Source organism: Piliocolobus tephrosceles, chromosome 13 (assembly GCF_002776525.5).
Source record: "Piliocolobus tephrosceles isolate RC106 chromosome 13, ASM277652v3, whole genome shotgun sequence".
NCBI lineage: Eukaryota > Metazoa > Chordata > Mammalia > Primates > Cercopithecidae > Piliocolobus > Piliocolobus tephrosceles.
Genome location: NC_045446.1, coordinates 67,722,774 through 67,794,164, shown reverse-complemented (window position 1 = coordinate 67,794,164; position 71,391 = coordinate 67,722,774). Strand labels below are relative to the sequence as shown.

Genomic DNA, 71,391 nt, shown 5'->3' with positions numbered 1-71,391 from the left:
GATCACTGTAGCTTCTTACTAAAATACAAAATCAGGAAATGTAAGTCCTTCAATTTGGCTCCTTTTTTTATTCAAGACTGTTTTAACTATTCTGGGCTCCTTAAATTTCCATGTGAATTTTAGGTTCCATTTGTCAATTTCTGTGAAAAAAGGCAGCTGGAATTTTTATATAGATCGCGTTTGTTGGTTTGTTTGTTTATTTGGAGATGGAGTTTCACTCTTGTTGCCCAGGCTGGAGTGCAATGGCGCAATCTCAGCTCACCTCAACCTCTGCCTCCTGGGTTCATGCAATTCTCCTGCCTCAGCCTCCCGAGTAGCTAGGATTACAGGCGTGCACGACCATGCCCAGCTAATTTTTGTATTTTTAGTAGAGATGGTTTCACTATGTTGGCCAGGCTGGTCGTCAATGCCTGACCTCAAATGATCCACCCACTTCAGCCTCCCAAAGTGCTGGGATTACAAGTGTGAGCCACTGTACCCAGCCAAATTTCATTTTTGTATTGTTCATTGCTAGTGTACAGAAATACAACTGTAGTCCCAGCTACTCAGAGGGCTGAGGCAGGAGGACTGCTTGAACCAAGGAGTTCAAGGCCAGCCTGGGCAACATAGCAAGACCCCATCTCTAGAGAAAAAAAAAAAGCTAAGCAGGAAATAAATACTATTGTTTTATTTTGTTTTCTTTTAGATGGAGTTTTGCTCTTATTGCCTAGGCTGGAGTGCAATGGTGCGATCTTAGCTCACTGCAACCTCTGCCTCCCAGGTTCAAGTGATTCTCCTGCTTCAGCCTCCTAAGTAGCTGGGATTACAGGCATGCACCACCATGTCCAGCTAGTTTGTATTTTTAGTAGAGATGGGGTTTCACTGTGTTGGTCAGGTTGGTCTCCATTTTCTGACCTCAGGTGATCCACCCACCTCGACCTCCCAAAGTGCTGGGATCACAGGTGTGAGCCACCACGCCTGGCCTAAATACAATTGATTTTTACTTAGGAATAAACTTAACTAAGCAGATGAAAGACTTGTGTACCAACTGCTGTCAAACAAACAAAAAATAATAATAAGGGTTGATGAGGACATGCCCAAACTAGAATCCCTGAGCATTGTTGGCAGGAGTGTAAAATGGTGCAGCTGCTGTGGAAAACAATACAGAGGTATAGCAGTTCCTCAAAAATGTTTAAACACAATTATCATGTGATCCAGCAATTTTGCTTCTTGGCAAACATCGAAAAGAACTGAAAGCAGACTTTCAAAGGGGTATCTGTTTTTTTGGTTGTGTGTGTGTGTTTTCTGTTTTTTTGTTTTTTGAGACAGAGTCAGTTCAGGCTGGAGTGCAATGTTGTGATCTCAGCTCACTGCGTCCTTCACCTCCTGGGTTCAAGTGATTCTCCTGCCTCAGCCTCCTGAGTAGCTAGGATTACAGGAGTGTGCCACCACACCCAGCTAATTTTTGTATTTTTAATAGAGACGGGGTTTCACCATGTTGGCTAGGCTGGTCCCGAACTCCTGACCTTGTGATCCACCCGCCTCAGCCTCCCAAAGTGCTGGGATTACAGGTGTGAGCCACCATGCCCAGCCCTGAGTTTTGTATATTGATTTTGTAAACTGTAACCTTGCTGAACTTTATTTAGCTCTAATAATTTTTCTGATGTGGATTCCCTTAAGATTTTCTAGATACAAGATAATGTCATCTGTGACTAGAGATAGATGGATTCCTTTTATTTATTTTTCTTGCCTAATTGCCGGCTAGAACCTCCAGTACAACGAAGAAACAGCGAAAATGGGCACCCTTCTGTTGTTCGTGATCCTAAGTGAAAACATTCAGTGTTTCACAATTAAGTATGAAGTTAGCTGAGGGTTCTCATAGATGTCTTTTATCTGGTTAAGGAAATTACCTTCGTCTCCTAATTTTTTAGTTTGCAAGTCTTTTTATCATGAAAGGGAGTTGGATTTTGTCAAATGCTTTTTCTGTATCCATTGAGATGGTTATATGGCTTCTCCCTTTAGTAATACGGTGTATTACATTAATTTTCATATGTTCAATCAATCTTCCATTCCTGGGATAAATCTCACTTGGTTATTGTGTCAGGAATCTCCCAGATCACTCCAGATCAATGATTCACCAGGAGGACTGACAGCTGTCATTTATTACAGTGAAAAGGTAAAAAACAAAATCAGCAAAGGGACATGGCCCACGGGCAGACAGGAGGTAATTAAGTACATGCTTCCAAAGGTCCTCTCTCAGAGGAGTCACACAAGACTCACTTAATTATGACAACATATGTGAAAAGTTACCTACCTATGCAGCTCACTAGAGGCTTGGGGCAAGTTTTTGTTGGGGAGCCAGTCACTCAAACACCATTTTGCCTAACGCATACCAAAATTTCAGACCTCCAGAAGGAAAGCACATGTTCAGCATAAGCCATGTTGTTTGCACAGACACAGGGCACAGTGAGCCCCTCTTAGAGCCAGGGTAGTAGGAATCATCTCAAAATCAAAGTTCCCAGGCACTAGCGAAGGGCTAAGCTTGTAAGCAGGTCTTTCTAAGGATAAGTATTCTCAGGCTTGCTATAATATTCTTTTTTTCGCACAATCCAACCTCTTGGACCTTATCTAAGAGCAAAAGACACCTTATTGTAAAAGAGTTTATAATAATTAGGGCACTGCAAAACAGAATATGCATTAGTCAGGCAGTACAGGTTAACAGAGTGCCCAATGCGGCCTCCCACCAATGGGGCCTCTAACCCTAGGGTTTCCACTCTAGTCTGAAATAATTCAGCTCAGGTCAGGCACGGTGGCTCATGCCTATAATCCCAGGACTTTGGGAGGCTGAGGCAGTTGCTTGAGCCCAGAAATTTGAGACCAGCCTGGACAACATGGCAAAACCTGGTCTCTACAAAAAATACAAAAGTTAGCTGGGCGTTGTGGTGTGTGCCTGTACTCCCAGCTACTTGGGAGGTTGAGGTGGGAGGATCGCTTGAGCCCAGGAGGTCAAGGCTACAGTGAGCCATGATAGAGCCACTGTACTCTAGTCTGGATGGAATGAGATCCTGTCTTTAAAAATAAAATAAAATAAAGTAAAGTAAAATAAAATAATTCACCTCAGTTCTTGATATCAGAGGTGCTGCAGTCAGTTCCAAACAGTTTTGTGGTTTTTTTGTTTTTTGTTTTTCCCTCTGAGACGGAGTCTCGCTGTCTCCCAGGGCTGGAGTGCGGTGGCACTATCTCGGCTCACTACAAGCTCCGCCTCCCAGGTTCACACCATCCTCCTGCCTCAGCCTCCTGAGTAGCTGGGACTACAGGCGCCCGCCACCACGCCCAGCTAATTTTTCATATTTTTAGTAGAGACGGGTTTCACCGTGTTAGCCTGAATGGTCTGGATCTCCTGACCTTGTGATCTGCCTGCCTTAGCCTCCCAAAGTGCTGGGACTACAGGCGTGAGCCACCACATCCGACCAGTTCCAAACAGTTTTGCTTGTCCTTGACATCAATTCATCAGTCTCACGAGTGTGGATGACATCTGTAAGTGTTCTGCCTGGAAAGCTGAGGAGCGGGGACCACCCTTGCTGTCTCAAAGTCAGCTCTATCAGCTGTGATCATAGGCTTAGAAGTCAGTTTGAATAAAAGGTGCTCAAAGCAGCTCGGAAAGGCAGCATGGGAAGTTTTTGTTCAGTAGGAGAGGAAAGCTTCCAGAAACAACTCTGAAAAACAAGAACATCAATTCCCTTCTTGCCCTTGCCCTCAACCAGGCCTCCCCAGGTGCTGGGGCTCTGTTTTCTTCCACGGTTACAAAATCAGTGTGTTCCATTCAGTCAGTGATAAATATCTTACATTTATTTCATCCCATATTCTTACCCAGACCTTTTGTCTGGAGGAGTTGTATGTAAGAAGGACAAAAGAATTTTCACAGATATTATAGAACAGTTTCTTAACATCTAAATAAAGAAAAAAAATAAAATGAAGAATAAGAATAAAAATAAAGACAAAAATAAATGAAAAAAATAGAAAAAGAATTTTCACAGAAAAATATTTTTATACAACTTAATCAGAAAGACACATCATGTTCAGAAGTTGATCAGGACAACATCCTGAATTTTCTGGCATTTTCAAAATGGGTTTATTTAACTTCTCAGCCCTTTAATCCTGATTATCCAGTGAGCATCCTAGAAAAGCCTTGCTTTACTGAAGACAGCGGCATTTTACAATCAAGCTGCACTTAGGTTTGTGTACCAGGAAAAAGATGAGAAAAGTAGGGTTACGGTATCATCAAACCATTGTTGCAAGCTGCAGATAATTAGGAAATTCAAGCACAAGTTAACAGTAGTGGGCATTCCCAAGAAAGGGTTGAGTCTAATCTGTCAGAGGGCTCATACTGTTTGTGATGTGCCCTCCCCTAAGTTGCAGCTTTTGGTAGGAATCACACATTAGGAATGCAATCAGTCTCTGCATCCAAAATATAGAGATGATGAGTAATTTAATTTCACACAATCTCATCGGACAATAAACACTTTCTTGTAGGTATCTGCAAGTGACCCAGATGGACCAGCCAGCTTCCCTGATGTTATCACAATTAATGGCCCCACAAAGGACTGTCCTAAATCTGCAATGGTCTATGAGTGGAAGAGCTGTTTTTGAGCATATGTCTGCTTTCAGCACAGCTCATGTTCAGACTGAAACAGGCCCATTACAGACAGTATCCAGTTTTATGTAGTGTCAGTTCCAAGCAATTAAGGTCTGTGAATTCAGGATAACATAAAAGCCAATAGCTTTTCTTCAGCACCAGCAAAGTCAATATGCTTCAGGACCAGAAAACTGTGTTCCAAATCTAAGTGACAATCAGGACTCTACTTACCCTTTTTGTCTTATTAGTCTCATAGTCCAAAATGACCCACTTAAAAATCACACATTGGGCCGGGCGCGGTGGCTCAATCCTGTAATCCCAGCACTTTGGGAGGCCGAGACAGGCGGATCACGAGGTCAGGAGATCGAGACCATCCTGGCTAACACGGTGAAACCCCGTCTCTACTAAAAAATACAAAAAACTAGCCGGGCGAGGTGGCAGGCGCCTGTAGTCCCAGCTACTCGGGAGGCTGAGGCAGGAGAATGGCATAAACCCGGGAGGCGGAGCTTGCAGTGAGCTGAAATCTGGCCACTGCACTCTCGCCTGGGCGACAGAGCAAGACTCCATCTCAAAAAAAAAAAAAAAAAACAAAAAACATGTCGTCTTTGCAGCTTTCTATGACTGGAATTGTTCCTCTAGCATTTATGAAATTACAAGCATATAGGCGGGTGTGGTGGCTCACGCCTGTAATTCCAGCACTTTGGGAGGCTGAGGCAGGTGGATCACATGAGATCAGGAGTTCGAGACCAGCCTGATCAACATGGAGAAACATTGTCTCTACTAAAAATACAAAATTAGCCGGGCGTGGTGGCACAAGTCTGTAATCCCAGCTACTTGGGAGGCTGAGGCAGGAGAATCGCTTGAACCCAGGAGGCGGAGGTTGCAGTGAGCCGAGATTGTGCCATTGCACTCCAGCCTGGGCTACAAGAGTGAAACTCCGTCTCGAACAAACAAACAAACAAAAAAATAAATTACAAGCATATAACATTTTACATCAATGTTTATACATTCAGACATAACAGCCACTAAATATGAAACCATGTTTTTAAATTCCCCATTTTTTTGCTCTCACTGCAAATTTACTCAAACCTCAGTAGTAAATTCAGCATTTACAGGGTTAACATTTGAGTTGCCAGAGAAGATCCTGGCTGGAATCTAAGGAGTGGGCATGGAAGGTCTGCTGCATCAGTGGCAGCAGCTAGACTGAAGAAAGAGTCAGTATTCTCCTTCTGGTTTGTCTAAAATTTTACTGTAGCCCTGGACACTGGATGTTATCTTTTTCCCCACCGCCGGAAGAGAGGTTATTTTTTTCCACCTGAAAGACAGAACGAATATGAAAGGTATCATCCGGACTGCATCCCTCCCCCACCCTGTGTTAGCCTGAAGAGCCAAAAGCAGCCAGGGGTTCCAGTAAGCCAAATCTCCTAGAGTTGGAGTTGGAGCTACCATTTTTAAATTCCATAGGTAAATTTTGCCCCTCACAACAGAGCTTCAGCTGCTTTATTATACTATGGATAATTCCATAGCCACCCAGGCACCAAAGGTTCATCATATCCCCATTCTCCTTCATCTTTCCTCTACCCAGACAGTGCGTGGACCACATATCATTGAGTCAGAGTCATTCTAGTGAATTTCACTTTTGACACGTACTGTGTCAGGGTCATCAGGACAACTCTGAGGATGGACAGGAGGATGCTAGGAGTCAGCATATAATCATACTCATGCTATTTGTCTTAGACAATGGGTGAGAAGGTGTTCTTTTACAAAGTAGCCAGGCATGGTGGCTCACATCAGTAATCCCAGAATTTTGGGAGGCAAGGTGGAAGGATCACCTGAGCCCAGGAGTTTGAGACCAGCCTGGGCAACATAGTGAGTGTTGCTTCTAACTCCAAGCTGTCATTATTCATTCCTGGGCATTATTCATTCCTGGGAATGGACTTTGGGAGGAACTTAGTTTTTGTCTGTAGTTTAGAACAAAGACAGTAACAGCCCTTTCCCGAAACAAACCCCCTTCTTGCCTGGGGACTAGACTGCCTTTATAGTACTAACAGATTAGCCAAAAGATCAATTCTGACCCTCTCCAAATTGCTCCTGGGGATAATATCACTATTGTAAGGCCTAAGATCTGTGCTTGAGATGTTTTGCAGACCTTGCACTTGATGGATCAGCTGGCACCACCCAGATCAATAAACTGGCGCATCTGATCTTGTGGCCCCCACCCAGGAACTGACTCAACACAAGAAGACAGCTTGGACTCCCTACGATTTCATTTCTGACCAATCAGCGCTCCTGACTCAATGGCACCCCATACCCACCAAATTATCCTTAAAAATGGATCCCTGGCCAGTGTGGTGGCTCATACCTATAATCCCAGCACTTTAGTTCGAGACTAGCCTGGCAGTATGGTGAAACCTCATCTCTACTGAAAACACAAAAATTAGCTGGGTATGGTAGCACACCTCTGTAGTCCCAGCTACTCAGGAGGCTGAGGCAGGAGAATCTTGAACCGAGAGGCGGAGGCTTCAGTGAACCGAGATTGCCCCACTGCACTCCAGCCTGGGGGACAGAGTGAGACTCTGTCTTAAAAGAAAGAAAGGAAAAATAAATAAATAAATAAATAAATAAATAAAAACACAGAGCCTTAGATTTTGAGAAGGATCTATCGACTTTCAGTTCCTGGGGTTCCATGAAGAAAACAGAGGTTTTTCCCAAAACAGATTGTGTGGCACCTTCTCTGTTTTTCCCAAGGAGTTTCAGGCTATTAGAAGCTATCTTAGAGCCTTTCATGCATGCATTGAGTGGCAAGAAAAAATGGAGAAAAATAATTCAGTTGACTGAGAAGAAAAAACTTCTTTTTAGAACAACAAGATCCAAGACCAAAAAAAAAACATAAAAGCCTTTTAAATATACCTATTGGATATCCACTTCTTTTTTGAGATGGAGTCTCACTTTGTCTCCCAGGTTGGAGTGCAGTGGTGCAGTCTCAGCTCACTGTAGCCTCTGCCTCTCAGATTCAAGTGATTTTCTTGCCTCAATCTCCCGAGTAGTGGGGACCACAGGCCCGCAATGCCACACCTGGCTGATTTTTGTATTTTTTGTAGAGACGGGGTTTCACCATGTTGCCCAGGCTGGTCTCGAACTCCTGGGCTCATGTGATTCTCCTGCTTCAGCCTCCCAAAGTGCTGGGATTACAGCTGGGCGCCACTGCTCCTGGCAGATATCCACTTTTAATTAAGCTGACTTTTAACCATAGTGCTCTTTTTAAAATCCTCTTAAATCTCTTATTACCTGACTTTAGCCATGCCAAGTGGCCAACATTTCTGGATTTTGAACTTTACCAAAGGTAATCTCCCAGATGTTTAGAGAGAAGAAAATTCAAGAAGGGAACCCTAAAGTTGTTCATGGAGAGGAAGAGAATTAACAAATGATAAAGTTTACACAGGCCGGGTGTGGTGGCTCACGCCTGTAATCCCAGCACTTTGGGAGTCCAAGGCAGGCGGATCACGAGATCAGGAGTTCGAGACCAGCCTGGCCAACATGGTGAAACCCTGTCTCTACTAAAAATACAAAAAACTTAGCCAGGCATGGTGGTGGGCGCCTGTAATCCCAGCTACTTGGGTGGCTGCATCAGGAGAATCTCTTGAACCCAGGAGGCGGAGTTTACAGCGAGCCGAGATCACACCACTGTACTCCAGCCTGGGCAACAGAGCAAGACTCCGTCTCAAAAAAAAAGAAAAAAAAAAAAGTCACACAAATATCACCCAGAAAGTATTCATACCCTAAGCCAGGAATTGTACTCAGGCCACCATTGTAAAATGGCAAAGCCTTAGGTGCTAAGCTATAGCACCAAGTGGTTCCCGTTGCCCTTCCCAGAAGTAGTCCAAGGTAGTTAATTTTGAGCTTGCAAACGCTTTTAACTCCTGAAATAAGTTTTGAAAACCTGAAAATGGTTTTGGAGCTAACTATGATTATGATATGAACCCTAAAACTCCTTTTTCCTGGAAGGTGGAGACCAAGAGAAAGTACTCTCACATGGTTACAAAGTCAAGCTCCTAGGACATAAAACAAGATGGAGACCTCATCCAGTTTTTCTGGTTTTAGTTTTGGTTTTTGTTTTTGTTTTTCTTCAGAGACTTGTAGCAAAGCTTGGAACTGAGTAGTTTGCTGGGGTGGTTTGAACACTGGGCTTATGGGGTCCTTTTGTTCTATCCTAAGGTACTTCTCTTTATGACAGACCCATACAGAAAGACACACAAAGCCCACCAGATTCGCTACTGTTTAAGAATAACCTTAGAATCCTTTGTTGCATTAAGAAAAACTTTACAGAGGATATAAACAGTGATTGTTATCATTCATTCAACCGGTTTGCACAGAGAGAGGACAGAGTCTGGTTGTTAAGAAATCCTTTCACTTTTGTTGGCATGCCAGGCTTCTGGGTTCCCTTTCCCTGAGCTGTTCTAGTAACCTGGCTCACCGCACTATAGCCCTGGGGCCAAGTTGTAACACAAAGAGAATTTATCTTTTTCCTCTATGGCCAGAGCAACATACATGTGACAAAACATAGACATTAGCCACTCCACTTAGCTCCCAATATCAAACGGGCAAGACTCAAACTTTCCCCTGGATGGGCCCTGTCATCTTTAAATCTTTTTGGAATATTCTGCATATTAATAGGCATCCCTAGATGAGACTAATTTGGGAGCCCTCATTTTTAAATGCACTTCAGTGCATTGTTGTTCAGTTGAAACTTTCCACTGTAAGTTATGTTTAGTAAGATTTTGCCATTTCTGTAAGGCTTCGCTGCTTCCCAGGCCTAACACTTATGCAGGTATAAGCTGGAAGAAATTCAGTCCTCCCGAAATTAAGGATCTATTTTTACCTAAGATATTGGCTTTGCTCTCAGTTTCCCTTGATCAACTTAGCCAATGATTTTTTTCCTATCTAAGCAAGCAAGAAAAATGAAATAAAGGGGAGGAACAGAAAAATCCCTGTGAATTTTCTTTTCTTTTTTTTTTTTTTTTGAGATGGAGCCTTGCTTTTGCCCAGGCTGGAGTGCAGTGGTGCGATCTCGGCTCACTGCAAGCTCCATCTCTGGGGCTCACACCATTCTCCTGCCTCAGCCTCCCCAGTAGCTGGGACTACAGGCGCCGGCCACCACACCCAGCTAATTTTTGGTAATTTTTCTTTTTTTTTTTTTAGTGGAGACGGGGTTTCACCATGTTAGCCAGGATGGTCTCGATCTCCTGACCTTGTGATCCACCCGTCTCGGCCTCCCAAAGTGTTGGGATTACAGGCGCGAGCCACTGCGCCCCGCCACCTGTACATTTTCAAAAGCCAAATTTTACAACCCCAACAACATTACCATGTACTACCAGTTTCTTTCTGGCCTAGTCAGATATAAAAGGCCTCTAACTGGATCCAAGCCAGTTAATTACCAGATCAAATTTGATCCTGGACCCAGTCCAGTTTCTGTCGCAACTTCCAAACCCAGTTTGGAACAGAAATTTGCTCAAAGAAAGTCAGAGAGCTGGCCAGGCGTGGTGGCTCATGCCTGTAATTCCAGCACTTTGGGAGGCCGAGGTGGTTAGATCACCTGAAGGTCAGGAGCTCCAGACCAGCCTGGCCAACATGAAGAAACCCCATCTCTACTGAAAATATAAAAAATTAGCTGGGCATGGTGGCAGATGCCTGTAATCCCAGCTACTCGGGAGGCTGAGGCAGGAGAATTGCTTGAACTCAGGAGGCTAAGGTTGCAGTGAGCCAAGATCTCGCCATTGCACTCCAGCCTGGGCAACAAGAGCAAAACTCCCTCGTATAAAAAAAAAAAAACAAAAAACAAAAAACAAAAGGAACTCAGAGAGCTCAAAACACAAATCTGTGGAACTCTGAAATCTGAGAGAGAACTTACCAGCATCCCCAGCTGCTGTGACAGATCAAAGGACACAGTGGATTCTGCAGGTACCTGACTTGTTCACTCAGGACTCCTGGGGATTGTTACAAGCTCTACTTCAGATCCCACTTCTGATACCATCTGTTAAAAGAAAAACTTTAGCAGAATTAAATTTCAAGGCAGCCCCCAGAATCACAGCAGATTCAGAGAGACTCCAGGGATACCTCATGGTCACAACAAATTTATAGACAAAAAAAAAAGGAGAGAAGTGACGTACAAGAATTGGAAGTGAGGTACAGAAACAGCTGGATTGGATACAGGTTGGCATCCGCCTTATTTGAACACAGTTTGAACACTGAGCAGTATATGAGTGGTTGAAACATGGCTGCTGGGATTGGCCAAGGTTCAGCTATTGTTACAGGTGAATACTCCTAAGTTAGATTTTCAAAGTAATCTCCCTATTAACTTAGGTTACAGTTTGTCCACAAGGACTCAAATATAGAAGTACAGAGCCCTCCTCAGGCCTTATTTAATTCACTTTAACACTACCAACAAACTAGTCCAGGTTAAAGGAAAAAAAAATGTTTTTTGAGATGGAGTCTTGCTCTGCTACCCAGGCTAGAGTGCAGTGGCACAATCGTGGCTCACTGTAGCCTCCACTTCTGAGGCTCAAATGATCCTCTCACCTCAACCTCCTAAGTAGTTGGGATCACAGGCAAGTGCCACCATGCTGGGCTAATTTTTTTATTTATTTTTTGGTAGAGATGGGGGGGGTCTCACTATGTTGCCCAGGCTGATCTCAAACAGGTTAAAAATTTAATGCTACCCTAACTGTTGAGAGGATAGAAATAAAACTACCTCACACATCCTGTCTTCCAGCCTCAGCAGTGCTACTGCAAAGATATTACCATATTGAGTTAACAAGAGGATTTACTTGAATTTCACTAGTTCTCTCATGGCCAAATTATTGCTCTTGAGTTTAATGCCTCAGGTCTCTCATCTGTAAAGTGGGTCAATAACAGTAACTTCGGAGGGGCGAGGTGGGGGGCGCGGGATGCCGTGGCTCACGCCCGTAATCCCAGCACTTTGGGAGGCTGAGGAGGGCAGATCACGAGGTCAGGAGATCGAGACCACAGTGAAACCCCGTCTCTACTAAAAATACAAAAAAATTAGCCAGGGGCGGTGGTGGGCGCCTGTAGTCCCAGCTACTGGGGAGGCTGAGGCAGAAGAATGGGGAGAACCCGGGAGGCAGAGCTTGCAGTGAGCCGAGATGGCACCACTGCACTCCAGCCGGGGTGACAGAGCGAGACACGGTATCAAAAATAATAATAATACGGCCGGGCGCGGTGGCTCAAGCCTGTAATCCCAGCACTTTGGGAGGCTGAGACGGGTGGATCACAAGGTCAGGAGATCAAGACCATCCTGGCTAACATGGTGAAACCCCGTCTCTACTAAAAAATACAAAAAACTAGCCGGGCGAGGTGGCGGGCGCCTGTAGTCCCAGCTACTCGGGAGGCTGAAGCAGGAGAATGGCTAAAAAGCCCGGGAGGCGGAGCTTGCAGTGAGCTGAGATCCGGCCACTGCAGTCCAGTCTGGGCGACAGAGCGAGACTCCGTCTCAAAAATAATAATAATAATAATAATAATAATAATAGTAACTTCACAAACTTGCACAGAACACTCATTAACTTTAGCTACCATTATAACGATTTTGGAAGTCTTTCTTCCTCTTCTTACCAATACACTTTTTAGTGCCTAACGAAGAAACAAAACATCAATTGCAATTTTGGTGGATTAATTCCTTTCCAGTCAGTGCCCCAGCTCCTTACCGATGTAGCCAGCTCTTCACCCTGCCCTTATTAACCGTTTATGCTTATCTGCTCACTTGACACGTGGGGACGTGACTTGTGCACCAGGGCAGTATAGAGACCTAGATCGACGTATGCTACATGGTTGTGTAGACCTCAGATGTGAACAGTCCTGGGAGATGGGGACAGGGTGGCCAGATCAGAACATCATAATCGAGCTGGGAGACTTCTGATCTCCAGATGAGTGGTCTCTATGTCCTGTGCATCCTTAGGCAAGGGACTCCATGTATTCGTCTTTCTCTCTTTTTCTTTCCTTGTTTTATTTATTTTTAAATTATTATTATTAGTATTTTGTGAGACAATGTTTCGCTCTTGTTGCCCAGGCTGGAGTGCAATGGTGCAATCTCGGCTCACTGCAACCTCCGCCTCCCCGGCTCAAGCAATTCTCCTGCCTCAGCCTCCCGAGTAGCTGGGATTACAGGCATGCGCCACCATGCCAGGCTAATTTTGCATTTTTAGTAGAGATGGGGTTTCTCCATGTTGGTCAGGCTGGTCTCGAATTCCCGAGGTCAGGTGATTTGCCCGCCACGGCCTCCAAAGTGCTGGGATTACAGGCGTGAACCACTTCAACCGGTGTATTACTCTTTCTCTATTGCAATTCCCCTGTCTTGATAAATGGGCTCTGTCTAAACAGCAGGCACGGTGAACCCATTGGGCAGTTACAATAGGGTTGTAACAGGGTTGCTGCTGTAATGGCCCAGTGGGTTCACCTTGCCTGTTGCCTAGACAGAGCTGATTTATCAAGACGGAAATTGTCATAGAAAAACAGTAATTCACGCAGGGCCGCTGTGCAGGAGACTAGAGTTTTTGTTGTTGTTGTTGTTTTGAGAGAGTCTCGCTCTGTCTCCCAGCCTGGAGTGCAGTGGCATGGATCTTGGCTCACTGCAAGCTCCGCCTCTCGAGTTCACCCCATTCTCCAGCTTCAACCTTCCCCGTAGCTGGGACTACAGGCGCCCGCCACCACACCCGGCTAATTTTGTTTTTGTATTTTTAGTAGAGACAGGGTTTCACTGTGTTAGCCAGGCTGGTCTCAATCTCCTAACCTGGTGATCTGCCAGCCTCCGCCTCCCACAGTGCTGGGATTACAAGCATGAGCCACTGCGCCCAGTCTAGAGTTTTATTTTTACTCAAATCAGTTCTCCAGAGCATTCAAGGATCAAAGTTTTCTTTCTTTTTTTATTTTTTTGAGATGGAGTCTAGCTCTGTCGCCCAGGCTGGAGTGCAGTAGCGCGATCTCGGCTCACTGCAAGCTCCGCCTCCCGGGTTCACACCATTCTCCTGCCTCACCCTCCCGAGTAGCTGGAACTACAGGTGCCTGCCACCACACTCGGCTAATTTTTTGTGTTTTTAGTAGAGACGGGGTTTCACCGTGTTAGCCAGAATGGTCTGGATCGCCTAACCTCGTGATCCGCCTGCCTTGGCCTCCCAAAGTGCTGGGATTACAGGCATGAGCCACCGTGCCGGCCAGGGATCAAAGATTTTAAGGTTAATTTGGAAGGTTGGGGAAGGCCAGTGAGCGAAGAGTGTTGATTGGTTGGGTGGGAGATGAAATCACAGGGAGTTGAAGCTGTCCTCTTGCGCTGAGTCAGTTTCTGGGTTGCGGAGGAGGGGGCACAAGATCACATAGCCAGTTTATCCATCTGGTGGTGCCAGCTGATCCATCAAGTGTAGGGTCTGCAACATGTCTCAAGCACCGATCTTAGGTGCAGTTTAGGGAGGGTCAGAATCTTGTGGCCTCCAGCTGTAATTTCTAAATTACAAAATTTCTAATCTTTGGCTAATTTGTTAGTCCTACAAAGGCAGTCCAGTCCCCAGGCAAGAAGGAAGTTTGTTTTGGAAAAAGGCTGTCATCATCTTTGTTTTAAAACTTCAAACTGTAAACTAAGTTCCTCCCAAAGTTAGTTCAGCCTATACCAGGAATGAACAAGGACAGCTTGGAGGTTAGAAACAACATGGATTTGGGTAGGTCAGATTGCTTTCAGTGTGTCAGTTACAATTTTGCAATGGTGATTTCACTGTGACAATCTTGAGGGACTTCCCACAGAACCCTCAGTTATTGAAGCCCAAAGCCTCAGAAATGGCGAGGAAGAAAGGGAGGGGTGTTAAACTCCACACGGTCTTAGCCGACCTCCGACGCTTTTCCTAGAACGTCTCATCTCTATGGTCGACGGCGTTCAGATTCCGGGGCAGACTAAGTTGTTCTTCCGGGGTGAGTGCCTCTTCCGGGGCGAGCGGTGTGGTGCACGCATTGCTGTGTTCTAACTCCCTCAGGGGCTGTGTTGTCGCACTGTCTGCTGCTATGAGCTTCCTCAAAAGTTTCCCGCCGCCTGGGCCGGCGGAGGGGCTCCTGCGGCAACAACCAGACACCGAGGCTGTGCTGAACGGGAAGGGCCTCGGCACTGGTACCCTTTACATCGCTGAGAGGTAGGGTCCCTGGTCCCCAGCGCCGGCCTCCTGCGTGCCACCCTCCTCCTTGCTGGAGCAGGCGGTGCGAAGGAGCCGGGCAAGGGGCGGCCTGGAGGGCTGCTGGGAGCGGGGGCGCGTGTCCGGGACGCCTCAGGGATACCTGTACCGGCTGGAAGGCTCGATTTTTCTAGCACTCCTCCGGAGTCTTCCATTCTCTATTTTCTCGGGCCGGAATTTCCCCTCATGGATTGTACTTTTTTTTTTTTTTTTTTTTTCCTCTTTCTTTTTCTCTCTTTCTTTCTTTTTTTATTTTTTTAACTCGCCTTTTACTGGAGGTCTGGCGCGTGCGTTGCCCTTAACGCACGGTCTCGTTTTAGGAGTCTGAAGTGTGCCTGTCTTTCCGGATGAACAGATGGCAGGAAGTGTTCCCCTCTGCAGGATACGTAGTTTCAGAGCCGAGTGTGGAGGACTTTGAAAGTTTGGTTACGCAATATAGATTTTTTCTGTAGGAATAGTAAGGAGAGGAACATCCTTAACTCGACACAGACAGGGGTCATATGCAGAGGTACCAGACTCCCGTTTTGGGGTCCTGGAAGAAATTGCCCTTTTATTTGGCTACCTGGAGCACTTTGGTATTTTCACAGTCAGATAGATCTACCTTAAATATTGTGGTTGTAGAACTGAGGTCCCTGTTTCCTTGACATTTAGTTCTCTTTATTTTGAAGCCTGTAATGACACATTTAATCTTTCCTGCCCTTCAAATATGTGTTGCTTCCCCTTTTGCTCCATCACTTGTCGACAGCCAGAGAAAATTCTCTAAGAACTCATGTGATTACTTTGGAACCACCTGTAAAATCCAGGATAATCTCCCTATGTTGCTGTCCACTGATAACCTTAATTAGGTTTGCGAAGTCCCTTTTGCTGTGTAATATAACATATTCACACGCATGACACCAGAAACTGAAGGTCGTGGGGGCCAAAATTTTGCCTACCACCGAATCCAGAGCACAAAAACTATAAAGAACTGTTGCGGCCGGGCGCGGTGGCTCAAGCCTGTAATCCCAGCACTTTGGGAGGCCGAGGCGGGCGGATCACGAGGTCAGGAGATCGAGACCATTCTGGCTAACCCGGTGAAACCCCGTCTCTACTAAAAAATACAAAAAACTAGCCGGGCGAGGTGGCGGGCGCCTGTAGTCCCAGCTGCTCGGGAGGCTGAGGCAGGAGAATGGCGTGAACCCGGGAGGCGGAGCTTGCAGTGAGCTGAGATCCGGCCACTGCACTCCAGCTTGGGCGACAGAGCGAGACTCTGTCTCCAAAAAAAAAAAGAACTGTTGCTTTAAAGGGAAATTTAGACATTGAACAAGGCTTAGGCTTCAGGCCAGTCACTGAGATAGGACATATGGGTGGTAGGAAAAGCAAGATTGAGGTAAGAGGCAGATAATGAGTTTGGTCAGGACATGTGTGGAGTAATTGTACATACGAGTGTGTGTTGAACCGGGCACGGTGGCTCACACCTGTAATCCCAGCACTTTGGGAAGCTGAGGCAGGCGGATCTCCCCAGAAGTTCGAGATTAGGCTGGGTAACATGGCGAAACCCAGTCTCTACAAAAAATACAAAAGTTAGCCAGGCATGGTGGCGACCTGTAGTCCTAGCTACTCAGGAAACTGAGATGGGAGGATCACCTGAGTCCAGAAGGTCGAGGCTGCGGTGAGCCGTGATTGTGCCCCTGCACTCCAGCCTGAGTGACAGAGTGAGACCTTGTCTCAAAAAAAAAAAAAAAGAGTGTGTGTCTTGGGAAAGTGGTATTAAAGATAGATGTTTGGAAGTCGTTGAAGTATTAGTGTATACTCATGGAAATGGATTAGCTATCTCAGAAGAGAAGAGGACCAAGTGTAGAACCCTAGGGATACACCTATGGGTGGGTCATGGAAGAAGAGACTTGAGAAAGGAGGAAGGAGCAGTCAAAACAAAATGCGAAGAGCGTATATTGAGTATTGACAAGGAAATCTTTGATATTTGGGGAAAGCAGTTTCTTTGAAGTGGTGGAAAATGGTGCACAGATACATTCCTAGTTCCCAGGCATTCCTTTTTTATTCAGGACATTGCTGTATGTTGTTTTACTTTTATTTTTTTTTGAGACAGAGCCTCGCTCTGTTGCCCAGGCTGGAGTGCAGTGGTGCGATTTCGGCTCACTGCAACCTCCACCTCCTGGGTTCAAGTGATTCTCCTGCCTCAGCCTCCCGAGTAGCTGGGATTACAGATGTGCTCCACCACGCCCAGCCAATTTTTGTATTTTTAGTAGAGACGGGGTTTCACCATGTTGGTCAGGCTGGTCTCAAACTCCTGACCTCATGATCCACCCGCCTCGGCCTGCCAAAGTGCTGGAATTACAGGCGTGAGCCACCGTGCCAGGCCAAGATTATTTTTTTGTGTGTGAAACATAAATACAAAAAAAAAGAGTATAAATACACACACATACTGTATACATGTATATACAGTCCAGCAGTTCTTCCTCTGAGGCAGTGAGGGAGAATGCCCAGAGATAACAAAGCTGGAGAAGACAGTCATGTTCATGAGTTTGGCTTATAGCCTTTAGGCTTTGGTGAAACTATTTAGTTTGAGGCAGAGAGGGACAGCAACAGATTAGGTTTTGGCTGGACTTGGTTTTAGTCTCTCAGATTTGTGTTGAAAGATTTAGAATCTCCGACTTATTTCAGAGCTTAGTTTTTTATAGGAAGTTGAATTTTTTTTTTTTTTTTGAAACATAATTTCACTCTTGTTGCCCAGGCTGGAGTGCAATGGTGCAATCTCGGCTCACTGCAACCTGTCTCCCTAGTTCAAGAGATTCTCCTGCCTCAGCCTCCTGAGTAGCTGGGATTACAGGCATGCGCCACCACGCCCAGCTAATTTTGTATTTTTAGTAGAGATGGAGTTTCTGCATGTTGGTCAGACTGGTCTCAAATTCCCGACCTCAGGTGATCCACGCACCTCAGTCTCCCAAGATTACAGGCATTAGCCACTGCATCTGGCCAGGAAGTTGAATTTTTATCCAAATAAGGAAGATACAGAGGCATGAATAATATAAAATAGTTTAAAACAGGTAAAATAAAATAGGTTATCACATTAAAATTAGTAATTTAAACTTATAATTTTTTTGTATCTCATTCCAAAATTAATTTTAAACCAAATAATTAAGTTAACCCAAATTCAAGACCTCTCGTAGCTTCCTGTCCTGTTTTTCATCCCATGCTGGGAATAAAGGACACTGACCATACTTGTGCAAAAGCATTTGAATTCAGCAAAACGTTTTCTCTACATGTTTACTTGGTTTCTAATTCTTCTTGTCTTTCCCTTTTGACTCACAGTTTCTTTGAAACTGGGTATGGTTAATTAGATATTTTAGAAGGATTTCTTCTAGAATATATACAAAGAGTAAATGAAAATCAGAATTTAATGATCAGACAAAACAGTTATATTTTTAGATGATACAGTGAAATCTTTTATGTTTCTCTACAGCACTTTAAAAGTTATAACTTGAATACTTTGAGTAGATTTATTACAGTCTCATCCCAGCAAACTTTAATGGCAGCATGTCTGGCTATTTCATCGTGGCCTCTGCTAGAATTAGAAAATCTGGTGGTGGTACAACAAATAATTTACGTGCAATAGGATTTAATTTGTTGTTAATAGCTATTTGTTCAAATTAAAATTGCCAGATAAATGAATGTACTGTCAAATCTCTCTCTTTTTTTTTTTTTTTGAGATGGAGTCTCCCCCCTGTCGCCCAGGCTGGAGTGTGGTAGTGTGATCTTGGTTCACTGCAACCTCTGCCTCCTGAATTCAACCAGTTCTCCTGCCTGAGCCTCCCGAGTAGCTGGGATTACAGGTGCCTGCCACCATACCCAGCTAATTTTTGTATTTTTAATAAGAGACAGGGTTTCGCCATGTTGGTAGGCTAGTCTGGAACTCCTGACCTCAGGTGATCCATCCACCTCAGCCTCCCAAAATGCTGGGATTACAGGCGTGAGCCACCACGCTTGGCCTATAATGTCAAATCTTTTTTAACATAGTAACATGCTGTTGGAAAAAATAAGTTACTGAAAGTAAGTTGTTTTTCCATTTAAAAATATCTGTGAATATTAATATATGATATGCATTTGTAAATCTGAAAAAGTAAAATATAGAAACCTAGGGGTTTCTTCTCTTTTTTTATTAAAAAAAAAAAAAAGGGGGCCGGGCACGGTGGCTCAAGCCTGTAATCCCAGCACTTTGGGAGGCCGAGACGGGAGGATCACGAGGTCAGGAGATCGAAACCATCCTGGCTAACACGGTGAAACCCCGTCTCTACTAAAAAATATGAAAAAACTAGCCGGGCGAGGTGGCGGGCGCCTGTAGTCCTAGCTACTCGGGAGGCTGAGGCAGGAGAATGGCGTGAACCCAGGAGGCGGAGCTTGCAGTGAGCTGAGATCGCGCCACTGCACTCCAGCCTGGGCGACAGAGCGAGACTCTGTCTCAAAAAAAAAAAAAAGAAATAAATAATTTAACCATTAGAGTAAGTGTTTTTAAGTGTGGAACTTGGCTTCTGTCCTGTAAAGTGCATAATCCCAGTTCATGTAAAGATTATGAGAGCTCCATAGCAAATGCTGTGCAGAGGAGCATTTTATTCTCTCTGCACTAGTAAGGAATTACAGAGTTATTATTATGGCTTTTAAAAGTAAAGGCCATAATTTGATAGGCAATGATTCTATATTTAGGTTTCAGTTTTTCCATGTCCTCATTCAAGTTTTATGGCTCTGGATATTTGAAATTATTTTGAACACCCAAATTTGGAATGTTTCTTTCTGAATTGTTAATTTGCCAGAACATTTTTGAGATCAGAAAAGGGCAGTTTATTTGCTTTAAAATTATATAGCTTTTGTAGGGGACTCGTGATACTTGGATATTATTTCATCTCCACATTAAAAGGAAGGCAGTGAGCAGGAAAGATGTATACAGCACATAACTCATACATAATACAATGTTTCTTTGGAACCAGTAGGAATCAGTTGTTCTGGAAAATAATTTGTAGAGGTTTTATCACTTTTAGCTCTTTAAGATTTATCACTTTTAGGCCAGGTGCAGTGGCTCAGGCTTGTAATCCCAGCACTTTGGGAGGCCGAGGTGGCAGATCACCTGAGGTTGGGAGTTTGAGACCAGCCTGACCACCATGAACATCATGGCAAAACCCTGTCTCTACTAAAAATACAAAACTTTGCGAGGTGTGGTGTCACAGGCCTATAATCCCAGCTACTTGGGAGGCTGAGGCAGGAGAATCGCCTGAACCCTGGAGGTGGAGGTTGCAGTGAGCCAAGATCATGCCACTGCACTTCAGCCTGGGTGACAAAGCGAGACTTCATCTCAAAAAAACAAAAACCAAGATTTATCACCTTTAAGCTTCTTAGATTTCCTTTACTTTTTTTTTTTTGATAAGAATGTTGAATGGAAATCTTTCCATATGACAGTGCATATACTTACTTTTGCCTTTTTGAAGTAAACAATTACATAAGTTTTAGTATATTTGCAGATTTGTACAGTTATCACCACAGTCTTTGTTTTGGTAATGCTTTTGGTAACTGAGGATCAGACGTGTTTAACACTCGTAGTATGTGGTTAGACATTGATTTCCTTTAGGGGAACTGTGGTGTGAAGTTCATCCTCCCCTTCCACTGAATATGAATGATCTCAGACTGTCACACTGTCATTGTTCCTGCCCAAGGCAGTCCTAGGTTCTCCTGTTTTACTTTTGTTTTTGCTTGGTTAAAAATTAGACAGCCAGGCTTGTTAAAATTGTATAGAATATAGAATGATACATGGGTCTTACTTCATTAACTTTTAAAAACAATTCATATAACATACAGTTTAACCATTTAAACATACAATTCAGTAGTTTTTAGTCTGTTTACAGAATCGTGCCATTATCACCACAATTTTAGAATATTTTCTTCACCCCAAAAAGAACCTGGTACCCATTAGCAGACATTCCCATTTCCTTCTAGCCCTAGGCAACCACTGTATTGCATTAACATTTTTTTTTTTTTTTTGGCTTCTTCAGGATTTTTTACTTTTTTTCTGCTAAGTGGTACAGATGGATGAAGTATTATCAGAAAATTAGCTAGCCTCTACTGAAAGCTTAATGTACTGATTTTGGTGATGTGCTTCCTTTACACCAATAAAATATTTGCATTTGACCACATTTGAGGGAAAACTAGGCCTAGCTTTTCTGTGGCTTTCTCTTAAAGATGTTGAATAAATGAGAGGCTTCAGGGAGTCTGTCTCTCAAGGTAATAAATATTTCCTGAGTTGCGGTGAGTGTGATGACACCCATTTATGTCTTTTAGTGTAGGATTCATGGAGAAACGAATGATTACCAAGGATTTATTGCATACTTACCTCCTGAGCTCTTTGTTAATGGTTTTGAAGAATGTTAAATAAAGGAATGTGATGAGTTCTGCTGTCAAATAGCTCATATTCCATAAGGGCACGTGTAAGACTCATTACCACAGAGTTAAGTACTAAAATTTGCAAATCAGAAAAAGAAGAGATCTTTATGGACTGGTGTAGTTGAAGGGAGACCTCATGGAAGAGAGGAGGATTTGCAAAAGCAAAGAGGGTATTTGAAGACATATCAAAAAAGAGTAAGCTTGAAAGTCATAGAAACATACATGTGACTGAGGAAAATGGAATTTCAAGTCTGTTTGAATTTATAGCTAGAGGGAAAGAGACTTTAACAGAATTGATCTTAAAGAAAATTCAATTTCCACTACTGAATTTTCTTATTTTATGAACATTTCTAAAAAAGTAAGCTTGAATTTATTTATATGCATAAAGGTGTCCAAGCTGAACTTTTATATACTTTGTGATATTACATTAGGATTTACTTTCTAAAACTAATCTACTTAAAACATGTTTTTCAGCCGCCTGTCTTGGTTAGATGGTTCTGGATTAGGATTCTCACTGGAATACCCCACCATTAGTTTACATGCATTATCCAGGGACCGAAGTGACTGTCTAGGAGAGCATTTGTATGTTATGGTGAATGCCAAATTTGAAGGTATGTATGGTGTAATTTAATCTAATGCCTCCTTTGATAGCAAATTATATTTTAAAAAAGAGTGTTTGATAATAATCAATGTAACATTGAGGCCATTGACTCATTTTGGATAGTAGTTTATTAAGCAAAATTTCAGCACAGCAACTTGGACAGTTGAAGTTTTCATAATGGACATTTGTGTGTGTCTGTATATATTTCTATATATTTACACTTAGAATTCTTCATTTATTGTGGATATGTATTTCTAGCTTTCCTCTAAAGTTTCACTGTTTATTCTGCCTTTCTCTTTTTAAAAGGTACCCTTAGAGGCTTGGATCAGTATACCCTGTGCTTCTGAGAATTTAAGATAGAACTGTTCTGTTTTGTTACAATAGTGGTTATCAGTGGGTGTAAGGGGAATATACTTTCCATGGACCTCCACCAACCTCACCATTCCCCCACATTTGGCAGTGACATTTTGGTTGAAAGAGGAAGGATATTATTGGCATCTAGCAGTTAGATGCCAAGGGTGCTATTATTTATACTAAATATTCTGCTATGCGCAGGTGGTCCACCACAACGAAGAATTATTCCATCCTAATGTCAGTAGTGCCAAGGTTGAGAAACTGTCGATATAAAGATTCTCAAGTTTTGCTTTGGGATAATTGCAAAGACTTGTAAAAATCTAGTGAAGATGTTCATGTTTAAAATAATGGGTTGCTTTTCTTTGAAGCAGTGTGTAAGAGACAATCCCATGAATTTACCTATAAGGCTATTGCTCTTTCAAATTGGGATTTTAATACGGTTCCAGATATAATAATATGATCATTTATATTCAGTTGTGACACTATTTAGTAATTCTTAGGACTTTTGGCAAGCCCTGCCTCATTAAGTGGTAATGACTGATTCAGCTATCTGAAAATATTTTTGTTATAAGATTTCAAATTCTTGCCGTTGGAAAAGGTTCAAAGACGTTTAAAAATCTAGTGAAGTCTGAAGAAGAGGATTAGGAAAAGTAAAAGGCCTTTAACCCTGGGGTGTAGTAGTGTAGTAAGACTTCCTAATAAGGCATTAGGCACAAAATTTACTCTTCATCTAAGTAAATGCAACTATGATTTTATAACTAAGAATATCATGTGTAATGTTTAGTTTAATGCATTCATTCATTTCCAGAAATGCAAGACATTGGAGGTACTCTTGCCAGTCAGCTCCAAATGCTTGTGTGAAATGGCCCTAAATAGTGACGGGCATTGGAGGTGGGAAAGGTACATATCAAGAGAAAGGCTTAGGAAATAGCGTTTAATAATAAAGGGCAAAAGCACATTGAATAAGAAAACTCTGTCATTAGGCCGGGCACAGTGGCTCACGCCTGTAATCCCAGCACTTTGGGAGGCCGAGGCAGGCGGATCACCTGAAGTCAGGAGTTGGAGACCTGCTTGGTCAACATGGTGAAACCCCGTCTACTAAAAATACAAAAATTAGCTGGGCCTGGTGGCGGGTGCCAGTAATCCCAGCTACTCGGGAGGCTGAGACATGAGAATTGCTTAAACCCAGGAGGTGGAGGTTGCAGTGAGCTGAGATTGCGCCACTGCACTCCAGTCTGGGCAACAGAGCGAGACTCTGTTGGAAAAAAAAAAAAAGTAAAAACTCTGTCATTAACTTGCTAGGCAAGTCATTTGCATCTCTCTGAGCCTGAATTTCATCCAAAAAAGTTAAGGGAGTATATTGGTCTCTGGTTCTCAAACTCAAGACTAACGGATACACATTAGAAATACGTGGGAAGCTTGTTTAAAATGCAAATGCTGTAAGTCCTAAACTAGGAAAAAGCAGTTCAGTAGGTTTTAGGGTGTGTGTTTTAAATATGTGCTCTATAATCTTACAGAGTCTATATGATTATTTGATTGTAATTGATGTGATTATGATTAATCCTTTCTTAGTAAAATATGCAGGATTTTCTGTCTTACTAGAAATTAGTATCTTCCTGGGTCACATTTATTTCACTAATTCTCCAGTTCTTTTTTTTTTTTTTTTTGAGGCAGAGTCTTGCTCTGTTGCCAGGCTGGAGTGCAGTGACGCGATCTCAGCTCACTGCAACCTTCACCTCCCGGGTTCAAGCGATTCCCCTGCCTCAGCCTCCCGAGTAGCTGGGACTACAGGCGCCTGCCACCATGCCTGGCTGATTTTTTTTTTTTTGTATTTTAATAGAAACAGTGTTTCACTGTGTTGGCCAGAATGGTCTCGATCTCCTGATCTTGTGATCCACCCACCTCAGCCTCCCAAAGTGCTGGGATTACAGGCATGAGCCACCTCGCCTGGCCCTCCAGTTCTTTTTATCTTAAACTTCTCTCATAAATTACACATACTTGAATCATATTTTCCCAGCCTTTGTTCCTCACATTCTGATTCTCCAAATTCCAAGATTTTTTTTCTCTTTGGCATACCTCTGTAAGTCTCTTTATAAATGACCATCAGGACCGAGCACAGTGGCTCACATCTGTAATCCCAGCATTTTTTTTTTTTTGAAACGGAGTCTCACCCTGTCACCCAGGCTGGAGTGCAATGGCGTGATCTTGGCTCAGTGGCTCACATCTGTAATCCCAACCTTTTTTTTTTTTTTGAGACGGCGTCTCGCCCTGTCACCAAGGCTGGAGTGGAATGCCGTGATCCTGGCTCACTACAACCTCCGCCTCCCGGGTTCAGACGATTCTTCTGCCTCAACCTCCTGAGTAGCTGGGATTACAGGCGCCCACCACCATGCCTGGCTAATTTTTGTATTTTTAGTAGAGACGGGGTTTCACCACGTTGGCCAGGCTGGTCTTGAACTCCTGACCTCGTGATCCGCCCGCCTCGGCCTCCCAAAGTGCTGGGATTACAGTCCTGAGCCACCACGCCCAGCCACAATCCCAGTATTTTGAAAGGCCAAGACAGGACGATCACTTGAGCCCAGGAGTTTGAGACCAGCCTGGGCAACATCATAAGACTCCATCTCAAAAAAAACAAAAATTAGCAGGGTGTGGTAGCAAGTGTCTGTAGTCCTAGCTGCTTAGTAGGCTGAGGTGGGAGGATCGCTTGAGCCTGAGAGGGCAAGGGTGTCCAGTCTGGGCAACAAAACAAGTCCCAGTCTCAGAAAAAAAACAGATGACCATTAGCTCATTGTGGATGAGATTAGATTATCTTAAAAATAACCTTAAAAATTCATTCCCAGCAAGGCATGGTGACTCACGCCTGTAATCCCAGCACTTTGGGAGACCGAGGTGGGTGGATCTAGAGGTAAGGAGATCGAGGCAAGGCTTTTCTAGGATGCTCACTGGATAAATAATCAGGATTTTTCAACCATAATTGGAAATAAATTTGTCAACCACAATTGGAAATTAAAATTGAATTGCAGTATTCAGATTTATCAATACGCTTCATTTTTTAAAAGTCAAATAATGACATTAAAAGGGTGTTTTTATTTTCTAGAAGAATCAAAAGAACCTGTTGCTGATGAAGAAGAGGAAGACAGTGATGATGATGTTGAACCTATTACTGAATTTAGATTTGTGCCTAGTGATAAATCAGCATGTGAGTGTTCTACAGTATTGATTCTTCCCCTTTTATGTACCAAGCATTCCCAATTAACACACACACACATACACACCTCTCACCTTTACCACCATTACCTCCATTTTACTGCTTTTTCTTCATTTTAGCATTGGTAATATTGGGGATCAAATACCTATTAACATCAAAGGTTGTGAATGTAGTGAGAATATTGTAGACACTCTGTTATCTGGTTTTCTTTTGTGAATGGACTCTGGTTAGTTTTACTGATTGGTGCTGTTGACTTAATCTCACCTGCTGGATGGCAGAGGAGTTACAGCAGTTTTAAAGTGGAAGATCTCAGGATGGCTGGAAAGAGCCCTATCAGCTGAGAGGGGCTTCACCCTGATGCCAGCAGTCTTACCAGGACTCTGACCCTTTTTTCTTGGAAAACCCCATGAGCCATGAAGAGATCGTAATAATCTCTCATAATGAACTCTTATTATTTTATGACTTGTCCTTTGCTTCAGCCGCTTTCAAGATTGATTTTACAATTTGGCAAGGTTGTAAATACTGTGGCCTTTTGTGTACCCATTAAATTTATTGGCACTGATGATTATTTTTATTATAAAATTTTATTCTACATTGAAAAAAAAATTGGTTACAGTTTAATTCCCTTGTTCAGTGGAGGCAATGTTCACTGCAATGTGTGAGTGCCAGGCCTTGCATCCAGATCCTGAGGATGAGGATTCAGATGACTACGATGGAGAAGAATATGATGTGGAAGCGCATGGTTAGTGAAATGGATTTTAAAGTGTTTTTTTGTTTGTTTAGTGTTTCATTGTAAGCATTTATTTGTATTAAGGGTAGAGGATTATCGTTCTTTATATGTCTGTAAAATATGCAGTATGGTAAGATTATTTTTATTATTATTATTTTTGAGACGGAGTTTTGTTCTTGTTGCCCAGGCTGGAGTGCAATGGTGTGGTCTTGGCTCACCGCAACCTCTACCTCCCAGGTTCAGGCGATTCTCCTGCTTCAGCCTTCCAAGTAGCTGGGATTACAGGCATGCGCCACCACAACAGGCTAATTTTGTATTTTTAGTAGAGACGGGGTTTCTCCATGTTGGTCAGGCTGGTCTTGAACTCTCGACCTTAGGTGATCCGCCTGTCCCGGCCTCCCAAAGTGCTGGTATTACAGGCGTGAGCCACTGCGCCTGGCTGGTAAGATTATTATTGAAAGAGAATGACACAGTAGTACACTTTATGCCAAAGCCCTTTGCAGCAGACAAATTTTTTAGGGTAAAAAGTAGAGATTGTTGGGAAGAATGGATATGTAGAGCATATGGAAGGAAAGAAAATGGTAGATAGGAAACTGGATAGTCAGAAAGTCTTCTAAACTGAGGCAACTGCCCCCAGAGAACAAGCTTCTCTCTCTACACCTTGAGAACCTGGATCATTTATGTTGTTTTATTATTATTATTATTTTGCAACAGGGTCTCACTCTCTGATGCCCAGGCTGGTGTGCAGTGGCGTGATTTCTGCTCACTGCAAACTCTGCCTGCTGGGCTGAAATGATTCTCCCAGCTCAGCCTCCTGAGTAGCTGCGACGACAGGCTTGTGCCACCATGCCTGGCTAATTTTTGTGTATTTTTTGTAGAGACTGGGCTTTGCCATATTGCACAAACTGGTCGACTCTTGGGCTCAAGCAAGCCTCTGGCCTTGGCCTCCCAGAATGCTGGGATTACAGGCATGAGCCATCGGGCCTGGCCTGCATCTTTATTTAACATGTTCCTTCAAACAGCTCACTGCCAAGGTCATTTCTTTTTCTCAGAACCATACTTCATTTATTTTTCTCAGAACTATACTTCATTTATTTAGGAACTCTTTCCCATTGCCTTCCCCAGACCAGAATGCAGTCACTAGTATGATAAGAGTCTTTATAGCTTGAAGTGCTTGCTGTTCTCTTTTCTTTTCCCTACTGGTCTTATGTACACCAATCTGGGTATCCAAAGCCCTTTCTTTCATGTGCACCTACTTCCTGGCCTTAGATAAACACATTTCTGGGATTCTCCATCACATACCTAAATATGTCCAAATATATCCTTACCTTTCTGAGATTTTTGAGTGATTTAAAATTTTTTATCCTTTTTGTATGTTCCAGAATTTCTGATTTTTTTTTTTTTCCTGTTTTTAAACAGGGTCTAGCTCTGTTGCCCAGGTTGGAAGGCAGTGGTACCATCACCACTCACTGCAGCCTTGAGCTGCTGGACTAAAGCTGTCCCACCCCAGTCTTCCAATTAGCTGAGACTACAAGTGCACACCACTGTGCCTGGCTAATTAAAAAAACATTTTTTTGGAGAGATGAGGTCTTACTGTGTTGCCCAGGCTGATCTTGAACTCCTGGGCTCAAGCAGTCCTCCCACCTTGGCCTCTCAAAGTGCTGGGATTACAGACGTCAGCCACTGCACCTGGCCCTGATTTTTTTTAAGAAAGGAGCATGTTTTTTAATCAGAAAACATCTTCATTATACAAATTAATGTCAATTAATTTGTGCTCACTTGTAAAATTCCCACCTCAGGATAATGTAGGACTCTCTGACCTTAGGAACACACTTTTTTTTCTAGTCCCTGGACATGGAATTCTTTGGGAATTGCTATTTACTGGCTTGTTATCTCTTTTAATAACCCTAGAGAGTAGGGGCATTTTCTTTGTATTTCCGTCTTCAGCAGTAGCCGATATATGTGTATAAATAAATGTTGAAAATATCTCCTGGAAGCCTGTTTGGACTGTATGTTACCTTCAGCAGATTCTTTTTTTTTTTTTTTTTCAAAACAAAATGTTGCTCTGTTACCCAGGCTGGAGTACAACGGTGCAATCTCGACTCACTGCAACCTCCATCTCTGGGGTTCAAGCAATTCTCCTGCCTCAGCCTCCTGAGTAGCTGGGACCACAGTTGCGTGCCACCACGCCTGGCTAATTTTTGTATTTTTAGTAGAGATAGGGTTTCACCGTGTTGGCCAGGCTGGCAGCAGATGCATTATGGATTCCATTTTGTTTTTTCTAATTGTTGTATTTAAACTTTAAGTTTTCTGTTTGTTTAGAACAAGGACAGGGGGACATCCCTACATTTTACACCTATGAAGAAGGATTATCCCATCTAACAGCAGAAGGCCAAGCCACATTGGAGAGGTTAGAAGGAATGCTCTCTCAGTCTGTGAGCAGCCAGTATAATATGGCTGGGGTCAGGACAGAAGATTCAATAAGAGATTATGAAGGTGAGTGTTCTTTTGCATTGTGAACAGTCAGATGAGCACTTGGGCAATAAGTTATGGATAGTCATAAAAGTTCTTATAATAACTAAGAGAAATAATTGACTGTAGTATAGGAAGCAGATACAGAATTATATAGTGTGGGAATGCTTATGTCATTTGTTTTTGGTGATTTTTTTTTTTCCTTATTACCAAAATAGTCTGTTCATAGTCAAAAACATTCTTTTAATGTGCGCAGGCAAAGTAGACGTGAAAAAAAAAAAACAAGTGTAATTCTAACTGAGAGATATCCACTATTAATTTTCTGTTGCATCTCTGTATTAGTTTACTAGAGCTATTATAACACAGTGTCATACAGGCTGGGTGGCTCAAACAGAATTTTATTGTCTCATAGTTTTGGAGCTAGAAGTCCATGGTAGGTTATCTCTGAGGGCTGTCAATTCAGGCATCTCTTCAGGTATACACACACCCACCAAAGCAAGAGAGAGAGATTTTAAGAAATTGGCCCATGTGACAGAAGGCTGGCAAGTCCAAAATCTGCAGGGTAAGCTGGCAGACTGGAGACCCAGAGAAGAGTTGATGTTGCATTCTGCTGCCTCAGAAGTTCTGCTGGCAGAATCTCTTCTTGCTCAGGGGAGGTGAGTCTTTTTCCTATTGAGTCCTCCAGCTGATTAAATGAGACTCACCACACTATGCAGGGTAATCTGCTTCACCCAAAGTTCACCAGTTTATAAGGCTAATCTCATCAAAAAAATAACCTCCACAGAAACGTCTAGAATAATGTTTGACCAACTATCTGGACACCAGTGCCTAGCCAAGTTGATGCATAAGTTTGACTATCACATCCTTCTTTTTTTTATTTTGAGACGGAGTTTCCCTCTTGTTGCCCCAACTGGAGTGCATTGGCATGATCTTGGCTCACTGCAACCTCTGCCTCCTGGGTTCAAGCGATTCTCCTGCCTCAGCCTCCTGAATAGCTGGAGTTATAGGCGCCTGCCACCACTCCCAGCTAATTTTTGTATATTTAGTAGAGACAAGGTTTCACCATGTTGGCTTAAAGTATGCACTGGCAAAGAAGAGGTAGAAAAATTAAATAGAATTCTGAGAGGCATTTACTATTAATTTTCTGTTGCATCTCCTTTCTTGTTATGTGTGTATATACACTGATTCTTTTTTTGTGTGTGTGTGTGTTTGGGCAGAGTCTCGCTCTGTTGTCCAGGCCGGAGTACAGTGACGTGCCCTCGGCTCACTGCAACCTCTGCCTCCCAGGTTCAAGTGATTCTCCCACCTCAGCCTCCCGAGTAGCTGGGATTACCCACTACTATCATGCCTGGCTAATTTTTGTAGAGATGGGGTTTCACCATGTTGGCCAGGCTGGTGTCGAACTCCTGACCTCAGGTGATCCGCCTGCCTTGGCCTCCCAGAGTGTTGGGATTACAGGCATGAGTCACTGCACCCAGCCATGATTCTGTCTTATTTATTTATTTAAGACGGAGTCTCACTCTGTCGCCCAGGCTGGAGTACAGTGGCATGATCTTGGCTTACTTCAACCTCCACCTCCTGGGTTTAAGAGATTCTTCTGCCTCAGCCTCCTGAGTAGTTGGGATTACAGGCATGCGCCACCACGCCTGGCTAATTTCTGTATTTTTAGTAGAGGTGGGGTTTCACCATGTTGGTCTCAAACTCCTGACCTCAGGTGATCTGCCCGCCTTGGTGATCTCCCAGTGTTGGGATTACAGGCATGAGCCACTGCACCCGGTCAAGATGTTACCTTTTTTTATTACAGTAATTGCCTAAAGAGTGCCATGTGGACGCTTACTTCATGCCTTATAGCAAATGATTTTAAGGTCATAAATACTTTTTGCTAAGTTGAGATTTTTGGACTTTTATTCATAAGCCTCATTAACACATTGGAGTTGCCTATATATAAAAATTCTTCAGCCTGTGCCAGTATCCATCTCTGAAGTCCTGAGCACCCACGTCATTATTTTTGCCAGTGAAACACTTTTAGTGTGGCATTTTTAGTGCTTCATGTGCTCCTTTATGTAAGAGGTGTTTATTGAGCTGTACCAGGTACAGGTAATACAGCAGTACTCAAGGGATGAGGTTACTGACTTCATATCAGTGACATTCTGGTGGAAGAAAAGTTAACAGTACATTGAGATACAGCATTGAGATATAGGAGATGCTTGGGCAGCTGTGGAATCGTAAGGGCTGGGCCCTTTGCCCAGGCTGGATAGTCAGGGGAAGTGTTAAGTTTCATGGAATAAGTGACATTTAAGTCAAGATCTGAAAGATGTATAGAGATGGCCTAGGTGGGCTGGGCATGTTTTCTCACACCTGTAATCCCAACACTTTGGATGGCCAAGGTGGGCATATCACAAGGTCAAGAGATCAAGACCATCCTGGCCAATATAGTGAAACCCCGTCTCTACTAAAAATACAAAAATTAGCTGGGCATAGTGGCGCACACCTGTAGTCCCAGCTACTTGGGAGGCTGAGGCAGGAGAATCTCTTGAACCTAGGAGGCAGAGGTTCCAGTGAGCCAAGATCAAGCCGCTGCACTCCAGCCTAGTGACAGAGCAAGACTCTGTCTCAAAAAAAAAAAAAAATGGCCCAGGTGAAGACGTTGAGGGGAGATGCAGGTAAAGGGATTAGTCATGTGCAAAGAAGGGTTCAAGAGACTATTCAGATTTGGGGAACTGAAAGTAGTTCAGTGTGAAAGGTAGTTATTATGGTAACAGATAAAGGTAGGATAGTGAACTGGGTAACATCTTAGAGGAACTCTTAGGTCAGTGGGAAGCCATTGAAGAATTTCATTAGTGTTTCAGAAGGTGACTGTGGTTATAATTTGGAAAACTGATTGGAGAAGAAAAATACTGGAGAGAAAAAGAGAAACCCTGTTGTGTGACTTACATATTAAATAAGAGGTGATCACCTAAATTAGGTAGTGGCAGTGAATATCAAAAGACCTGACAGATTTCAGACTCTGAGGAGATAGAAGCAACAGAAGTTAGGGGCTTGGGGTAAGGGTTTCTAGTTTAAATGGATAAGAGGCACCCTTTAGTAAGACTGGAAAAAAATGGCATTTTTTTAATGTGGAAAGATGAACAGTTAATTTAGACATGTTACATTTGCATCTGCAGGTGATGGGGTGCCCTGGGACTGTGGGCAGAAGACATTTTTTGGTGGGCCAAAGAGTTGAGGGGTGACTGGGAGGTGAGGAAGCGAAGAAAACAGCTGTATATGACTTTTTTTCTTTTTGGAGATTATTTTTTTTGTGTGCACTTGTCGCCCAGGCTGGAGTGCAATGGTGCAATCTCAGCTCTCTGCAACCTCTGCCTTCCTGATTCAAACCATTCTCCTGCCTGAGCCTCCTGAGTAGCTGGGATTACAAGCACCTGCCACCACGCCCGGGTAATTTTTTTGTATTTTTAGTAGAGACGGGGTTTCACCATGTTGGCCAGGCTGGTCTCAAACTCCTGACCTCAGGTCATCTACCCACCTTGGCCTCCCAAAGTGCTGGGATTACAGGCATGAGCCACTGTGCCCAGCCAAGACAACTCTTTCCATGGAGCTTTAGTCTGTTTTCACACTGCTCATAAAGACATACCAAGACTGGGCAATTAACAAAAGAAAGAGGTTTCATTGTACTTACGGTTTCACATGGCTGGGGAAACCTCACAATCATGGTGGAAGGCAAGGAGGAGCAAGTAACATCTTACGTAGAAGGCAGCAAGCAAAAAGAGCTTTTGCAGGAAAACTCCCCCTTATAATAACCATCGGATCTAATGAAACTTACTCATTATTATGAGAACAGCACGGGAAAGACCTGCCCCATAATTCAGTTACCTCCCACTGGGTCCCTCCGGCAACACGTGGGAATTCAAGATGAGATTTGGGTAAGGACACAGCCAAACCATATCAGGGCTCTTGTTTTTTCTCTTGTTGCCTCCCACCTTTTATTTAATGAGATGACAAAAATGGGGAAATAAGCAAAAAGCTTGCTGTACTGATTTTTGTCTTCCTCCTGAATTATGTTGTAAGCTTTGTGAGGATAGCTTAAAAAAAAAAGCCCAGCAGTAAATACTTAGATATGTAAAGGGTGAACAGTTGATCCTGCATTTGAAAGTTCCTACGTAGAGTTATTTTAGTATTGAGGTTGAGAATTTACACAGTAAATGTCACAGACTGATTTTGATGTGGCCTAAATCCCCAGGTAGCATTTTCTTTCTCAGTTTGTCCTTTCAGACTTTTCTTTTCAAAAAAGAGGAAAAAGCAATTCTTACCAGCAGAGGGCACTAGCTTCCTTCTGGTAGAAGTTATAAGTTGCATCTACCTGTTTGAAGTGTATATAGGGATTGCTCAGTAATTTTTTTTTTAGATGGGATGGAGGTGGATACCACACCAACAGTTGCTGGACAGTTTGAGGATGCAGATGTTGATCACTGAAAATGATTTATGCAGGTTTAAGGTGAGTAGTTCATTTTCTTCCTTGTCACTGAACATGAAAATCATGTGAAATGATTACTTCCTACTTTTTTTTTTTTTCTTTTTTGAGACAGGGTCTTACACTGTCACCCAGGCTAGAGTGCAATGGCATGATCCTAGCTCACTACAGCTTTGAACTCAAGCAGTCCACCTGCCTCACCCTCCCAAGTAGCTGGGACTATAGGCATACCCAGCTTATTTTAAAATTTTTCATAGAGACAGGGTCTCATTATGTTGTCCAGGGTGGTCTCAAACTCCTGGCCTCAAATGATTCTCCTTCCTCGGCATCCCAAAGTCCTGGGATTACAGCTCTGAGCCACTGCGTCCGGCCTATTTCTTTTTCTTTCTTTAAAAAATATTTTTCTTCTTTTAAAGCTCAAATTGTCCCTGACAATTTATTTGCTATTCCATTATTCTGAGAAAAATATTGTCCTTTGCCAGCCTAAGTATTTCAACTATATGTTAGATAATAACTGAAGGTCATGTTCATATCATTCAGAGCTAGAACTAGTAATTGTAATAGTCCTTTATAAACTGTTGTTAAATTGTTGTTCCTCTTTCCCCACTACAAGTTCCTCCTACCTTATAGCATTGTTTTCTTGAATACTGGCTATCCTGCAGTCTTTGAGATACTCTTGCTATCCTCCTTTTATTTTACTAAAGCATATAGTAATAGCATGGCAAAATTTATGTGTTTTGACTTGACTCTGCTACCACTATCAGTCATCCAGTTAAGTTATGAGATCCTTTGTTATTCCCTGCAGTGATAAACATTTCAGAATTCCTTCTCATTTCTTCTGATACAGATTTTAGTTCTGAACCTAGTTCTGTAATCATTGGCTTTTCTCCAGTTGCAAGTTTTAATTCTTTTACCCCTGTTCTATTTCGTTTCAGAAACCAGCCTTTTAAAGTTCCAGTTAGCTTCCAAGTTACTGCCATTGTGAAAACTGTATAACATTGCTTCTTATACTGACCATGAATTGTGATATTGGACCTCTGCTTTCTTCTCACGTCCTGCCAGTGGAACTATCAGAAAATAACCTCTTAGAGTTCTATGATTTATATCTTCCCTTAAATACTTAATTTTAATTTCCACATTTACGTTTGTCAGTGGTAGCCATACAGTCTAATATTAGCAATGTCCCCTCTGTTAAAATCATGTGTTCACATCACTGGAGCTCTGTTAACTTTGATTTTTAGCTCCCCCAGTTCCAATTGTCAGTAACTTCACCGTTCTACTTCATGGGAAATCTTTTGTTATCAACTTAAGTCTTCTTTCCTTATTTCTCGTCACATTATAGCATATTAATTTTTTCAGTAACTAAACAGTTACTTGTTTAGTAACTGTTTTATTGCAGTTAGAAAACAGATTTTTGGGTCTTTGGGCTTTCACATATTTCTTTTGAAGAACAGACTGTTCAGAGAGCATCAGCCACTCTTTTATTAATCAGAATCATGAGAAACTCATTTGGTATGTCACTAACAGTTAAACAAATGGGGTGTTACTGCAGTCCTTGGCAAGAATTCTTAGGATTCTTTTTAATGGTGAAATAGTCACAAACTTTTCAATGAGCCTTGTTTTCTGTTTATTTTATCCTAGAGCTCAGAGGCAGAGAATTATTTTATTCATAATGTTTTTTTTTTTGAGATGGAATCTCGCTCTGTCGCCCAGGCTGGAGTGCAGCGGCGTGGTCTTGGCTCACTGCAGCCTCCACCTCCCGGGTTCAAGCGATTCTCCTGCCTCGGTCTCCCGAGTAGCTGGGACTACAGACACGTGCCACCACGGCTGGCCAATTTTTGTATTTTTAGTAGAGACGCGGTTTCACCATGTTGGCCAGGATGGTCTTGATCTCTTGACCTCATGATCCACCTGCCTCGGCCTCTCAAAGTGCTAGGGTTACAGGCATGAGCCACTGCACCCTGTTTATAATGTATAAACGTTGTAAATAATGTTTATACATATTCTTCATCTGGATAATTGATCTGAATTCCAAACAATGTCTACATTTTTTTTTTTTCTGACATGGGAGTCTCACTCTGTCGCCCAGGCTGGTGTGCAGTGGCATAGTCTCGGCTCACTGCAACCTCTGCCTCCTGGGTTCAAGCAATTCTCCTGCCTCAGCCTCCTGAATAGCTGGGATTACAGGCGCCCACCACCACACCCAGGTATTTTTTTTTTTTTTTGGAGACAGAGTTTCACTCTTGTTGCCCAGGCTGGAGTGCAGTGGCGCAATCTCGGCTTGCCGAATCCTCCGCCTGCCAGGTTCAAGCGACTCTCCTGCCTCAGCCTCCCGAGTAGCTGGGATTACAGGCATGTGCCACCACATCTGGCTAATTTTGTACTTTTAATAGAGATGGGGTTTCTCCATGTCTGGTCAGGCTGGTCTTGAACTCCTGACCTCAGGTTATCCGCCTGCCTCGGCTTCCCAAAGTGCTGGGATTACAGGTGTGAGCCACCACGCCTGGTCCTAATTTTGTATTTTTAGTAGAGACGGGATTTCACCATGTTGGCCAGGCTTGTCTCAAATTCCTGACCTCAGGTGATCCACCCGCCTTGGCCTCCCAAAGTGCTGGGATTACGGACGTGAGCCACCACACCTGGCTGTGTAAATTGTTAATCATTTAAAATTGTACATGCTTTTAAAGAATGAACAAGGTATAAATAATTAGAGTAATTTATGCAGCCATTTATTAATTTCATGATAATGGAACTAGGACTTCTCAATGCATGAAGTGGGGTGGAGATGGCACATTAATGGTGGAATCACAACTCTGCCACATACTTGTGTACACCTTTGGACAAGGCATATAACTTATTTAATCCTCACTTCCCCCATCTGTAAAATGGAGAGGATAATAACTACCTTGCAGGGTTGTTGCAGAGGCTGAGATAAAATGTACCTAAGTCCTCTGGCACTCTGTGACTAGGCATTCAATAAATAGTAGCTATTATTATTATTACTATTGTAAACACTGTGAACCTTTTGTTTTTCAGATTCTGCTCCTAACTGTAGGAGAGAACTTGGTGCCTCTTCCACTCTGGAGTGATGCTGATGGAAGTCTTTTTCCTTTTCCACAACCCAACCTGAACCAGTTCCTTCTTGAGACAGACTATACTGAGACAATAAGTTGTCACCAGCAGAAGATAGATAATATGACCTTTATTAACTTGATGAATTAACTTAACCAAGAGGGTATTTGTAGTTTATTATTTACCCCAAAACTTTCTGTGTCTGGGTACCCTCTGAGTAGGCCTATAATTCCTGCCTTGACTATGTGCATCTTTTGTAAGCTAGCAGATTTTTGTGGTGAAAATGCACAGGAGCTTGGTGTAGGTAGACTGGGTAGGAAAGAGAGAGCTCCTTTTGCCATGTTTTATGAGTCTGCTGTTATAAACTCTTAGGTTATATCCTTTAATTTCCAGCCTTTTAGGTTAGTTTCTGTAACAGAGCAAGTGAGTCTTGGATGAAGTCCTCAAAGTACTTCAAATGGTAATTGTTTTGTTTTTGTAATAGCTTAACAAATAAACCTAGGTTTTCTATATTACTGTGCTCTCATTCTTGACTAAAACCATTAATGAGAAATGTGTTTTAAAAAATAATGCTGGCAAATATGAGAATTTTGTTGGCTTTATTTTTGTTTACTTATTAAGGAGAACATAAAATACAGCTTCTGGCAAGTATTTAGTAAGGCAAAGATTTAACACACTTCAGGGGATTTCTGTCACTTCCTTTTAGATTAGCAGTAATTTCTTGTATTTATAACTCTCAATTTTTAGTTTTCATAGATTACCTGTGTATTATAAGGCTGATTTGTAATTACTGATTTATACTTGGACTTTTGATACCATTATGTGGCCTTTAAAATAAGGTTATACAAGCTAATCTTACTACCAGAATCACTTGGCTAATTAGTGAATAAACTGATGTTTGGTGCCACTCAGCCCAGTGTTCGTTTCAGCATTGTCACTTGGTTTCCCTCAGCTTGCAAGGTAGACTGAAAAAAAACTAATTTTCCTTTTTCTAACCAGACTCTCAGAATTTCTGAGTCTGTTAACAACAGGCGAGTAAAACAGCCACTTGAAATGGAAACTAAAATTTACTGAGACCTTCTCTGTACCAGCCACTGTCCTGAGTTCTTTATTATGTATTATAATATTCTTAATTAACTTATGAGATACACTTTTATCCCACTTTATAGTTGAGGAAACTGAGTTATATTATAGAGAGAGGTAAAATAACTTGCTTAAGGTCATGTAGATAGTGAACTGTGATTTTTGAGCCTGTGCTTTAAAACATCATACAGCCTTACCATCTACCAGCAGCAGAAAGCATGCACACTCTCCCCACTGCTGCAGGGTTTCAGTGTTAACATTTCAATGGCAGTACAAGAGCTTCCCAAGTTTCTCTGCTACCCGTCTGAGCAACACCCATAATTCTATCCTAGGAGTTTGTCCATTCTTCAGTAAGCAGTCAGGACATTCTCAAGGCTAGTATTATAAATTCCATTTGAGTTCCTTTTAAAAGGAACAAATTTGTAATTGTGACTTTCCATGAAGCGTAAATTGCTCTGATAGCAAAATATCGAGGAGATTCAGAGTGTACTGGGTTTCTTACTGGTGTTGCTGTGGTCAATGCAGTATGCAAAAAGGCAGGAGACCAAAGCATGTGGGCACCTCTCTGGGCTTATTTCCTCATTAGACTAAATGACTTTCAAAGATTGAGCTATAATTCACTAAATAGTAAATTAGAACTGTAGTGTTGAGAAAATAGAAGCTGAGAAAAAAGAGCAGGCCAGGCTTTTAAAAGATAACATGTATAATGATCAGCCAGACAATATTGATTTCATTTGAGCCTAACTTTAGGGTTGCTGTAATTGTTTTCTTTGTGTGTTCCTGATGTAGAGACACTTTAAAGGTACATAGACATTTCCCTTCCAAAATGTAAGTCATCTAAATGTCCCCAAAAGCTAGAGTTAGTGGTTCTCTGTTCCAGGTTCTATCATTTAAAAAATGTATTCATTAAGATATGTTCCCAGCCAGACGTGGTGGCTCACACCTGTAAGCCCAGCACTTTGGGAGGCTGAGGTGGGTAGATCAGTTGAGGTCAGGATTTTGAGACCAGCCTGGCCAATATGGTGAAACCCCGTCCCTACTGAAAATGCAAAAATTAGCCAGGCCTGGTGGTGGGCACCTGTAATCCCAGCTACTCAGGAGGCTGAGGTACAAGAATCGCTTGAACCCAGGAGGCAGAAGTTGCAGTGAGCCAAGGCGATAAACTTGTTTAAATCCTTAATAGAGGCTGGGTGCAGTGGTTCACACCTATTATCTCAGCACTTTGGGAGGCTGAGACAGGCAGGCGGATCACCTGAGGTCAGGAGTTCAAGACCAGCCTGGTCACATGGTGAAACCCTATCTCTACAAAAATACAAAAATTAGCTGGGTGTGGTGGTGGGGCACGTCTAATTCTAGCTATTTGGGAAGCTGAGGCAGGAGAATCCCTTGAACCTGGGAGGTGGATGTTGCGGTGAGCTGAGGTTGCGCCATTGTGCTCCAGCCTGGGCAACAAGAGCAAAACTCTGTCTCAAAAAAAAAAAAAAAAAAAAATGTTATGTATTTTTGAGGTTCTGTTAGGAGCTTCCTCAATATTGGTAAAGGTGAGAGATTATGTGCAGATGATCATAATATACAGGTTGAGTATTCCTAATCTGAAATCTGAAATTCCCCAAAATCTGAAACTCTTGAGTGCTAACATGCCCAAAGGAACTGCTCATTGGAGCATTTTGGATTTCAGATTTTCGGATTAGGGATGCTTAACCAGTATAATGTGAATTATTCCAAAATTTTAAAAACATTCCAAAATCTGAAATACTTCTGATCCCAATAATTTCGCTTAAGGGATACTCAATCTGTATAGTCCTTTACTTTTAGAAGACAGGTATGATTACTGCTCAGAGATAATAGATATTTAGATAGAATTTATCTGCAGGATTTCAGATGGGTTCACTATTATATACCTGATTCTCATGCAAATCCTGTTTTAAAAGTATAGAATGGATGAATCCATATCTGGGACTCATCTTTTGTGACCAATAACTGAATTCTAAGCATTGTCTCTCATGGGGATCCTCATAGAATTATTGCCATCCTTTTATGAAGAAGCTGGAACATATTTTCACTAACATCTCACTCTGTTTATATTTACATAAGTAAAATCAGTAGGGGAACTTCATAATTTCAAATGACAAAAAAATTAATTATTTTGGAGATTACATGAATCACTAGTACACGTAAAGCACTTAGAACAACAGTGCCTAGAATATAGCTCAGTAAATGGTAGTTGTTAACTAATAGTAGTAATCCTTTTCGTAACAGAAAGCAGCAGCTACAAATATATCAACTCACTATTTAGAATACATTTGATTAGCTTGAAGTTTAAAAATCCACTGAGCAATTAGACATCATGAAATCTATACTTATTTCTCATAGGACCTCACACCTTCACTGCAAATCTCTACTCTTGCTCTACAAACAGGTTTAATGTACTTGAATATCTAGTTTCTAGGCACACAATGGGTTTCACAAGGAGAAAAAGGTGCTTATATTCCCACAAAATATAGCAGTCTAAGCCTCTATAGTAAACAGTACAAATATGAGGACAGCGTAGCAATTTATGTTCATAAAATTATGACCCTGTATCAACCCAAATTATGATTGTAAATCCAAATCTGACTAAGCAGATTTTTTTTTTTTTTTTTTTGACACGGAGTTTTGTTCTTGTTCCCCAGGCTGGAGTGCAGTGGCATGATCTTGGCTCACCACAACCTAAGCCTCCCGGATTTAAGCAATTCTTCTGCATCAGCCTCCTGAGTAGCTGGGATTACAGGCATGTGCCACCACACCCCGCTGATTTTGTATTTTTAGTAGAGACAGGGTTTCTCCATGTTGGTCAGACTGGTCTCGAACTCCCGACCTCAAGTGATCCGCCTGCCTTGGCCTCCCAAAGTGCTGGGATTACAGGCGTGAGCCATCGTGCCCGGCCTAAGCAGAAAATGTTTATTATAAAGCTATCTGGTAGCTCACTAAATGGACAGGAAAGTTGAAATAAACCAGGCTTATAAAAAGATGAAATCTACAGTAGATGTTACGATTCCTCCGCTGCTGTTAGACTGATTTCTTGATTGTCCCTGTGTCTATGAGTCACCACACTTAAGATACAAACTTCTGGTTGGCACTGTGTGTCTTCATTGCCAAGGGCAGAAGGAGTATCTGGGCCTTTCAGCTTCTGCAATAGAAGGACACTGCTCCTATGCAGATGCTCACAGGAGTGGATTATGCCAGATAAGAAGGATGCTTAGATGCTGGATTACAAAAAATGTACAGCTGTCTACTACAACCCCAAATCTTAAAAAAAAAAAAAAAGTTGCTCTTCTGTTGCACATGTGCAGGCATGGAATAAGCAAACAGTTGGATTTAATCAAGTTGAGGCTAAGCTCTGTGAGTATGAGATAGAGGAGCAAGGGAGTTAAGGATGTATGCATGTGATGATGACTGGCCAAGTAAGCTGCTTAAGGAAAAGAGGCTACTTGAGAGGGGTGAGAGATGTGAAAAGTGATGTTATCAATGAACAGAAGTTCCATGTGGGGGTCAAAGGATCACTGGAGATGGGGTCCTAAAGAGACTGAGCTGGAAAGGGGTCAGTGATTGGAGAGTAGGGTGTCTGAGTTCATATAATATTTCAGTTATTGGTAGTAAGTTCAAGGTTACCACCAAAATTGCAGGTGAGGCAAAGCAGAAGACAAAATTATCAAAGGAGAGATCCAGTGAACTCCAAGGCCATGAAGCTGGAAGGATCATCTTTGTATCTGTCACCAAGAAGTACAACTGTGGTGGTGGTAAGAGAGTGAGATGGGAACTAAGATCTGAAAGGAACAAAGGGGAATTGAGGGGACTATATACTAGAAGACTGCAACAAGTACCCAGGTAACTGATGACATGTTTTTAATGGAAGAAGCAGAGGAGAATGGATGAGCAGCAGCAATGAGGACAAGGAAATCTACTCTGCCTCCAGGCACAGTGGTATACTAAGTGTGGGAGAGAAAATAGCCACTACTTGAGAGGGCTGTAGAGGTAGTAATGTCATCAGAAGTCACAAACTCCAAAGTCTGACAGGTGAAGTACAGAGGGTTAGGCGTTTGCACAGATTAATACTCATTTTTCTTAATCCACAGAAGTCCTCATGCTAAAGATGTAAAAAGACACATTCCTAAAAGAAAAACAGCCATGAAACAGTAAGTGAAACTTAGCTTCATGTTTGCAAGATGGGACCATTTTAAAGGGAACAACCATTATTTTGTGTTGTATGGCAGAATTCGGGCCTAGTATCGCAAGGTCTTTGGAATTTTTCTGAGAGCAGCTGGAACTATGGATTTTACTTAATTTTGACTTTTAAAAAAAATACTGTGCGGGCCAACTAGGTCAGAGACTGCATTTAGTCATTTAGTCACATTTGTGAACTCTGCTTTTTTTTTTAATAAGATGGAATTTCACTCTTGTTGCCCAGGCTGGAGTGCAGTGGTGTGATCTCGGCTCACTGCAACCTCCGCCTCCCGGGTTCAAGTGATTCTCCTGCCTCAGCCTCCCGAGTAACTGGGGCTACAGGTGCCTGCCACCATGCCTGACTAATTTTTGTATTTTTAGTGGAGATGGGTTTTACCATCTTGGCCAGGCTGGTCTGGAACCCCTGAACTTGTGATCCACCCACCTCAGCCTCCCAAAGTGCTGGGATTACAGGCATGAGCCACTGTGCCTGACCCAACTCTGCTTTTTAAAATACAAAGCTGGCTGCCTTGTTGGGTAGACTTGGCAAAAGGCTGCACCTGTTCAGTCTGCAGATATAAATAGAGTTACCGTCTACAAGCTGATCACCAAGCATCACTTAAATTACCTGGCAAATTATCAGTTGTTTGTTACCTGATTATTACTCAAACGGATTATATTTTTGAGACGGAGTCTCACTTTGTTGCCAGGCTGGGCATGATCTCGGCTCACTGCAACCTCTGCCTCCCGAGTCCAAGCGATTCTTCTGCCTCAGCCTCCTGAGTAGCTGCGACTACAGGTGCACGTCACCATGCCTGACTAATTTTTGTATTTTTAGTAGAGATGAGGTTTCATTATCTTGGCCAGGATGGTCTCGATCTCTTGACCTTGTGATCCTCCTGTCTCAGCCTCTCAAAGTGTTGGGATTACAGGCGTAAGCCATGGCGCCCAGCCTTTACTTTCAATTCTAACTCTGATAATGGAATTTCCTTTGAAGGGAAACACACTTAACCTTTCATGGCCTGAACTTTTAATAAAAAAATAGACCACATACAATAAAAGAAGCCTTCTAATATAGTAAAACTGGAAGTTTCTTTAAATCTCAAAAAATACTAATTTCTAAACAAGTTTTAATGTTATTATAAGTATTTAATATTTCTATGAACCCTTGATTTCCCTTTAGTCATAATCATGACCGAGAAGAATATTTGGATTGAAGTCAAAGACTAGAGATGGTATTTGGCTCTATGTGATCTAAGCCAGGGCAGCAAACCCATCTAGGCTTAGTTTCCTTATCTGTAAAATGGAGATTAAAAATACATGCCCTCCCTACTTCATAAGGTAGCTAGCTGTTGGCTCAAAGGAGAATGTGAAAAGCTTAAATCCTGACTTCGTATGGGTGTTTTGTTTTAGTATATTCTATTAAAGAATAACCACTTGGCTAGAGCTAGTGAGATGGTCTATTTAGAGAAAATATTTTAGATATTAGATTATAATGTACTTAAAATGTAGGAAATTGCTTATATGTGAGTGAATATATATTCTACTTCTAAAAGCGACTTTCCTGCTGAAAGATGACACTGCTTGATGGTATCATTGTGTGAGGCGGTGGCTGAAAGTATCCTCTTGCCAGTTCTGTAAGTTGATGGGTTGTACTTACAGTTAAAAATTCTGTTCATTTGGGTGACACTTGATACACAAATTCTTTGGTCTTACTACTACCATTACTTCCCTTCTCATCCTGTACTCATTTTTCATCAAAGTTAACAATTACCATTTAAGATTGATTTATGTTTAATGTAATGAGGCTTTTCTAGCAGCATTTAATACATCACTCAAAGAACAAGTCTTAACTGAGAAGTACAGGATACCTCATTTTCACAGTAATTTTTTGTTTAAGTCCCAGTGATGAAAACTATAAGGCAGCTTCCTCAAAGGAAGTTAACACTGATGAATCCAGTGCAGCCAGTGTTTTCCATATGAGGTGATAAAATCTTTATCACATCCAGCTGGACTGTCCTGTATGTTAGTCTGAGTCTTTGGAACAGTTATTTATTCCTTTTTATTAATTGTATGGTTATGCAGCCATGGAAGGAAAAAGCTGAACATCAAAATCATCAACAATATACCTGAAAGACAAAATACAGTAAAATAAAAAACAATCTTTAAGGAAGTTCATAATCACTAGGAGGGTATATTTTAAAATTTTATACAATTATATACCTAGCTGTTTGGAAAGCTACGCTTAAAGAATTGGTTACATCAATTCTACGTGAAACATGTTAGATATTTAAATCTAATATTCTCAGATTATTTTTTCTTCAACTGTGAATCCTTAAAAACAGTATGCATTTGGCAAAACCAATAGGATCTAATGAATTCAAAGGATAAACCAAATCCAAAGATGTATAGTTTTAGTTCTGGCTCTGGTACTGACTTGCTAAGTAAGAAACTCTAGACTTGGGTCTTCATTTTCTTCTCTTTAAAATGGTAACACTCTCCCTTCCCTCCGTGCCCCAGGGACATACCTGGAGAATAAAGCAACTGAAAGCATTTGGAGTTTTCACTTAGAATGCTCAAATAAAAACAATGTTAGGTTACTTCCTCCAGTCTCTCCTTTTTCATTAATCTCAACCATTAACAGCTTTTTTTTTTCATTTTTATCTCAACCTTATTTAACTGACAATTAACCGCTTTTAGAGATGTGTCAAGCCAATAAAATATCTAAAACAAAATTTCAGTCGATGGTGGAAGTTTAAATCTTAAATATAATACAAAATTGTTGTTTATTTGTTTGTTTTTGAGACAGAGTTTCGCTCTTTCGCCCAGGCTGGAGTGAAGTGGTGTGATCTTGGCTCACTGCAACTTCTGTCTCCCGGGTTCAAGCCGTTCTCCTGCCTCAGCCTCCTGAGTAGCTGGGATTACAGGTGCCAGCCACCACGCCTGGCTAATTTTTGTATTTTTAGTAGAGATGGGGTTTCACTATGTTGGCCAGTCTGGTCTTGAACTCTTGATTCACCCGCCTTGGTCTCCCAAAGTGATAGGATTACAGGCATAAGTCACTGTACCCAGCCCAAAATGTTTTGAAAATTCACATATTAGTACTCTTCATTTCTGAGAATTACAACAGAGAAATCTGGCATGTAGCTGTTGGTCAATTTTTCAATGTGAAATAGGGACTAAGGAGAGTGAGGGCTCAAGTCACTATCCTGAAAAGTAAATCTGCAGTGGTTAATTTTTCATCTTGATCTGAATGTACTCAGACTTAGAGCCCTAGATCAGTTTAAATTCAGACTGAAAACAAGTTTTGTCACATGCACATTTGAAATTATGTTCTCTTGTTTGCAACAACAAAAAACCTTAAGGTTTTGCAGGCACTCAGATACCTTAACATATTTGTGAAAGATGAGTCTGTTTGCAACCAAAGGCTTTAAATGAAAAAATATCAGAAACAACCTTTATGGCCGGGCGTGGTGGCTCAAGCCTGTAATCCCAGCACTTTGGGAGGCTGAGATGGGCGGATCACGAGGTCAGGAGATCGAGACCATCCTGGCTAACACGGTGAAACCCTGTTTACTAAAAAACACAAAAAAACTAGCCAGGCGAGGTGGCGGGCGCCTGTAGTCCCAGCTACTTGGGAGGCTGAGGCAGGGGAATGGCGTAAACCTGGGAGGCGGAGCTTGCAGTGAGCTGAGATCCGGCCACTGCACTCCAGCCTGGGTGGCAGAGCGAGACTCCGTCTCAAAAAAAAAAAAGAAACAAACCTGACCCACAATTTTTTTTGTCATTTTTTATAAAGTCAGAACTAGAAAATAAGATATTACATTTAAATTTTTTTCCAAAAATGGAATTGTAGTTTCATAGAAGCAAATATAATTTTCCACTTTTCACTGTATGAAATGTATAAACTAGAGAATACTATATATATATATATATATTTTTTTTTTTTTTTCTTTTTTTTTGAGACAGGGTCACACTGCCACCACTCAGGCTGGAGTGCAGTGGTACGATCTCGGCTCACTGCAGCCTCGACTTCCTGGGCTCAGGTGATTCTCCTACCTCAGCCTGCCAAGTAGCTAAGACTACATGCATGTACTACCACACCAGGCCACATATGCATCCTTATAGTCACGTTTCTAAATTTTTAATTTGGGAAGATGGCAGGGGCCATTAGAGGAATTATAATTATCTCTGCTGTGATGAGAAACAAGAAAGAATATGGACTATGACTCCCAAGAAGAGTTTGCTTCCTGCTTGGTCAAGAAGGAAAGAAGGTGGATATCTTGGGATTACTCTTTCCTCTGTCTCACTCCCCTGGCACTGCCTAATTAATGTAACTTTGGTAGTTGAGTGGTGTTTGTTTTGGGGTTTTTGTTTTTATTTTTAGTTTGGACTCCTCATCTCTTAACTCTGAATGATTCTTTTAATTTATAATTTATTTTTCCCATTCTTTTCAAAGTTATATAATGTGTCGCTTTATTTCTTTATTTCATTTGGAGCCATTTTTATTTTTATTTTTTCCCAGTGAGAAGGTAACTTCAATATATGACAAAATTCAATGGCAGGCTAGAATGCAGTATTCTAAAAATCATCATTTATTCACATACATGTCTTTTATCTACATATATTGAAGGATGCCTTTATTCTGATTTATAAACCTCAGAAAGAAATATACAAACATGCCTCTTTAAACCAAAAATATAATACAAATTTTATGTTGGGTCTATTTTAAAAGGTAGGCATCCTTAGACCAAATAAGAATCTTGGAATACATATTTTCAACAAGCTAAATATAAAAAGGATCATATGAATTTGAAAATGTTTGATCTCAGCCAAGCATGGTGGCTCATATCTATAATCTCAGCACTTTGGCAGGCCAAGGCTTGAACTCCTGTCACCCAGGCTACAGTGCAATAGTGCGATCTCGGCTCACTGCAACCTCCAACTCCTGAGTTCAGGCGATTCTCCTGCCTCAGCCTCCCAAGTAGCTGGGATTACAGGCACGCATCATCACGCCCAGCTAATTTTTGTATTTTTAGTAGAGTTGGCCAGACTGGTCTCGAACTCCTGACTTTAGGTGATCCACCCACCTTGGCCTTCCAAAGTGCTGGGATTACAGGCATGAGCCACTGCACCCAGCCTACCTGGCTACTTTTTAATGTTCTGTCAAGTAATGGATGAAATAATTCCTTAACACAGTGATCTCCAACCTTTTTTGCACCGGGGACTGGTTTCCTGGAAGACAGTTTTTCCATGGACTGGGGGCATGGTTTTGGGATGAAACTGTTCCACCTTGGATCATCAGGCATTAGTTAGATTCTCATAAGCAGCGTGTAACCTAGATAGTTCACATGCTGAGTTCACAATAAGGTTCATGCTCCTATGAGAATCTAATGCCACCGCTGATCTGACAGGAGATGGGCTTTGTAAGCTTGACTGCCACTCACCTCCTGCTGTGTTGCCTGGTTGCTAACAGGCCACGGACTGTACTGGTCTGCAGCCTAGAGGTTGGGGACCTCTGCCTTAGCCTACTATTACAATTGTAGTTGGAGCATGCTAACAAATAAATCATGTTAATACATGTTAGTCTCCAGACATACTGGGGGAATTTTTTCATATAAAAACTACCAGTAGGCCTGCCCAATTAGACCTTGTTAACTTCTTAACTTCTTTACATTAGTGACCTTTTTAACTTTAAAATGGATTTTTTGAGACGGAGTCTTTCTCTGTCACCCAGGCTGGAGTACAGTGGCGTGATCTGGGGTCACTGTAGGCTCTACCTCCGGGTTTACGCCATTCTTCTGCCTCAGCCTCCTGAGTGGCTGGGACTACAGGCGCCCGCCACCACGGCCGGCTAATTTTTTTTAGTAGAGACGGGGTTTCACCGTGTTAGCCAGGATGGTCTCAATCTCCTGACCTCGTGATCCGCCCACCTCGGCCTCCCAAAGTGCCGGGATCACAGGCGTGAGCCACCACGCCCGGCCTAAAAACGGAGAAAATTTTTCTTTAAAGACGTTATCGGAAAATACTAGCACTCAGTAGAACTGACCAAAAGTTATATTACTAGCATTTAAAACCAATTTTTCTTTGATACTCTATGTTGAGGCCTATAGATATCATTGAGCATAACAATATGATACTGAGCATGACAATAACATAAATGTGAGATAGAGGAATGGAAGGTAAACAGGAAGAGTAAAGTGTGATTGACTCTTCAAACCTGTTGTGGCACTTCCCTTCTGTGTTCCCTTCTGTGTATGTGTGTGTGTGTTTTAAAGAAAATGACTAACAAGAAACAATATGCTAACTGGATAAAAAGAAGAGTGAATTAATGGAGGGCCAAGCATCTTCATATTGACTTACAGTTATGAGTTATAACCAGGCTTAAAACAGACGACTTAACAAAATCAAGAAATGCTGATAACTTTATATAAGTAATGCATAAGAAATACATAATAATTTTTTGTATATTGTATAATTTTGTGTGTTATTTGACCCATCTTTATAAAGAGTTTATATATCTGATCCAAATAGAAATAACTGGAATGTAGCCTGAGCAACATAGCAAGACCTCATCTCTACAAAATATCCACAAATTAGCTGGGTGTGGTGGCACATGCCTGTCATCCCAGCTACTCAGGAGGCTAAGGCAGGAGGATTGCTTGTGCCCAGGAGTTCAAGCACAGTGAGCTATGGCTATGATCATGCCACTGCACTCAAGCCTGGGTGACAAAGACAGACCCTGTCTCAAAAAAAAGCAAAACAAAAACAATAAAATAAAAATAACAGGAATGTAACTTGTGGATAACTTTTAAACTATACTTAATACAGGTATTCACTGTTTCATGAGATGCTTTTCTGCAAAATGAGTCAAATGAACTAAATGATACTTTATCTGGAGATCACAAATGTGAAAAAACAAATTTCTTTAGCAAAAAAAAAGATTATATTTGAAGGGAAGTAAGCACTCTTTGCTTTTTTGGTGCTCAGATCTCAAGGTTTCTTAAAGTAATAGCGTATCTGAAACTGACTACCCTTAACTAGATACTGTTTCTTTAAAGATAAAAACAGTTTTAAAGGATACTACACAAAGCATCATTTCAGGCATGTTAACTACCTTTTTCATTTTCTGTTTTGTGCCTGCTCTGGCTTTGGAAATTGACATGGTTACTTAATCATACAAGTAAATGGTTACACATATCATATTTTAAAATACCCTAATCCTTCAGACATATTAAATTAAAATATGCTTACCTAAAGAAGGAGCCAGCCAGTATACTATAAAAAACTGAGGAAATGCTTCATCAAAACACATGAAATGGAGCGAAAGTGCCAAAGCTGGGTTAAATACAGCTCCTGTTAGACTTCCTCCTGGAATAGATTTTAAGCAGAGTGATTCCAAATGATTTATCTTACATTTTCATGTAACTGGAAATAAATGGTTACTTAATGTGACTTTTATTTTAGGTATTCTTAGTCTGTGATCTTCCTTTGCAGAATCACCTGGCATATTTTAGACTATAATCATAGATTATATGCCAGGTATAAAAAAAAAGACAAAGGACATTAAAGTTTGAACCCAGGGCTTTTCCTATAGACTATAAAATGGACACTGAAAGTTAATGTGCTCTATTACTATTCCTACAGTTTTATAAAATAGATTTGGCTGCCCTGAACATTCATCAGTTTAAATGAATGAATAATAATAAAGGTAAAATGAAAATATAGTTAAATAGATACAATGCCCCAAGATCCTTTGGGTACGAGCATAACTTTGTATTGAAAAGAAAAGGTAAAATGGACCAACAGACCAAAGCTTTGTCATTGGTTCCATTTTCACTTGTCAACAGAACCCTTAAGAAGCGACCGGGAGTAGTCATGAGAGATAAGCAGAAATTATAACTGTTGGCTACTTTTTAGGATGTGTGTTCCAGCTCTGCACCCAGGGTATCTCTCTGATGTGGGGCCTAGGAGTCTATAGTCTGACCACACAGGTAAGGAACAGTAGGGGAGGCTGGATGCCTGTCCAGCAGTACTCCACAGAGCTGTGTCTTCGCTTTTCAAAGTCCAGCCTAAGAGCATCCCTCAGACAGTGACATTTTCAGCAGTTTTTCCAAGTGGAAGCTTTCCAAGGCACACCTCTGCCTCTTTTACTTAGCCACAGAGATAGATCTTGAGATCTTCACAAGTTTTATTATTGACGTGCACCACTGTAGCCTGTTTTCATGGAAATTAAGTGGCCCTTTCATAAGATTTCACTACTGAGATTTCACACTTGAATAGGCCGAGAACAATGAAGCTGTGTCGAGATGAAGATATTGAGCAATGAACTAAGCTCACTCAATAGCTACGAGTTTTTTCTAGTGTACCAGCCTCACAGCATGATTCATATTCATGACTCAGCAATTATAAATGATATCATGGACCTTCAGAATCATTCTTGAATAGTCAAATCCTGGAATGTTAAACCTGCAACTGCTAAGGGTGAACAGAATTGTCTGGTTGGCAGCTAGTCATTTCAGTTTGATTCCACAAAAACTTACTGAGTTCCTGTGTACTAGATACCATGGGCAGAAAGATAAAGACTCACACAGACATTTACAATATAATGTAATATGACCTATGATAATATAAATGACCTGTGACTTTTAGGCATGTATTGATAAAAATGGACTGAATCATTACCCTCAATTGGTTTACTTCAGTATTCAAGGCCATGGTATACCGAAGGTTTTCCACTACATCTAAGATGAACACCACCGATCAGTCTTATACCATCCTAAACTCAAACGGCTTCACTTCCTAATCTTCTCATCCTCACACAGCAGTTCTGATCAGTGTGACTTAGTGGGAGCTGCTGCTTCCAGCAAGAGGTTGTCTACTTTCCCTCTCTTGAAACTGAGCTGGCTTTGCAACTTGTGTGGATAGACAGAATGGAGCAGAGTAGGGCTATGTGAATTCTGAATGTGGCAGGAGTGATGCTGTGTGAATTCTAGGTTCACGTCTCAATAAACGCATCAGCTTCCACTTTTTGCTCTCTTGGAAGAATGCCCTGACCATTTGAGTTTGCTGGTCTGGCCTGCTGGAGGATGGAAGGCCACACGGAAGAGAACTGAGGCATCTTAGATGACAGCTGACAACTGCCAGACACATGAGTGAGGCTGCCTTGGGCTTTCCAGCCTCACCACTGTCCAGCTGAATGCAGCTACATGAGTGATCTCAGAGGAACTGCCCATCTATAACCCACAGAATCATGAAAAATAAGTTATTCTCAGTTTTGGGGCCAGGCATGGTGGCTCATGCCTGTAATCCTAACACTTTGGAAGGCTGAAGCGGTTGGATCACTTGAGCCCAGGAGTTTGTAACCAGCTCAGGCAACATAGCAAAACCCCATTTCTATAAGAAATACAAAAATTAGCTGGGTGTGGTGCCACATGCCTGTGGTCCCAGTTACTTGGGAGGCTAAGGTAGGAGAATAACCTGAGCCTGTAAAGGTTGAGGTTGCTGTGAGTTGAGATTGTGCCACTGCTCTCCAGCCTGGGTGACAGAGTGAGAACCTGTCTCAAAAAAAAAAAAGGTTTTGAATGGTGTGTTACACAGCAATAGTTAACTGATAGAGAAATCCAAGTCAGGTGTGGGTTCTGTGTTAACAAAAGCCAAAAACATGGCATTGGCTTTAATGTCTTAGTGGATAATTCTTTGTTGTGAGCTGTCCTGTGCACCGTAGTATGTTTAGCAGCCATTTGGAACCATGGTTCTAGCACAGTCTAGTTATGTAAGCTTGGACAAGTCATTTCACTTTTCTGAGCCTCACTTACTTTACTTAAAATGGGAAGAATGTATTCATCCATGGGTTCTTGTAAGGATTAATTAAGATAACTCTCATAAATTACCTAGCAAAATGCTTTGCCTGTAACAGCTGACAACTGAATATTCTTATCTCCCTTATATTGGCAGAAAACAAAGGGAAGATCATACTGCATTATAAATGTCTGTAACTAGTAGTAATCAACAATTGTCTATTTTGTTCTACCCAGGCAAACAGAGTCTAGCACTGTCCAATACTGTAGCCACTAGCTACATCACAATTTGACAACTGACCACTTGAAATGTGGCTACTTTGAATCTAATTTCAGTTAATTTAAGTGTAAATAACGACATGCTGCTAGTGGCTACTGAATTGCACAGTGCAGGTCTAGACTCCTAAAGCAGTGCTTCTTTACCTTGGTTTCATAATGGGATCACCTGTGAAGGTTTAACATACATCACTGCCTAGGCCCCTTGCCAGAGCAATTGGATTTTAATCTGTGAGCCCAGAATAAGTAAGCATGTTTAAAGAGCTCCCCAGGTGATTTTAATACAGAGAGAACCACTGCTCTAGTGATCCCTTTATACTCTCCCTCTCCCACATCAATTAGTACCCTCATTTTAAGAAAAAAAGGGCATTATTTTTGATCTCTTAAGTTGATATTTTACAGATTCCTTCTAATAACCTTCCTTATATCTATGACTGGATCTATAACTCCAAATATTATCTGTGTCTCTTCTCTCAAATTTTTTGTCACTGATAAAATAGGGAATGGCTAATATATACAGTATTATCTATGGAATCATAAATATGTATTAAAAGTAGACAAAGAATATCAACTTCAGGCTAATCAAGAGAGGGAAGAGGAACATAGGTTTTGAAAAATCCAACTGTAGTTGATGTTCTATTGATTTAAAAATTCTTTTAAGTTTTTACTGCTTTTAATTGTAGAAATACAGAGGTAAACCATGGCATAACTTTTTTGCAGTGACAATTTTGTTCATATACAGGGGATGTTTCTGCTTTAGCTAAAATCTAACACTTCAATAAATAAGCAACTACTCACCAATCCCTCAAATATGCCTGTACCTGTCACTCTTTTTTTCTTTTCTTTTTTTTTCTTTTGAGACAGACAGGGTCTCTATAACCCAGGCTGGAGTGCAGTGGCACTATCACAGCTCACCACAGCCTCAAGCTCCTGGAATTAGGTGATCCTCCCAAGTAGTTGGGACTACAAGTGCGCACCAGCATGCCCGGCTAATTTTTGTATTTTTTGTAGAGATGGTATTTCTCTGTGTTGCCCAGGCTAGTCTCGAACTCCTGGGCTCAAGCGATCCACCCGCCTTGGCCTCCCAAAGTGTTAGGATGACAGGCGTGAGCCACCGCGCCCGGCCCCTTTCACTCTCCTACACCACTTATTTCCATTTATGTCTACTTAAAAAGTGGTACTACACCTACAGAAGGGGAAATTGATTGGGAAGGCTTTCTTTCTTTCTGGGATTACAGGTGTGAGCCACCGCGCCCGGCTGAAGGCTTTCATTTTTACCCTAGAAGGTCAAGTACATGTTTAGGAGTCCTTATAATCTTGAAGTTTGCTTCTAGTCATGGTTTCACTTTTAATGGGCAGAAGATAACTATTACCACAAATTTCCTTTGTTGTAATTTCTGCCTCCAGTCTTTTATAATTTAGATGTAGCCACAATAAATATATTCTGTTGTGCGCATTTAACATGACACATTTCATCATTAAATACTTGTGTTTTGGATTTCCTCCTCCCATTTAGGACTAGATTGCCCACTGCATCTGAGATCTTTCAAAGTAAACAAATGGTTTAAAAGAAATCAACTGATTTCTCAAGAGTTATATTTTAAAAAGCATCTTTAATTTGAAGCAAGTTCTCATTTAAACACATTTTTCTTGAGAGGTCAGTTAAAAGTTCATGTATAACTCAAAATGAATTATTAAAATAAGAAATTTCATAACTCAAAATGAATTAAGGAAATAAGAAATGACTTTAAGTAATTTATAGGACTAGAATGGAACTACAAAATTCCTACTCTCCGCTGTTATACTAACCAATCATGTGCCTTGTGCTTTAAATCGAAAGGAACTTTGTAAAGCCAGGATCATTTTTCAGTAAGAGTATCCGAAAGGATCTATAGCACCTTGGCATAAATAAGTTATCTTTCCTTTCTACCATTAAAACAACCCCCTTGTAGGATATCTGAACCCCTGGCAATATCTCACAATATCTGTTTCAGCACAGAGGTGGCTCCTTTCTCTAGGTGTTCAAAAAAGCACTGCATAAAGGCGCTGTGTGTCGGCCCTACTGGTTAAGAACGGGCTGCAAAATGGTTAGAATAACGGGGATTCCAGCATTTACATCATAGCAGGATAGAGGGTTTCAAATGTATTTTAGTAAAGAACTTACAGCCTCATGTCATAGAGGCTCTGGAAGTGCCAAGTATTTGGTGGGAATGACAAACCTGCATAGACCAAAAAGGTGATGAGTGCAGCCAGCAGGTGGATACGAAGCTTGGTTCGGACCTCCTGAAAATGCAGCAGAGCGCTGTGGAAAAGAAAGGAGCAGACGGCCTCTGTGATGACCGCTTTGAACAAGTCGACTTGGATGGGATTCTTGCAAGCGAAGCTCCTCTCGCTGACGTGATACTGGGTCAGACCCAAGTTCCACAGGGCGCTTGTGCAGTACCTGCTGCACAGGGCACTAACCAGCTGAGCCAATAGCCTCACCGCGCCCGTCTCTGGGGACATGCCCCCCAGCATCATCTGCATCATCACGCCGCACGGGTTGCTGGATGTACCCACCAGAGTCAGACCATGCACCAGCGAGAAGAAGTAGACGAGCGTCAGCGTCCAGGTGGGGTGCGCAGGGTGCTGCTCGCTCAGCAGTTGCAGCTCGTGGGTGCAGCAGCAGAGCTGGAAGGTGGCTAGAAACTCCAGGACGAAGGCGTGGGCCACCGGCCTGTGCAGCTGCTGCCGGGCGACCACGCGGGCCAGCCCTATGAGCAGCACCACCGACAGCATCAGTCCCAGAGAGGTGCAGGTGTCCTGCAGCTCGGGCCGGAGCCCCAGCAGCGGCGACATGGCTCTGTCGCCGCCTGAGCGGGTTGCGGGCTCGGGCTCTGGGTAGGAGGCAGTCTCCGGGCCCGAGTCCGAAGTCCGCAGCCCCTCCCCTCCTCACGCCCCTCGGGGCGGGACGAGCGGGAGGCCCCGGGGCAGCACACTTGGGGAGTCCTCCCCGCCTCCCCGGCTCGGCGCTAGGGTGTTGGAACCAGAGCCGGGGAGGCGGGGAGGCGCGGGGCGGCGAGGGGAGGTCGGCTAGGGCGCCGGCCGAGGGGCCAACGGTCAGCCGAGCCCGCCGCGCACTCGCCCCCAGCGCACTCGCCCCCCCCCCTCCGCCCTCCGCCCTCCGCCGCCGCCTCCCTCAGGGCCTTGCAGGCGGGTGCGGCGGCGGAGGGCCGGGCGCTGCGTGGACGACGCAGCGCTCTTGGTGTCCACTGCGCACGCGTGCTGCGGCCTCTGCGCCCCTGCAGGCGGCGGCTCTCGGACCCCGGGGCGGAGAGGAGCGGGGCGGCGGGGCTCCGACGGTTGCTTTGAAGTGAGGACCTTGGAGTTTTTCTTTCCCGGTTCCAGACTGTAAAACCGTGGAGCTGGAAAGACCGCTAAAGGCCACCTCAGGTAGCCACCTCGTTTTTATCAATGGGGCGACTGAAATTGAGAAGGGAGACACGGCGCAGGGGGCGGGTGAGTTAGTGGGCGCAGACCGGTGCGCAGGGCCTCCTGGAGCCTTGCTTTTCTTCATCTGCCAAAAAACATTGCTAAAAATGGTGGTAATATATGCCAGACAAAATTCGCCACTTTAGCCAGTTTAAGCGTGTTTCAGTGGCATCGATTACCTTCACAGTGTTGTTCAACCATCAACTCTTTTTTCCAGAACTTGAGCGGTGATTCTTCGAATTGTAGCCTAGTTTTGGCGTGTGACTGTATCTATAACCTTTGGCATAAACTCTTTACCTATAATATGAAAGAGTTGTGTCTTACTGTTACATGCACTCTTCCTACGTAAAGAGGAAACAACAGGTAACTGGAGACCCCAGGAGTTCCAGGCTGCGGTGAGCCGAGATCTCGCCACTGCACCCCGCGCCTGGGCCACAGAGTGAGACGCTGTTTTTAGAAACAACAACAACAACAACAAACCAGGCTCGGCTGGACGCGGTGGCTCACGCCTGTAATCGCAGCACTTTGGGAGGCCGAGGCGGGCGGATCACCTGAGGTTGGGAGTTCGAGACCAGCTTGACCAACATGAGAAACCCCGTCTGTACTGAAAATACAAAATTAGCCGGGTATGGTGGCCCATGTCTGTCATCCCAGGTACTCGGGAGGCTGAGGCAGGAGAATCGCTTGAACCCAGGAGGCAGAGGTTGCAGTGAGCCGAGATCGCATCATTGCACTCCAGCCTGGGCAACAAGAGCGAAACTCCGTCTCAACAACAACAACAACAACAAAAACAAAACATGAAAACCACTTAGAACAGTTCCCAATACGTAGAAAATGTTCACTAAATGGTAGCTTACAGTGGAAACAGCAGGTTCCAGCTCTTGAGTCCCAGCAGCTCGTCCCCTGCAGTGGCCTATTGTGGGTGCAGAGTGGAAGAGAATGTCGGTTTCCTCAGACCCCAGCCTAGAACAATTCTGTGCTAATGGCACAGTTTAATGGGTCACTCTCTAGCTGCTCAGCGCCTCCACTGGACTCTGTGGACCGCAAGTCCATGTTTCGTGGGGCTGGAGGGGAGGGGGAGAGGAACAAAAATGAAGGGAATCGTTAACTTCAAGTGGTAGAGGACTTGGAAGGTGTTCTTGCTGGTTTTTTCAGCTTTGTTCACCAATCTCGACTTGTCCTTTTATAACATAGAGTTCACTTTTATTATAACTCCAAGATTTCTGTGGTGCCAATAGATGTTTTCTGAATTAAAAAAATTAATTCAGGTGGAGGTTGCAGTGAGCCAATATAGAGCCACGGCACTCCAGTTTGAGCAGCAGAGACTCCGTCTCAAGGGAAAAAAAAATTCTTTTGCAAGACACAAATTAGTAGAAAATCAAGACCTTTTCTCTTTCCTGTGTTGATTGCCTGGCCAGAAAGAATTTAGAGTAAATTAGAATTGTTTTTAAGTCACTGCTGTTTAAAGAAGTTGCCTTTAAATCAATCCTATGAATGTAACCCTTTCAGTGCTCCCCTAGATTAGAAGTCACTTGAGGATTAATGTGAATGTATTTTATTTACTGCTCTGCTGATAATTCACTTTTACCTGGAAGAGACATGTAGAAAACCAGTGTTTTGGACTTTGGTAAGAAATTTTAGTATCATCGTAATACACATTGTCATTAAAAGGACTTTGGACATTGTTTTAATTAAAGAACAAGGGCAAAATTAACGTAATTAATTACTAGTGATTGGATATTTGACATCAAATCAACCTTCCTATTTTCAGAAGCAAGAAATCACTAATTAAAATCTCTTGAGAGTGACATCATGGATGAAGGCCTCTGATAGCTTTGGTAAAACAGCAGTAAAAACAGTTCTTGCTCTTGAATAAGCATAGAAAAGGGAACAGAAGAGAAAACAGAAAATTAAAATATAGTGTAAAAGTACAATGGTAAAAGAAGAGAGGCCTGGGCACAGGGAGGGGCCCCCACTCAGACTTAAGGAAAGGCTCCTTGGAGGAAGTGTCATCCTAGCTGAAACCTGAAGAATAAATAGGAGTTAAGGAGTGAAGACAAGAGGGAGAAAAAAGAGAGGCAGAGGCACTGCATTTTGCAAACACGCAGAGAGAAAGCCCACAGGAGTCCCCGTGCTGTAGGCTGGAGTATGAAGGGGGGAAGTAGCAAGAGATCAAGGTTAAAAGAAATAATGCCTGAATAAGATTTAGTACGTGACCCAGCACATAGTAGTGCTTAATAAGGTTTAATATGTAAAAATGGAGGTAAAATAGGTGATAGTTCAATAATCATGGATTTTGCACTGAAGCTTCAGATAAGACAGAGAAATGAAGAAAAAAAACAACCCGCCAAAATTCAGAATTGCATTTCATTAATATCTGTGAGGAGATAAAGCGTTTAAGAGCTTCTGTGCCAGGTGCAGTGGCTCACACCTGTAATCCCAGCACTGTGGGAGGCCGCGGTGGGTGGATCACCTGAGGTCAGGAGTTCGAGACCAGCCTTGCCAACATGGTGAAACCCTGTCTCCACTAAAAATATAAAAATTAGCTAGGCGTGTTGGCACACGCCTGTAGTCCCAGCTGCTCGGGAAGCTGAGGCAAGAGATTCGCTTGAATCCGGGAGGTGAAGGTTGCAGTGAGCCAAGATTGTGCCACTAAACTCCAGCCTGGGCAACACAGTGAGATGCCATCTCAAAAAAAAAAAAGCTTCTGAAGGCATGTCCTTCGGATTGACGTTTACGTGGGCAGAAACATGGGAAGAATTTAAGTAATTGCATTTAAAAAATATTTTATCTTGAAATAATCTCAGGCTTTCAGAAAAGTTGCAAGTATAGTACAAAAAAATTTTTTTCCCGAACCATTTGAAAATTAGTTGTTGATACTATGGCTAATTACTCAGAACATTTTAGGCTGTATTTTCTTAAACAACTGTGTCCTACATAGCCATAATAAGACTATCAAAATCAGGAAATTAACATTGTTACCACCATCTACTCCTCAGATCCCATTCAAGTTTTGCCAATTGTCTCAACATTGTACTTCTTAGCAAAAGGATCCAATTCAGAATTGCACATTGCATTTAGTGTCATGTCTCATGAGTGTCCTTCAATCTAGAGAAGTTCCTCAGCTCTTCCTTGACTTTCATGACCTGGACAATTTTGAGGTTACAGATCAGTTATTTTGTAAAACCTCCTTGAGTTTGGGTTTGTCTAATGTTTCCTAGATACTAGGTGAAGTGTCTTTTTTTTTTTTTTTTTTTTGAGACAGGGTCTCACTGTGTTGCTAAGGCTGGAGTGCAGGGGTGTGTGATGGCGGCTCAATGCAGCCTCACAGGGTATGCATCTTTAGCAGGAATATCACAGAACTGATGCCACATTTTTCTCATTGTGTTTTATCAGATGTGTACTCCAAAAATCTGAGACATGTCTCAGTTAATTTAGAAAGTTTATTTCACCAAGGTTGAGGATGCGTGCCTATGACACAGCCTCAGGAGGTCCTGATGACATTTACCCAAGGTGGTCAGAGCAGTTTGGTTTTATACATTTTAGGAAGTCATGAAACATCAATCAATATACATAAGAAGAACATTGGTTCGGTCTGGAAAAGCATGGCATCTTGAAGCAGGAAGGGGGCTTCCAGTTCATAGGTACATAAGAGAAAAATGGTTACATTCTTTTAAGTTTCTGATTAGCCTCCTCAAAAGAGGCAGTCAGATATGTTTTTATCTCAGTGAGCAGAGGGGTGACTTTGAATAGAATGGGAGGCAGATTTGCCCTAAGCAGTTTCCAGTTTGACTTTTCCCTTTAGCTTAGTGATTTTGGGGGCATAAGATATTTTCCTTTCACATTTCCCACTTTTCTTTTTTAAAATCTTTTGGAAAAAGCATTTTAGGAGAAAATGAGTTTGTGGTCTCAGGTTTCGTCTGATCTGTCATGGCTAGGGTGGTTTACTCCTAGACGAGTAGGTCCTGAGTTATTAGGAAAGTTCATTTTTAGAAGATTGTGAAGTCTCATGTCCTGTGAAAAGAAAACAGGGGGAGCAAGGGAGAAAAACAACAAACAAAAGAACAATCCTGGAAAATCATTACAGGCTGGATTACTCTGAAGTCCATACATCAATAGGCAAGTATGAAAGTGGCTTATGTATGTAAATAGATTGCTGTTATTTCCTTCTGAAATTTAAGTTGTCTGGCTTCAGTTTGCAGGGCTTTAAGAAAGCACAGTTAGCTGGGCATGGTGGTGCACACCTGTAATCCCAGCTACTCTGGAGGCTGAGGCAGGAGAATCGCTTCAATCTAGGAAGTGGAGATTGCAGTGAGCTGAGATTGCCCCACTGCACTTCAGCCTGGGTGACAGAGTGAGACTCTGTCTGAAAAAAATAAAAATAAAAATAAATAAATAAAAATGAAAGCAAAACTTAGTCTGGAGATGGTGGCTCACCCCTATAATCCCAGCATTTTGGGAGGCCGAGGCAGGTGGATCACTTGAGGTCAGGAGTTTGAGACCAGCCTGGCCAACATGGTGAAACTCCATCTCTACTAAAATACAAAAATTAGCTGGGTGTGGTGGCAGGTGCCTGTAATTCCAGCTACTCAGGAGGCTGAGGCAGGAAAATTGCTTTAACCCAGGAGGCAGAGGTTGCAGTGAGGTGAGATTGCACCAGTGCACTCCAGCCTAGGTGACAGAGCAAGACTCTGTCTCAAAAATAATAAAAAGAAAGCACAGCTTAGTTTTCCATGACTTCAAACTAGGAAAAAATGGGGAAAAAGGTTGAAAACCTTATTTCGAATACATGTAGCTAAAAAAAAAATTAGAATTCTGTCCAAATAGTACCACAATAATGAAAATTGAAAAACATTAGGCAAGACTGGAATCTAACAACAGGTGTACTACAGTTTTCAAAACATAATTTTTCTTTCTCTAGTTTCCCATTTTTACTAAAGACAAGTCATGTCTTTAGTAATTTGATTTGCTTTATTATACTTGGCCTAATTATTTGTATACAATACAACAAGAATAATTATTTTTCAAATACACTTTTAAATTGGCTTTGATGGAACTTTGTTCTATAGAAGGAATCCCAGATAAGATCTTTTAAATTTTTTTATAATTTCTTTTTTGAGATGGAATCTCACTCTGTCCCCAAGCTAGAGTACGGTGGCACCATCTGGGGTCACTGCAACTTCTGTCTTCCAGGTTCAAGCTATTCTCCTGCCTCAGTCACCCAAGTAGCTGGGACTATAGGTGCATGCCACCATGCCCAGCTAATTTTTGTGCTTTTAGTAGAGTCAGGATTTCACCATGTTGGCCAGGCTGGCCTCAAACTCCTGACCTCAAATGATCCACCTGCCTCAGCCTCCCAAAGTGCTGGGATTACAGGCGTGAGTCCCTGCACCTGGCTAAGACCTTTATTTAAAGCTGAGACCAGCCATGGATTTGTGCCATTAAATACCTATAAGTTGGATGATCCTCTGCTTTTGAGGTTCCAAAGTAAACTTGGGGCTCCTGGGCCTGTCAGAAAGTGACATTCTTTACTTATCACAGGTCAGGAACGCTGTACAGGGAAGGTATGAGGCCAGTTTCTGCAAGGAGCTTTATTGGCTTCCATAAGTCAAATTTGATTCCTTAAAGGAAAGCAGACTATTACAATCAGAACCTTGGTAAAATAACCAGTTTCTCCTTTTGTGTCTTGTTGCAAAATGAAAACAGATTCTTACTATACTTGTACAAATTACTGTATTGCCATAAGTGAAGCATACTCAAAAATAGTTTGCAAGTTCTGGAGAAATCAGGTAGAGAGAAACAAATATCCTGCAAATTTTAGTCATAGGAGTATACTAAATTGTTAAAAGCTGTCAATAGCTCAAAAGAAAAGTTTCCTTGACTCTGAAAAAAAAAAAAAAAACAATCAGCAACATTTAAAGCAAAAGTCAAAAAGATTACTTTAGTCTTCTATCAGTTCAGTTTATGCAATTAACTCCTGTTCTGCTTGATATTCATGAACATTTCAGCTCTCCATAAGAGTCCTAAAAGTTTCTTTTTTCCTCTATTCTAATGTCACAAATTCCAAAGTTATCAGAAACCTGCATTTAAGAACACCTGTTAGAGTTCTGTAGCTGATTATAAAACCACCTTCTAAAGAGGGCCAAAACAAGACAACAGCTGTCTGTGGATGACAGTTTTAGAGCAGCCATAGTCAAAGACACAATTGACAAGGACATTTATTACCTCTGTGGCACACAATAATTTAACATAAGAATTATAATTATTATGGATAATGTACACTAAGTTATATCACTAAATGTCTCTCACTATGTACATTAAGTTATAGGAGTTTCCCATAATTTTGGAACATAAGAATTATAATTATTATGGATAATGTACACTAAGTTATATCACTAAATGTCTCTCACTATGTACATTAAGTTATAGGAGTTTCCCATAATTTTGGAACATATACCAGTAACATATTTGTATAAATGTAGCCCAAAGAAAACCAAACACTATTTTGTATGTGACAATGGTTCCTGTATAGTTTTTATACCAGATAAGGCAAATATGTCATTTTTGAACTTTAGGGAACCTATTAATAGTATCTTAAGGGATTAATTAAATCAGAAAAAGACATAATTTATAATTTGATTTTGGAAAGTTTGTCAAATATCAAAGGTTTAAAACGCTTGATATCACAAAATAGAATCACAGGTCATTGTTAAATAAGTTATTCATTTAACCAAAGTGATAACTCAAGGATTTCAAAGAAAAGGTGAAAACCCTCATTCTTTGAGAGAGGATATTTAATTTTCCAAACAATAAGCCCTGACAAAAACAGCACAGGCTGGGTGCAGTGGCTCACACCATAATCTCAGCACTTTGGGGGGCCAAAAGGGGTTGGATCACTGGAGGTCAGGAGTTCGAGACCAGCCTGACCAATATACTGAAACCCTGTCTCTACTAAAAATACAAAAAATTTAATCCCAGCACTTTGGGAGGCCAAGGCAGGCGGATCACAATGTCAAATCGAGCCTATCCTGGCTAGCACGGTGAAACCCCATCTCTACCAAAAAATACAAAAAATCAGCCAGGCCTGTTGGCATGGGCCTGTAGTCCCAGCTACTTGGGAGGCTGAGGCAGGAAAATCGTTTGAACCCAGGAGGCGGAGGTCGCAGTGAGCCGAGATCACACCACTGCACTCCAGCCTGGTGACAGAGCCAGACTGTGTTTCAAAATAACAAAACAAACAAACAAAATTAGCCACACATGGTGGTGGGTTCCTGTAATCCCAGCTACTCAGGAGGCTGTGGAAGGAGAATCACTTAAACCCAGGAGGCAAAAGGTTGCAGTGAGCTGAGATCACACCACTGCACTCCAGCCTGGGTGACAGATTTCATCTCAAAAACTAAAAAAAAAAGAACAGCACGAAACCAATTAAATTTGTTTTTCAAAATTGTACAAACACTCTATATAACATTTTAATCTTGATTGTAAGAGACTGTAAGATATAACTTCCACAAGCCTTTTATAACTTTTACTAAGGAGTTAATGCTTCAAGATAATCTTGTTAATCTGACACAGTGACACATATTCTGGTCTTGCATCAATGTGCCTTTGACATTAATGGTTAATTTATGGATGTAATAATCTTAATTAAATAAATTTTAATCTCAGTTTTTTCCTAAGCAAACCAAAACTTAATAGTAATACATAGGAGTTATTTTGATAAAATGTAAAATTTATTAAGCTAGTTACCAAAAGGCAAAAGAAAAGATCTTCTGCTGTGTATGGAAAATTATGTTGGAATAAAACATTTCCTTTAGATCTTTAAGAAAATATTGTAAGCATCAGGCCACAACAGACAGAACTTGAGGGAAAAAAAAAAACATATATGAGCTGAAAATGAGTTGAAGGAGAGTGTTATAATTTTGCACATTTTAAAAGGGGAAAGAAAACTGAAAACAGCATGATGAAATAAAAGTTGAACTTTGGGTTAAAAAAATTAAAATCTTTATAATTTATTAAGAAGGAATCAATCCCTTAAGGACATTTTATTGTTGAATTCTTTAGCATGTGTGTTTCATTACGTCAAACCCAATGTCTAGAAAAGCCCATTATTATTTTCCTTTAATTATAGACAACTTGATCATATGAAAATTTTTGGGTTTTTTTAGGTAAATCCTTTTATTGTTACTTACACAGACCATTCATGACATGCTTGGACTTTTGGGTTTGTCCTGAACATCTTTCTTAAACAGCCACTCATTTTATTCTTGGTCTAAATTTACCACACAAGATTATTTTTCATATAAAATTATTTCTCAGTTGGGCATAGTGGCTCATGCCTATAATCCCAGCACTTTGAGAGGTCAAGGCTAGTAGATCACCTCAAGTCAGGAGTTTGAGACCAACCTGGCCAACATGGCAAAACCCCATCTCTACTTCAAATACAAAAATCAGCCGGGTGTGGTGGCAGGCACCTATAATCCCAGCTACTCAGGAGGCTGAGGCAGGAGAATCACTTGAACCCTGTGGGAAGAAGGTTGCAACAAGCCAAGATTGCGCCACTTCACTCTAGCCTGGGAGACAGGCTCATCTCAAAAAAAAAATTTTTTTTTTAAAATTATTTCTCTTTAAGCTTTCTGACCAAAAAATACCTCTTTCTTTCTATAATTTTGTTTATACCTCTCTTATTTCCTGGCTCCTTTTACCTTGTTTTATACATGACCTTTAAATAAGCTTTGAATTAGACAAAAATTGTTCACGTTTTTATTTTTTATTTATTTATTTATTTTTTTTTGAGGCGGAGTCTTGCTCTGTCGCCCGGACTGGAGTGCAGTGGCCGGATCTCAGCTCACTGCAAGCTCCGCCTCCCGGGTTTACGCCATTCTCCTGCCTCAGCCTCCCGAGTAGCTGAGACTACAGGCGGCCGCCACCTCGCCCAGCTAGTTTTTTTTTGTATTTTTAGTAGAGACGGGGTTTCACCGTGTTAGCCAGGATGGTCTCGATCTCCTGACCTTGTGATCCGCCCGTCTCGGCCTCCCAAAGTGCTGGGATTACAGGCTTGAGCCACCGTGCCCGGCCTCACGTTTTTAAAAGGGACACTTTTTAAAGAAAGAATATTTTCCTACAATGTGTTTTTATTGAAAAATACTGAAATAATGAAATATCTGTAATTTAATTTAATATAACTTTAGATTCTAAATTATGACTAGTTTAGTATTTATCCTATTACATTTATCTAATTATTTTATTTTAATCATTTACCTAGATTATTTATGAAAACTGCAATAGTCATCATTTAAAGTTATGAAACCACCATTGCAAAATTATAACTGAGACAGTGAAAAAGATTTGCCCTAAGTGACTCCGTCTTGCTTCTAAACTCCAAGCTGTCCTTGTTCATTCCTGGGTATGGGCTGAACTAACTTTGCTAGGAACTTAGTTTATAGTTTAGCTTTGAAACAAAAATAGTAACTGTCTTCCCAAAGGAAATCTCTTACTGCCTGTGGACTAGACTGCCTAACACCACAGGATTAGAAATTATGGTAATCTGGCCGGGCATGGGCGGCCTGTAATCCCAGCACTTTGGGAGGCCAAGCTGGGCAGATCACCTGAGGTTGGGAGTTTGAGAGCAGCCTGACCATCATGGAGAAACCCTGTCTCTACTAAAAATACAAAATTAGCCAGGCATGGTGGTGCATGCGTGTAAACCCAGCTACTTGGGAGGCTGAGGCAGGACAATCACTTGAACATGGGACGTGGAGGTTGCAGTGAGCCAAGATCATGCCACTGCACTCCAGCCTGGGCAACAAGAGCAAAACTCTGTCTCAAAAAAAAAAAAAAAAAAAGAAGTATGGTAATCTTACTAAATTCAAGATGTAGCTATTTTTATTAAACCAATATCAATGTATTATTTATTAAGGAGTACACCAGCAAAGATAATTCTGTCTTGGGCTGGTTTTATAGTTTTGTAACCTCTATACCAAATTTTGACACCTTATAGTATCTGGCTGGGATAAGTATAAAATTGCTTGATTAGTAAATGCAAACAAAGATGTATTGCTGGCAAATTCTTAAGACATTTCTAATATTATTTTACTAATAATTTTAAATCCAGCTTATTTATTAAAGATTTTACTTAAGTCCCATGAACTTGAAAAAGCATTTGACTAGTCTTTGTTTCTTTAGTATCTGATTTAAGTGCTTTTGTTTTTTTAAGCCAATTAATTAGCTCTTTTATATATTTTCAATAGTGAAATATTGTGTGCACAACACATAAATACATAGATGTATTAGGCATGCTGATAGAAGTATATCTTGTAGATTCATAAAGACCTTTTTTTTTAATCTTAGACTTTCAGGTTCTTGATAACCTGTTTCACAACCCTAGGCAGTTAAATAGCTAAATAGCCTTAAATTTGCATATTAAAGGAAACAACTCAGGTGAAAATCAAGTAACAGAATTTACATCATAAGGTACAGACAGGAAAAGTCTGGTGTGCTAGAGGGAGATTAAAGATAGATGTCAAATCAAACATAAAATTATAAAAATCTATCATAGGATTGTATAAGGAGACCAATTTTATTTGGGTAGGGACTACCTATCTTTTAACTGGATCTCTGAGCTCTAGGCAGAGCCTATACCAAATCCTGGGTTTCCAAAAAGGGAGAATTATTATGAGGCTAGACCAAATGATGTTTTTACACTGCACTTAAAGAGAATTTTTTTTAAACAGACATTTCTAAGTGTTGAATACACTATTCCTTAAAGACCCAAGGCTAGCCTCTGTTGCAAATCACTATTTTAGTCGATAAATCGTGTAACACAATACAAAAGCAAACAGTTTAAAAGCTGAGATGAACTTGTCCGTTTATACTTTTGGCGCCTTCTCCACTTTCTTAAAGGAACCCAGGCTAAACAATTTCAGGTCCCTCATGCAGCAGAGGGTGCAAGAGAAAGGAGAGACAGCAGAAGTAAATGAAAAAAACAGAATTAAGTCAACTGAGAAGAAAAACCTTGCTCAAAAGAACAAGGTCATAGGAGAGAAAAAAACAAACCATGAAGACCTTTTAAATACAAACACACATATGTATCTTGGATGTTAGCTTTTAATTAAGTTGACTTTAACAAATGAGCTCCTCTAAAAAAAGAAGTTTTTAAATCTCATTACCATATTTCAACTGAGACAAATTGGTGCTATTTCATTTTCTTTTCTTTTTTCTTTTTCTTTCTTTCTTTTTTTTTGAGATGGAGTCTTGCTCTGTTGCCCAGGCTGGAGTACAATGGCACGATCTCGGCTCACTGCAACCTCTGCCCCCAAGTTCAAGTGATTCTCATGCCTCAGCTTCTCGAGTAGCTAGGATTACAGGCATGTGCCACCATGCCCAGCTAATTTTTGTATTTCATTTTCTTTTCTTTCTTTGTTTTTGTTTTTGTTTTTTTTTTTTTTTTGAGATGGAGTCTTTCTCTGTTGCCCAGGCTGGAGTACAGTGGTGCAATCTCAGCTCACTACAACCTCTGCCTCCTGGGTTCAAGCAATTCTCCTCCCTCAGCCTCCCGAGTAGCTGGGACTACAGGTGCACACTGCCATGTCCGGCTGATTTTTTGTATTTTAGTAGAGACAGGGTTTCACCATGTTGCCCAGGCTGGTCATGAACTCTTGAGCTCAGGCAATCAGTCTGCCTTGGCCTCCTGAAGTGCTGAGATTACAGGCGTGAGCCACCGTTCCCACCTTTATTTTTTTGGTTTTTATTTTTTGTTTGTTTGTTTGCTTTTGTTTTTAAAATTGCTGCTATTTCAGAAGTACAACCATTACTCTTTCAGATTGGCCTGGCTAGCTAAAAGGTGGCCTTGTGAATAAAGCCCATGTAGTACTCAAAATCAAAAATCTTTCCTCTTTTTTCTTTTTGCTGGCTGTTTTTCTCCCCCACCATACCACCTTTGTGTGTGTGTGTGGGGGGGGGGGGGGAAATTTATGTATTTGAGAGGCCTTGTTCCCCATAATTTGGAATTTTCCTTCAGATTTGATCAAGTTTTATAGAGTCGGTCAAACCTAATGGGACAAAGACCAAAACAACAACAAAAACAGAAACAACAACGACAAACAGCTAAGCAAAACAAATGATCATAAACTTACATGATTACTGAATGCTTTAATGGTAAGGAGAAATTATGATCATCTGGTCGTTAACTTTAGCCAAGACTAAACCTCAATTCAGCTACTTACCTAGGGATGGGTCTCAGGCTGAAGACTGCTCTCTACCATCCTAGAAGCAGGAAAAAAAAAATCATCTTTTCTGTTGGAAGCAAGCTCAAACTCATAAAGGAATTACCTGCCTTCCCTTGTCATGGAAGCAAGTAAAACTCCAAAAATAAATAAATAAATAAAAAGAGGCAGTTGTACAGCAAAATAAACTTTAGATCTCAACCAGACTTTGGGAGAGCGGGGATTCTCTGGAAATCCTCAGAGAAGTCCTCAGCAAAGTATTCATAAAATTAGCTTATGCTGATACCAAACACCAGTAGGAGATTTGTCAAAGTTCAGTTGTTCCTCCACGCAGAGTCCCTATGTGGTTACCAAAATGTTAACCCCAGTAATTTGAGACAAGTCTCAGTTAATTTAGAAAATTTATTTTGCTAATTAACTGGGTGTGGTGGCGCAAGGCTGTAATTTCAGCTACTCGGAAGACTGAGGCATGAGAATTGCTTGAATCTGGGAGGTGAAGGTTGTAGTGAGTCAAGATTGCATCACCGTACTCCAGCCTGGGTGACAGAGTGAGACTCTATCTCTAAAAAATAAATAAAAATAAAAAATAAAGTTTATTTTGCCACAGTTGAGGATGTGCACCCGTGACACAGTCTCAGGAGGTCCTGATGACATGTGCCCAGGGTAGTCAGAGCATAGCTTGGTTTTATACATGTTAGGGAGAAATTAGACATCAGTTAATATACGTAAGATGAACATCGGTTTGGTCCAGAAAGGCGGGACAACTCAAAGCAGGGAGGGGGCTTCCAGGTCATAGGTAGAAAAGAGACAAATGGTTGCATTCTTTTGAGTTTCTGATTAGCCTCTCCAAAGGAGGCAATGAGATATGCATTTATCTCAGAGAGCAGAGGGGTAAGTTTGAATAGAATGGGAGGCAGGTTTGCCCTAAGAAGTTCCAAACTTGACTTTTCCTTTTAGATTAGTGATTTTTTTGTGTGTGTGGGGTGCTCATACCTATGAATAGAGACATAAAGTAGAAGGATGGCTGTCAAGTGATGAGGGAAGGGAGGAGTGAGGAGTTAGTGTTTAATGGGTATAGAGTTTTAGTTTCACAAGATAAAAGGAGTTCTGTAGATGGATGGTGGTGATGGTTGCACAACAATGTAAACGTACCTAATACCACTGAATTCTCCATTTGCAAATGGTTAAAATGGGCCGGGTGTGGTGGCTCATGCCTGTAATCTTGTTGTGGGAAACTGAGGAACGGAGAGACCAATTTGAGAGTACTGGAGGGTATTTATTTTAAGGTACGCACTGGCTGAGTGGATTCATATCCAAAAAGCTGAGCATTAAACAAAGAGCAGGGTTTTTATAAGTGGACTTACAAAAGTAAAACAAAAGCAGTTAATCATATAGTGCATAATTTGTGGCCTTGCATAGCTGGTGGCCTTGTAGCTGCGTCAAAAGAAAAACAAGAACTGGCTAAATACAGACATTTGTAAGACATAATCATGCTTAACAAGCCAGGGAAAGGAGTAACAGTAAAGGAATTTGTCTTTCTCTTTTTTTTCCGTCAGCCTTGTTCTGGAGGGGAGAGGTGTCTGGAGCCCATTCCTTTGGCCTTGGCTTCTCAAACAGCTTTATGTTATAACCAACCTTGAAGTGAGCTTGCTAGGCAGAGGAAAACTTGTTCTTTTCTTTTTAACCCTTGCCTTTCTTGTTACTTTTCTTGGAGTGAATAAATGCATATTTATTTTTAAATTTCTGCCTCAGTTTCCCCTCCTTTGATGCCTTTTATAAAAGAAGTTTAATAGGAGGCATCACTATTATTTAATTTTGCATGAAGAGACAAGTTTTATTCTTTAGACAGAGGTTGATATTTACATAGAGCCTTTAGCTGACTGGTAGTTTGCCTAGCTACTATTGCCTCTATAGTTGATTGAATGTTTCTAACAAGGAGAGGTAAGAGACAAGGGAGTATTAGGCAATTTCCTAGTATGGCCAGAACCACTCTTATTAAAGTCTTGAAGACTCCGAAAAATGAAAAACAGCCTCCAAAGAGAGAACTGGAGACCCCCTTTCTACGTTTGAACTGGAACATGGGTTAATTTTCTTATTCTTGCAGTTATTTCCATAACTGTCTTTCCATTGTCGTTGATTTCCAGGCAGCAATTAGTTAGATTGAATTTTCCACATACTCCTCCTTCCTGGGCTAGGAGTAGTCTAAAGCTAATCTGTTTTGATAGATAGCATTCCTCATTTTTGTAGCTTGCTGGGCCAGTAAATCTAATGCATTTGCTGTTTTATTAGTGATCTCAAGCCCTGCCTGTAACCTTATGACGCGCTTAAGCATGTAAGTAGGAATACGGTAACTCCATGACCTATTTTCCGCGTAGGTAGCTGGCCATTTCTGGGTCATAAATTGAATAGGTGATCTCATTGTAAGTACAAGTTCCTAGGTAAGTCCCTGTACACTCATAATAAGTATGGTATAATAGAGTCCTTGTTATACTGTTTTCTGACCATGTAGTATGTGTACAATGGGAATACCCTTCTATGGGTGTTTCTTCTAGCATGGTTAAGGTGGGTAACAACAGCAAAACAATGTACAGTATATTCATATCTAGTAAGGACAGAAGAGGTCCTTACTTGGGGGAGGAGGTTGAGAATAGTGACAGAACAATAGTAAAACAGTTAATATTACAAGGAAAACTACTAGTCCTAAGATTTCTAACTACATTTACTTGCTTGATGAGTCATCAAGCTTTGGCCGTGCATAGACTAGTCAACTTTCAGTGTGTGACTAGAGCAGGGCTTGTTGTTTCCTCAAGCTTCAGCCGTGTGTAGGCTGGTCAGACTCTAGAGTGACCAGAGCAGGGCGGTCATCTTTAGCAGCAGTTCGGTCTCATCTCAGGATCAGCTGGGTTGGATGATCTGGGTCCTGCTGGCTAGTCCACTTGTCTTGAGTTGTCGGTTTCAGCCGACTGTGGTGGATCCAATGCACAACACCTGCAACTTTAACAGTAGTGGGAGTGGATAAGATCACAGTATAGGGCCCATCTCATATGGGTCCTAGAGAAGTTGGAGTCCACTTTGTAACCCAAACAGAATCTCCAGGTTTAAAGGGGTGTTCTGGGTCTATTAGACTTATAGGCATTCTTTTCTGTATCCAGTCACGGATCTCTTGCGTGGCTATTCCTAAAGCTTACATTTGTTTTCTTTTCTTTCTTTTTTTTTTTTTTTTGAGACGGAGTCTCGCTCTCTGGCCCAGGCTGGACTGCAGTGGCCAGATTTCAGCTCACTGCAAGCTCCACCTACCGGGTTTATGCCATTCTCCTGCCTCAGCCTCCCGAATAGCTGGGACTACAGGGGCCCGCCACCTCGCCCGGCTAGTTTTTTTGTATTTTTTAGTAGAGACGGGGTTTCACCAGGTTAGCCAGGATGCTCTCGATCTCCTGACCTTGTGATCCGCCCGTCTCGGCCTCCCAAAGTGCTGGGATTACAGGCTTGAGCCACCGCACCTGGCCTTGTTTTCTTTTCTTTTTCTTTTCTTTTTTTTTTTGAGACGGAGTCTCCCTCTGTCGCCCAGGCTGCAGTGCAGTGGCGCAATCTCGGCTCACTGCAAACTCCACCTCCCGGGCTTATGCCATTCTTCTGCCTCAGCCTCTTGAGTAGCTGGGACTACAGGTGCCGGCCACCACACCTGGCTGATTTTATTTATTTTTAGTAGGGACGCGGTTTCACTGTGTTAGGATGGTTTCAATCTCCTGACCTTGTGATACACCCGCCTTGGCCTCCCAAAGTGCTGGGATTACAGTTGTGCCACCACACCCAGCCGCATTTGTTGTCTTAAAGTTAATTCCCCTAGTTCTCAGAGGTTTCCTTTAATTTGACTTACTATTGGGGGAGGCCGACTGAATAAAATCTCATAGGATGAATACTGAGTTTGTTTGGTGGGGGTGCATCTGACTTGGAGGAGGACTACAGGCAAAACCTGATTTCTTTTCAGATGAGTCTTTTGGCAATATTTCTTCAGTAGCTGCTTGAGTATCCGGTTCATGCATTTTACTTTTCCTGAACTTTGTGGCCAATAGGCTGTATATAACTTCCAGTTTATTTTTTAACAGTTTTGTTAAATCTTGCATTATTTCAGCTACAAATGCCAGCTTATTGTCTGACTCTAAAGTTAAAGGCA

The 71,391-nt window shown here is 41.8% G+C and overlaps 2 protein-coding genes across 4 annotated transcripts; one reads left to right on the top strand and one right to left on the bottom strand.

The window, feature by feature from the left end:
- The first annotated feature begins 14,578 nt into the window (after positions 1–14,578).
- Positions 14,579–40,537, top strand: CLNS1A (chloride nucleotide-sensitive channel 1A). Of its 3 annotated transcripts, XR_002731093.2 has the most exons (8): positions 14,579–14,796; positions 21,733–21,869; positions 25,311–25,412; positions 26,056–26,163; positions 28,474–28,647; positions 33,026–33,115; positions 36,128–36,623; positions 39,919–40,537. XR_002731093.2 is itself a non-coding variant. In XM_023209330.2 (7 exons), exons 1-6 carry the CDS (start codon positions 14,672–14,674, stop codon positions 33,091–33,093), a joined length of 714 nt encoding a protein of 237 aa, XP_023065098.1. In that variant the 5' UTR covers positions 14,579–14,671; the 3' UTR covers positions 33,094–33,115; positions 36,128–36,678. The 3 variants fall into 3 exon arrangements, 2 of the variants coding, with proteins under 2 accessions (XP_023065098.1, XP_023065100.1); XM_023209330.2 differs by lacking the exon at positions 39,919–40,537 and having other exon boundaries at positions 36,128–36,678; XM_023209332.2 differs by lacking the exons at positions 36,128–36,623; positions 39,919–40,537 and adding an exon at positions 34,027–34,778.
- A 2,686-nt stretch (positions 40,538–43,223) lies between these two features.
- AQP11 (aquaporin 11) lies at positions 43,224–54,714 on the bottom strand. Its single transcript, XM_023209329.3, has 3 exons — positions 53,745–54,714; positions 48,704–48,820; positions 43,224–43,578 (listed from the first exon to the last, which is right to left on the bottom strand). The coding sequence occupies exons 1-3, from the start codon at positions 54,361–54,363 to the stop codon at positions 43,502–43,504; spliced, it is 813 nt and encodes a 270-aa protein (XP_023065097.2). The 5' UTR covers positions 54,364–54,714; the 3' UTR covers positions 43,224–43,501.
- Between the last annotated feature and the right edge of the window lie 16,677 nt (positions 54,715–71,391).

Coding starts and splice junctions, on each gene's coding strand:
- AQP11 (XM_023209329.3), bottom strand. CDS start 54,363: ATGTCGCCGCTGCTGGGGCTCCGGCCCGAGCTGCAGGACACCTGCACC. Junction 48,821..53,744: donor CACCTTTTTGGTCTATGCAG/GTTTGTCATTCC, acceptor AATCTATTCCAG/GAGGAAGTCTAACAGGAGCT. Junction 43,579..48,703: donor CTGGCTGGCTCCTTCTTTAG/GTAAGCATATTT, acceptor TTTGTCTTTCAG/GTATATTGTTGATGATTTTG.
- CLNS1A (XM_023209330.2), top strand. CDS start 14,672: ATGAGCTTCCTCAAAAGTTTCCCGCCGCCTGGGCCGGCGGAGGGGCTC. Junction 14,797..21,732: donor ACCCTTTACATCGCTGAGAG/GTAGGGTCCCTG, acceptor CATGTTTTTCAG/CCGCCTGTCTTGGTTAGATG. Junction 21,870..25,310: donor GGTGAATGCCAAATTTGAAG/GTATGTATGGTG, acceptor TTTATTTTCTAG/AAGAATCAAAAGAACCTGTT.